The sequence below is a fragment of the Polypterus senegalus genome, chromosome 13 (assembly GCF_016835505.1).
Source record: "Polypterus senegalus isolate Bchr_013 chromosome 13, ASM1683550v1, whole genome shotgun sequence".
Lineage (NCBI taxonomy): Eukaryota > Metazoa > Chordata > Cladistia > Polypteriformes > Polypteridae > Polypterus > Polypterus senegalus.
In genome coordinates this window covers 124180398-124252486 of record NC_053166.1, presented here as the reverse complement: position 1 = coordinate 124252486, position 72089 = coordinate 124180398, and the positions used below count along the sequence as shown (strand labels likewise).

At 37.9% G+C, this 72089-nt stretch overlaps 1 protein-coding gene and 1 long non-coding RNA gene across 2 annotated transcripts; both read right to left on the bottom strand.

Moving 5' to 3' along the window:
* Nucleotides 1-19502: 19502 nt before the first annotated feature.
* Nucleotides 19503-26345, bottom strand: LOC120543077. Its single transcript, XR_005636283.1, has 2 exons — nucleotides 25942-26345; nucleotides 19503-20521 (listed from the first exon to the last, which is right to left on the bottom strand). It is a non-coding gene; the product is annotated as an uncharacterized LOC120543077 (long non-coding RNA).
* Nucleotides 26346-28562: 2217 nt separating this feature from the next.
* ccnf (cyclin F) lies at nucleotides 28563-49476 on the bottom strand. Its single transcript, XM_039775546.1, has 17 exons — nucleotides 49295-49476; nucleotides 48272-48423; nucleotides 45038-45144; nucleotides 44747-44814; nucleotides 44245-44438; nucleotides 44060-44113; nucleotides 42371-42475; nucleotides 41196-41273; nucleotides 40712-40851; nucleotides 40096-40260; nucleotides 38972-39095; nucleotides 38405-38585; nucleotides 37970-38057; nucleotides 35502-35601; nucleotides 32117-32256; nucleotides 31672-31841; nucleotides 28563-30137 (listed from the first exon to the last, which is right to left on the bottom strand). The coding sequence occupies exons 1-17, from the start codon at nucleotides 49305-49307 to the stop codon at nucleotides 29740-29742; spliced, it is 2277 nt and encodes a 758-aa protein (XP_039631480.1). The 5' UTR covers nucleotides 49308-49476; the 3' UTR covers nucleotides 28563-29739.
* Nucleotides 49477-72089: the final 22613 nt, after the last annotated feature.

The window sequence follows — 72089 nt, the reverse complement described above, 5'->3', positions numbered from 1 at the left end:
TATAAGAGAGAGAAGCCTAGAAAATGAAATCACTTAAAATGTAAAACAACACACATGGTAAAAGTGAACATAAATACACAGTATATTGTAGCATACACACTATAGTCAAGTATTATGTTCAGACTTCTGTCAAGGTTCCTCAACTGCATTTTAACCTGCTAAGCAAAACTAACATCTCTGCTTTAGAGGTAAATTGCTCACACTTACAACTGTGAATCCAAGTTTAATGGTAATATCAGAACATGCACTTGAGGAATCATACCCACTAAGCTGGTGGAGGACTGCAGACATGTCCCTTCATCAACTTACATAAACTGCAGCATTGGCTTAGTGTATAAACTATTGTTGTATAGTTAAGATGTAATTACGTTCATTTTACTTTCTAAATGCACCTTTGATAAACACTGTGCTGTATTAAGATTTCTGTAGTTATTTATAGACACACACTCTCAAATTCACAAAACAATACATTGATTAATTAAATTTTATGAATTCACTTTCTCCAGTTTAAAACTTCTGAAAGCCAGGGCCTTTACTGACAGCTGTGGGTTGCAGGCAGGAACTAACCGCAGACAGTATTCCAGTCCACTAACCAAAAAATATTCACTCATGGTCCTGGAGGGACTCTGTGGATGCAGGCAATCAATCCAACCAGTGTTCATAAACAGACGACTGGTCTAGCTAAGAATGAATCTTGGTATTTAATTATATAGCCTGTTAGTACTTTCATTCATTCAAGACAAATTTAAATTACATTGTAGAGAGGGGGGCCCTCACTCATGGCTCTGGAGGGTGGCAGTGGCCAGAGGTTTTCAGTTCAACCTATTCTTAACCAAACCCATTTATTTGCTAAAGCAATGTGGTTTTTTGGGCCTAGTTTTAGTGGACTCACTTGTTACAATTCAGAACCCTTAAATTGCCTATTTCAGATTTAAGCAGCTGCATTCAAGTTGTAATTGTTTCCTGTTTCTTCAACCAGCCATGGTTAATAACAAAGTTCAAATAACAAATAAACCACCATCTCTCCAGTTAACCTGGTTCCATTTACAACAGTGAATGTGCTTCATCAGGTGTCTTGTGTTGATAAAATGTTTAGAAATAAATGAGGAAAGGAAGGACCATGAACAAAACATGAGCAATGTTCTCAGAAATGGAAACTCTAGAATGTATATAAAATTTGTCTTTAATGAATAAAAGCACTGACAAGCAATAAAATTAAACACCAAGTTTCTTTATCAGCAAGGACTGTCTTCTAATTAGGAAACTTGTTGGGAGTAAAAACCTACAGCCAATGCAGCCTTCTAGGACTGTGGGAATATCCCTGCTTTAACACACATGGGGAGAATTCAGACTCACCAATCAATCTATCCTGCAGATCTTTGGTGTGTTGGTGCCAAGCAAGAGTACCCAGGACAAAATATGTGCAGACAGGAAGGGAGCATGCACACTTTAAATTAGCCAGCTCAGTACTGAGCAGAATTGAACACAGCAAAGCAATTGCACTAAAATGTTATACATGTAGCATAGACTGGCTTAACTTAAAGAGGTACAATGTTTACATTTAAAAAAGAATAATTTATTTCAAAACACAGATAAATATTGATTCATAATATACGTCTGTCCAAAGAGGCCTTCATTTTCCATTATCATGAAAAAATATTGGTCATGAGGAAAGTAACTATACTTTGGTTTCAGCAAGGTTGACATTGGTCATATTTACCGTCTTTTTGCATTCTTGGGACACCTGCCTTATCTTTAATCTGAAAAAAGGTTATTGTTAATTTATTTTAAAGTAAAGAGATGTAAAAGCGCCACTATTGTATAGTTTTGCGCAACTTAAACACACCAGTATTACCAAATAACTTTAACTATAGGTCAGCAACAATTTCATGCAGCACTGACAAAAACCACAGTAAAAAACAAAACAAAAAAAAAAAAAAACTAAAGTTTTTTCCCTCAGTTTTCCGTCACAGTTTCAATTCAGCACCCTGGTGAACCAACGGTTAGCACTGCTGCCTCACAAGTCCAGAACGCAAAGTTCAAATCTGTGTCTAGGTGGGCTTTCTCTCCACATCCCAAAGATATGCATGTTAAGTTGACAGGCGACTTTAAACTGACCAGGTATAATTAAGAAAGAGTGTGTGAATGTACCCTGTGAATGACTAACTCCCACCCAGGGTTCATCTGTGCACTGCTCAACATGCTGCTTAGATAGTAACCTGTTCTCCATGACCATTAGGTGGGTTAAATGGGTTTAAAACTGGATGGATAGATATTTATTCTGGCATTACCATTGGAGTCTGACTTTCCTTCTCTTTCTTCTTGCTTTCTTCACAGCAGTGACAACTGGGAGGCAAGTTGACTTCACATACATTGAAAAAAAATGCACTCATGATGCAGTAAACAATATTACTCTAGGAGAAGCTTGCACGGCCACTCCAAATTTGAAGTATGTTATATTACTGTAAAATTTACTTTATAGGCCAAAATTGGATTACTTTACAGATATTTTATCAGCTGTCGTCAAAACGTCTACGAAAAAAAAAAAACACAGCTATTTGAGTAAGAAGATGAATGCATATGAGGTGCAAGTTATAAAGGCTGTTTCAAAAATGAAATGTTCATGGAATACAATCCAAAAGCTAGCTTCTGTTATGACTTCTAAAAGAGTCCTTCTGAAATTTCTGGCACAAACTTTAGGGCAGCAGATTAAATACTTGCATGGTAGTTGGATATAGGTTATGGCTGCTGAAGGTGCGATAAAATAATGGTCAGATGGCTATGGAGAGTATTACGGAGTAAAAAGTATGCTGTGATCATGAGGGAAGTAAAAGGAGATGACATACGATTAATAGGAAATACTGCTAAAAATGTGCAAAAATACAGAATAAGGACGAAGACAAACAAACAAGCTGCTCTTTTTAAAGGGGTCTACCACTACCAGTGCATGCTCATGTGATCAGCCATGTATACATGCTAGTGCTTGACCATTGTCAGTGCTTTTACACGTATCCTTCCATTTGCAGAACACATTTGATACAAGACATAAAATAAGAGGCAGCCAGAAATAGTATCAGCTGGCAACAATGAATAAAGAGAAGGACAGGATGACAGAGAGAGAAGAACACTGAACTTCTCTGCCTAGAGAAATAACCAATGCATTTAATTTTACCTGCATTCCTATTAATAAACTGAAATGATTAAATGTATTAAGCTATCTCATTTGTAATGTATCATTTATGCATTGTAAGGCTCACAGTATAAAACACAGCATAAAGACTGATGACTGATAGATGATTACAAAAACAATTAACACATAGACTGCTGGACCATTTATTGCTGGAATGTTGTCATCATTGAAATCACACTGTATACTATTTTCATTAAAGCTGTGCACTGCTTTTATTTGAGGATGACCACAATTTTAGTGTAAAAGTTATATCATATCTAATGCTGAAAAATAAACACTGGGAAAAACTGACAGTACACTCAGGGGGAGGCGTAAAGCATTCCCATATTATTTTAAACTCTGATGCAGAAGCTCCTTTAGAGTAATGATGCTATATTATACACACACACACACACACACACACATATATACTGTATTTTATATTCTGTACATATATTGAGAGAGAGTAAGACTTCCTTAACTGGAAAGGGATGCTGAAAGACCCCCATGCACAGGAACAGCTTGCCAAAGCCACACTAACATCTCAACAGATTTATTAATTGCCAGTTAGGTGACTGAGGGCTACCAGGTGGTGGTAAGTCTGGTGAATGAAGAAAGTACATTTAAATTCAACTTTGGAATTCAATAACCGTGGTAAGATGCCAGGCGGGAAGCCAGTTAAAATATTTAATGGCGTCTGTATATTTTAGTTTCAATGTCATTGAGATTCTACACAGCACTATGGATCCCAGAAGTAACTACTGAATTAATCCATGAAGGCATCCCCTTGGGGGATATAAAACACCTTTGCTTGCCACAGCCATTGACTCTGGAGATGAGTTAGGGGTAAAGACTTTTTAAAGGGGGTTAGAGTGGTAAGAAAATTGAGAGATATGGACATGATAGGTAAAAACAAAGTTGATGTACCTGTACCACTACGTTTTATATACAGGGTGGTCCAGATGTAATTCTGCAGATCCAGATCATCTGGATGACTTTGATTTATGCAGGGACGATTCCAGTTTGGCGCGAAGATGATTCTTCATGTGGTCAGTTCACACACTTCTCGACGGTCCGGGATTTTTTGGGTGACTTTTTATGCAATAAACTTAATAAGTTATAGCGTAATGACAATTGCATAATTAGATCTGGACAACCCTATATTTTACTATTTGTCTTATCTGACTACGAAATCATTTTTGTGTTGTTGTTTTTTCTTTGGAAATTTATAATCATGCTGGAGCTCAAAGGCATCATGCTATTAAATACATCTGTGACTATGTGTGGGTATTTTCTCAGTTCTCCACTTCAAATATCTATTAAAATTCAATAGACATTTCATGAAAACTGCACATTGTATTACACTAGTTGCACTGAAAGGTAAATTAATATTTGTATCATATGGAGGAAATAACATTGGCAATCGGTTACTGTGATTTACACATTAATATTTCCAAAATAAATTAGCATTTGACATGGAAAAATTGATGTATCAGTCATTAGACACGTACTATCTGCATAATAAGTATGCCCCTAAGGTACATATAAGTTCTTCTTTGGATTAACTGGTAATCTATTCATATCCATGCTTTTTTTTTTTTTAAATAAAGAAAAGCTAGTTTTGCCTTTGCCACCACTGTAATTACTCAGCAGCTCTTTATGCTTCAACAGCAATTTCATATGTCGTATTCCCTTTAGAGAACACAAAGTGAGCACTGGAACCAATTAAACTCATTGACCACCAGTGGTTCTGGACACTCAGCTCTTGAACACAACTTATTAAAGAGACTGGCCCCATGCCAGTTTTAAATGGGGCTTAAATGTTGCACCCACTCATCAACAAAACAAAATCTGGTTGCTCCTTTTTTAAAATATGGAAAAATATGAGTTGACAAGCACTTGTACATCAAATACATGTGAATCAGCCACTCATATAGATATATACTCTGCTGGCAACAGTATAAGCATCTCTGAAGCACCACGCTCGCCCACAGGGCTCTGGCTCACTCTGTGCTCATAAACAACACTTTTTCTAACCTTCATAGGTTCCTCAAGTACAAAAACATTGGCAGGCAGGCAGTGTCACTCTCTACAGGCGTCTGTCTGGACAGCTGCCCTGTCAGAGACACCTGCAACACCGCCAGTGCACACTGACACACTTTTTACAACTACAACAGCCTGTCATGCAAATATATTAGTCAGCAGTACCAGCACTCTGCCTGTGAGACTGTATTTTCCCAGCATTGTACAGGTTAAACCCGAATGCACTGACCCCAGGAGTATTTCTTAAGAAGTATTTCTGCCATTATTGTGGAGTAGTCACACTAATCTGATGTGGGAGATTATACATTACCATGGAGAAAACAACTATATAAGTCATGAGACTGGTGCTTAAAGTAACTAAAAGAAAATGCTACCCACCAGCATTAAAATACAAACAAGGCATATGAAGGCATTTCACACAGTTATGTGACATTGGGTGCCCCCTCACACTAACATCACTTAATTGTTTCTTAATCCTTCCATGATTTTAAGGCATTTTACTCTCCTGTAAAAACAGGTGGGTGAAGAATACTACAGCAACTTTTTCAAATTCTCTCTCTAACACAGTTCATACTGGTTACATTTTTACAAAATCCCACAACAAAAGATCTCTTTCACTGCCTTTGTAATTTAACTTATTTGGTGGCACTGCAGGAGATAAAAAAAATTTTAATCTCTTTAACAAACAACTTACTCTCTACAAAGAATTCTATATTCACAAGACAATATTTTTATTTTCATACTATTTGCACGAGTCAAAAACAAATTGACTATTGGTCACCATCTAAATCTAAGTGCAGAATTGTCATATAACTCCCAGTGGTTCTCAACTTGGATGCCATGGCCCACTAGGGGACCAAACAAAACTTTAAGGGCAGATGCAAGATGATTAAAAGTGATAAAATAGCAACAAAACAATTAAATCACACAAAATTTAGCTATAGCAGGAGCAAAAGGCTTAAGGCCCACCTGAGATCTTTTAAAAGCAGCTAACTTCTTCAAAATTCAAAGCAAGTCACATAAAGCCTGCAATGACTGTTAATTGTCTCAAACACTCCCTTTAATGAACCTTTCAAATATAGATTGTTTAGCTGGACTCGATAGAGATCAGATGGACTCCCCACATTGTCACAGCAAATTGTGGATTAGTGGTCACTCAAGTTTATATGCATAGTACAGTGAACTGCAGCTACTAACCATTAATTAGAATGGGAACAGGCTGCTTGTAATGACGTAACAAGAAAAAGTGAAAAGAAGGTTACATGTCTCACTTCTGTAAAGAACTTTAGTGTTTTATTACGATTGTGGGGATACAACAAGTGTCATGGAGGAAATGTTAGCTCAACTTCACACGTGCAGCTGCCTCCAATCTGCTAACCTTTTAAAGCTGCTCAGTTATCATGGCTGGCCACCCCTCTACAGCTCACCTGACTGCTGCCAGAGCCACTTGTTGTATGTGGAGAGAAAATGCATTTGTATTTCCACTCATGATGGTATCATTGATGGAAACAGTGTGGAATCTAGAACAACAAAGTAGCTTCTTTTAAAAATTTGTGCAGCAAATTTTATTTTCAGAAAGTTAATAATTTTATGCTTAATTTAAAAAGTAATACTTGAGCCTAATGAGTGCAGTAGACCCCCGCAAAGTCGCGGCTCACAGTTCACAGGCTCAGTCATTCGCGGATTTTTCCTTAGAACCTAACTAATAATTGTTAGCGGAAACCACTAATATCCTACGCAATTTTTATGCCTTTTTTTGGTGGCAATACTGTAGAGAGAACAGGAAGCAGCTGTAGAGAAAACTGACTTGGGATGGTGAAAGTAGCCAACAGAATTTGAAACTGCAACTTCCAGCAGTCGCTGCAGTGGCTCTGATTGGTCTTCTGCTGAGGGTGCTGGTCAAGGATATCAGCGCGGCTTTTAATAAGGGGGCCGGTGACCAAAAGCAAAAAAAAAAAAGTTTTTGTAATTTGTGTTTCAAGTTCCTGTCTGTCTGCCTGCCTGCCTTCTGTTGGGTTACCTGTATTTATTCATTTTGTCCTGGATCATTTTGTGCGTCTGGATTGTCTGCCGTCTGCCTGTGTAGATGAGGACATGTGGATTCATGGCCATCCTGCAAAGAAAGGAGCGCTCCTGAACAAGTCTTCACCATTTCAGGAACTACCAGTAGGACTATCTGTACATTCCCATTCAAGGTACGGATCTCTAGACTCCATTTTCATCATTACATTTCATCCGTTGTTTTTTTCATGATTTACTGTGTGTGCTTTGTTTGTGCTTTGTTGTATTTAATGTGTAATCGCCATAAGGGGCACAGGGGTGGTACTGTTTTCTTATTTCATTTGTTTTCATTACATTCTTTATTTGCTGTTTGATTACTGGTTTGCTTTGTTTTTGTCTCTCAAGGCTGGGTGCGTCCTTGAAATCTTCACCATAAAAATAAATAAATCACCGTCTTCTCAATTGCGGCTTCTCATGCAACACTACGCTTTACTTAAAAGCCTGAGCAGTGCGTGTCCTTTTTGGCTAATTGCTTTGTTTCTCTCTCTTCCCCCAACCATTCTCTGCTCCTATGATGTTTGTCTATTGTTTAATCGTTAACTAACTGCATGAGACATGTTTGTTTGAAGTGTCTGAATGAAGTTCAAACTGCACTAGGACTAGCCTGCAAGCATCTGCACTTATCTGCTTGCATGCAGCCAGTTTAAGAGCAGTTGGCTCAATGATTTACATCCATGGCATCAGTTGTAACTTGTACATATTGTTCCAGTAGTTTTTACAGTTTATTAGCAGTGTGTAAATGATCCGTGTTGCAGTAATTGTGATGCTCTTTGCATGGAAAAAAAATGTGCTCTGTTAAAATTTCACTTTTTCTTTGTGAATTGTGACATTTACTTAAAGTGCAGCAAAAAAGTATTTGCCGTCCAGGGATGCATTAACCCCCAAGTATGTGGAAGTTTAAGAGTTAAAGCCCCAAGATGCCGCCGAAACGAGCTGCACCAAGGCTTCTGACAATGAAAACGCGCTTTCATGAATTACAGTACATATAGCGGTAACATCAGTATTTTACATTCTAGCACTGTGGGAGACATAGCAGTACAGTATACAAGTTTACCTTAACATTTTTTATTTTTAGGTAATGTATTAAGCTGAGTTTGAAATTAAAGTGTTTTGGGGGCATATTTAGGGTTTAAACTATGAAAATAGGCATTTTTTTAACCACATCCAAAATTCGCAGTTTTCACAATTCATATGTGCTCTAGGAACGTAATCCCTGCAAATTTTGGGGGTGTACTGTACTAAGCAATTTTTTGTTATCGAAAAAATCTGTACTTACAAATTCTGTATTTTGGTAATTACTAATTATTAATAAATCACAATTTATCCCTAAAAAATGCCTACTTATTGTAGGTTATTGTAACGGTGCAGGTCGACACCTTACTCCCTTTTCCATAAAGGGAGCCTCTCGAACCCTACACTGTCGATAATGTAACCAGATGAGCTGAGCTGATGAAGACAAAACGCATCAAGCAAGGGGCTTGTGTAAAGTGCTTTTATTATAAAAAAACAAACTAATCCAAAGTGTCCAAAAAGTGAAGTGCTCAAGAAAAAGTTAATAAATAAATAATCAATAAAATGAGTGTACAGTGGAGGTTAAAATCCAATAAATAAGTAATCCATTATAATTATAATGAAATTTAGGCAAGAGTCTTTAAAATTCTCATCCCCAATGCTTCCCTTTTAAAACCGACGCCTCTCTGGCTTACCCTACTCAGACCTTGCAGCATGGAAAGACGCCCACCAACAGGTGCAGACGTCCTTCAAAACTGGCCTGTATTCCTGCTGCCTAATCCACAGCGTTCCACAGTGAATTACCGGACCCTGCTCCTGCACTCACCACTGCCAATCCAGGCTCCACCCAGCAAAAGCGAGCAGTCCTCCCACCGCTGTCAGTCACAGGCTCTACCCGGTGAGAGAATCCTCCTAAGCGCAACGATCACTCCTGCTTCTGGCTACTCAGCCTTCTCAACAGGAATGCTCCTCGTGCCCCCTTCTGAGCGCTGACCACGGTCTACCTCCTGGGGCATCATTCCTATCCACCTGCTTCTACTCTAAGCACCGGCTCACTGGATTTCACAGATTGTTGACCACCTCACACCAACCCGGCAGACTACGCGAACACATTCATTGTTTATTTATTAAAATGGCCAGTGTTGTTGAGCCACGGACCCCCATTAAAACAGTTATGATTAAGAAATACAGCCACTAGTAAAAATAACATATAAGGTGTTTTTCAAATGACCTATTAATCATGTGTTACACTTTAATATCCTCACAGGTGGCGCAGTGGTAGTGCTAAGGAGACTGTGGAAGATTGTGGGTTCGCTTCCCAGTTCCTCCCTTTGTGGATAGCGCTTTGAGTACTGAGAAAAGCGCTATATAAATGTAATGAATTATTTTATTATTATTAAACGCAGGCATTGTAATAGCACATATGCTCTTGTTAATAAATGTTAAATTCAAAAATAAGCACCATTGTGAAAACTGCAGGAAAAATATAAGAGGAGAATCATTATGGGGTCATATAGGGCAGGGGTGCCCACACTTTTTCGGCTTGCGAGCTACTTTTAAAATGACCAGGTCGTAATGATCTACCTATATTTAAAATTATATATATATATATATATATATATATATATATATATATAAAATTATATAATTATATATATATATGAGTATACTTTATACATAAAATGTATGTTGTCATACCTTGCATAACTGAATAACCTTTACGGCACAATAACAATTCAATACATTTATGGTCACTATAGTATTTGGATTTAATAATCTTCATGTGGGAAAAGGCTGACTCGCATAAATAAGTAGAGCCGAATAATGCAGTCAAGGAGGTAGCTCTTGGAAGGACTTCTTATGCTTAATGATCAAGTGACTCACCCGGAACAATGCTTCGGTGTGTCTGCCTTAGCTTTTGAATTCAGCCGAGTGAAAATGACGGCTGTCCGATTAACTGCGAATTTAGTTCCCTCTCCTTTCTCAGATCGCTTTTCGGAAGGAAGTCAGTTTCGTAGTTTTTGTGAACAGTTTGAAAGTACCTTTCCACATTTTCCTTCCTTGGAATAGCAATGATAGACTGACAGATCAAACAAACACACTTTGATTGTGACATTATGAGAAGAAAATCCTCTTCCAATTCCACCTCCAGCCCATACCCTCCTCAAACATTTTTTTTTTTAATCCCTTCTTTAGTCGATATAAATTGGAAGGCTAACTAGATCACAGCCGGAGTTTTGCAGTAGCTCGCGCGTTTGATCATGTGTGCGGGATGACCAGTGTGTTAGAAGAAAAGAGATCTCAGACTGGCCGCCCTGTATGTCAATCAAGTGGCAAATGCCATAGGGAGGATATATGATAGACTAATGTTTAAAAAATTTTTTTTTGAATGCAACACGATCTACCTGCACTACCTTTCTGATCTACTGGTTGATCATGATCGACGTCTTGGGCACCCCTGATATAGGGAGTCACCTTGGAAGATTGAAGGTTGAGAAGTAATACAACAGAGAGTAACTGCAGTCTTCAATACCCACAACATCACTCATGACACGTCACTCAAGGGAATCATTCTCGACATGCCCATTCCAAAACGTTTGTCGTGTGCACTAATAAATGCATTATATTTTTCATTCTAACATATGGCATATACAACTGACACAATGAACTAATAAAGGAAATTTAAAATAAAAAAAATATTGATATTATTGATAGACAAAGTACTCATATCATTGCAGCACAATGACATTGGGAAGTAACTGATGGTATGACCATGGAGGAAGCCAGCATGCCCCATTTACAGCAGTTAATGGAATTTGCTTTTTATTTATGTAATTTATTCTTGCTCTCATTTTGCTGCATTAATAAGGGCAAATCACCAGAATGTTTAATGGACTCAAATATGATTAGTGCTCCATCTGCCATTCATTTTCATTTGCTATATTTTTCTATTTACAATATTCCTTGTTAATTAATAGTTAATTAATAATTAATCTTCATGCATAAGGAGTGCAGAAGAAGTGTACTGGTACTGATTTTTAAGAATAAGGGTGATGTGCAGAGCAGTAGTAACTAATGAGTGATAGAGAAGGACAGAAGGAGCTGCATTGTGCCTTTGTGGACTTGGAGAAAGAATATGTCAGGGTGCCTAGAGAGGAGTTGTGGTATCGTATGAGGAAGACGGGAGTGATAGAGAAGTATGTAAGAGTGGTACTGGATATGTATGAGGGAAATGTGACAGTGGTGAGGTCTGAGGTAGGAGTGACAGATGCATTCAGGGAAGAGGTAGGATTACATCAGGTATCGGCTCTGAGCCTTTCTTATTTGCAATGGTGATGAACAGGTTGACAGACAAGATTAGACAGGAGTCCCCGTAGACTATGATGTTTGTGGATGACATTGTGATCTGTAACAAGAGTAGGGAGAAGGTTGAGGAGAGGTAGAGATATACCCTAGAGAAGAGAGGAATGAAGGTCAGTAGGATGAAGACAGAATACATGTGTGTGAATGAAAGGGAGGTCAGAGGAATGGTAAGGATGCAAGGAGTAGAGTTGGTGAAAGTGAATGAGTTTAAATACTTGGGATCAACAGTACAGAGTAATGGGGATTATGGAAGAGAGGTGAAGAAGAGAGTGCAGGCAGGGTGGAATAGGTGGAGAACAGTGTCAGGAGAGATTTGTGACAGACAGAGTACCAGCAAGCGTGAAACGGAAGGTCTACAAGACGGTAGTGAGACAATATTATATAGGTTGGAGAAGGTGACACTAATGAAAAGACAGGAGACGGAGCTGGAGATAGTAGAGGTAAAGATGTTAAGATTTGTATTGGGTGTGACAAAGATGGACAGGATTAGAAATTAGTATATGAGAGGTCAGCTTAGGTTGAATGGTTTGGAGACAAAGCCAGAGAGGTGAGATTGCATAGGTTTGGACATGTGCAAAGCAGAGATGCTGGCTATGTTGGGAGAAGGATGCTAGGGATGGAGCTGCCAGGCAAGAGGAAAAGAGGAAGGCCTAGGAGGAGGTTTATGGATGTGGTGAGAGAGGACATGCCAGTGGTGGGTGTAATGAAGCAAGATGCAGAAGACAGGAAGATATGGAAATAGATGATCTGTTGTGGCAACCACTAACAGGAGCAACCGAAAGACAAGGATGAAGAAGAATAATTAATAGTGTCAATTTACCTGTAGCTGCAAAGATACAACATTTGGAAAAGGATTCTTAACAACATGCTAATAAGGTTTTAAAAGTAATTTTCTAAGAATACTATTAATCAGACAGGCCAATGTCTACTGTGGGCCTGAATGCGGTCCCAACTCCTGCATTCATGCTTTGGAACAGTAAATAGAAGGAAGTCACATGATAGGAGTGACTAAAAGTAAAAAAATACTCACACCCCTTGCTTTTTTCCCCCCAAATACAAATAACTGAAATAAGACAGGGGGGTGAGCAGATATTGCTGGCATCAAATTCAAAATTAGCATATCCATCTATATATATATAAAATTCTTTTCATGTTTGAAACGGAAATTATGTATGACCACGCGAAACGGAAATTATGTATGACCTAGTGGTTTCGGACTTCTTCCACTTACGGATGATGGAGGCCACTGTGCTCATTGGGACCTTCAAAGCAGCAGAACTTTTTCTGTAACCTTCCCCAGATTTGTGCCTCGAGACAATCCTGTCTCAGATGTCTACAGACAATTCCTTTGACTTCATGCTTATATATACATACACATATGACACATACATTACACATACATACATATACACATATATATATTCAGTGGTGTGAAAAACTATTTGCCCCCTTCCTGATTTCTTATTCTTTTGCATGTCTGTCACACAAAATGTTTCTGATCATCAAACACATTTAACCATTAGTCAAATATAACACAAGTAAACACAAAATTCAGTTTTTAAATGATGGTTTTTATTATTTAGGGAGAAAAAAAATCCAAACCTACATGGCCCTTTGTGAAAAGTAATTGCCCCTTGTTAAAAATAACCTAACTGTGGTGTATCACACCTGAGTTCAATTTCCGTAGCCACCCCCAGGCCTGATTACTGCCACACTTGTTTCAATCAAGAAATCCCTTAAATAGGAGCTGCCTGACACAGAGAAGTAGACCAAAAGCACCTCAAAAGCAAGACATCATGCCAAGATCCAAAGAAATTCAGGAACAAATGAGAACAGAAGTAATTGAGATCTATCAGTCTGGTAAAGGTTATAAAGCCATTTCTAAAGCTTTGGGACTCCAGCGAAGCCACAGTGAGAGCCATTATCCACAAATGGCAAACACATGGAACAGTGGTGAACCTTCCCAGGAGTGGCCGGCCGACCAAAATTACCCCAAGAGCGCAGAGACGACTCATCCAAGAGGTCACAAAGACCCCAGGACAACGTCTAAAGAACTGCAGGCCTCACTTGCCTCAATTAAGGTCAGTGTTCACGACTCCACCATAAGAAAGAGACTGGGCAAAAGCGGCCTGCATGGCAGATTTCCAAGACGCAAACCACTGTAAAGCAAAAAGAACATTAGGGCTCGTCTCAATTTTGCTAAGAAACATCTCAATGATTGCCAAGACTTTTGGGAAAATACCTTGTGGACTGATGAGACAAAAGTTGAACTTTTTGGAAGGCAAATGTCCCGTTACATCTGGCGTAAAAGGAACACAGCATTTCAGAAAAAGAACATCATACCAACAGTAAAATATGGTGGTGGTAGTGTGATGGTCTTGGGTTGTTTTGCTGCTTCAGGACCTGGAAGGCTTGCTGTGATAGATGGAACCATGAATTCTACTGTCTACCAAAAAATCCTGAAGGAGAATGTCCGGCCATCTGTTCGTCAACTCAAGCTGAAGCGATCTTGGGTGCTGCAACAGGACAATGACCCAAAACACACCAGCAAATCCACCTCTGAATGGCTGAAGAAAAACAAAATGAAGACTTTGGAGTGGCCTAGTCAAAGTCCTGACCTGAATCCAATTGAGATGCTATAGCATGACCTTAAAAAGGCGGTTCATGCTAGAAAACCCTCAAATAGAGCTGAATTACAACAATTCTGCAAAGATGAGTGGGCCAAAATTCCTCCAGAGCGCTGTAAAAGACTCATTTTGATTAAAATCTATATACTGTATATAAAATTCTTTTCACGATTGAAACGGAAATTACGTATGTCCACGCGAAATGGAAATTACGTATGACCACAGAACATATTATAATACAGGAACTAATCACTTTGTTTCTGGACGCCATTTTTATATCGTCTTTACAAATTGCTATTATTTGTGTGAGAGTTATTTTACTGATATTGAAAAGAAGTAAAAACAAACACGCCGATCTATCCCATAGAAGTGTGCCTCATGTCGCCCTCTCGCAGCCCTCCTCTATGGACTCCAGCGCTCGGGCACGTTCTGACAGATAAGTTTTATTTATTCTTCCACATGACTGTCGTGGAAACTGCCACATTATAACTTTTTTTTTTTTTAAATTGGCAGTACTTGATAGTAGAAGAAATGAGGAAAACAGCTTTACGTCTTTCTACTTTTTAATTGCTCTGAGCTGTAAACAATGTGCAGACGACACCGCCTTCAGCGGTGAGGGGTTGTGAGAACAAAGTGGATGCTGGGAGGCGCAGAATGTCGGGCTGCTCCAACGTGTCGAGAGCTTCGCAGTTTCGGGCGGCGTCCTCTCTTCTCGCACTGTTTGTGACACTTCGAGTGCCCCCTCGGCTCCTGGGAAAGTGGAAATCTTTGAGAATGAGCGTAATCAGCACCATCGAAGCAAAACTCTTTTTGTAAATTGCGCTGCACGACTACTTACCGCTCCCTTAAGGCAAGTTCAGGTCACTAATACCCCACAATATTCAAGGTTGCTTTTGTGTTGAATTCTTTTAAGAAGATGGAGGGTTTACATCTAAGAAAATGTACCGACCTCTTCATGTTAAATTTTGGACTTGGGAATTGTTTGGACCTTCTGCCCGTTAAAGCACGGAACGGCATCGTCCACATTTCTCGGAATAATTTTTCTCTTAAATCACAGGCACACAGTGCAAGGTTGTCGGGCAGAAATTTGCAGGATCGCATAGAAAATGTAATTTCTATACCACAGTGGTCGTGTAGCACCTTTCACAAGGAATCTGCTACCGAGAGATGATCCAAATACATTTAAGATGCTGTTAGTGCTTCTTACCTGTTGTGTTATAGCGCCTTTAAAATGTACTTTACCCAAAAGCACTCCAGTACTGCTCAGTGTATCTTTACTTCTTACATGTTAATGTTTTACTGTTTAATAATTTATACACTACATTTTATTTTTTTCCCTTGCACTCAATGAGCGAAGCCACTGGGTAATCAGCTAGTAGGCCATTAAAAATAAAATTGCTTACTTATCTTAAATATATATACCATAAACAGCTAGTAGTTTAATAATACAATAACATTTCTCAGTTTCAACATTTGACACGCTGTATTTGCTCTATTATGAACTAAACATGGCTTTTAATTATTTGCAAATCATTGCATTGTTTTTATTTACATTTTATACAGCATCCCAACTTTTTTGGTAAAGCAATTTTCGTTTGTTCTATGTAGTCCCAACACACAATATAATTTTGTACTGAAAGTACTATGTAGGAGACATTGCTATGAAACTTTTGTTTGCCTGTCTAAATAAAATAAATCAATGCCATAACAAAGCCAGTGGGGACAAAAAAAAACTTATATACCAAACTAATAATGTTAAAAAGACAGGAATCTTAATTATATACAATGAAGTTGCTGTAAATGATCAAACTATAAAATAACAGTCATCGTAAAATAGAAGCCAGAATACTTAGTCTTATATCACCAAAATGATATACTCAGACCTACTTAATCCAACTCGGGTTTGAGGGAGGCACCTCTTGGGAAGTAAAGTGACGGTGCAAACCCTGTCACTTCACACAGAGGCTGTTGTTGATGCTGTATCTACATATGTTCACTTTTCTGAAACATTTTGTCACTTTAAGACTTCAAGTCCTTTTGCTTGAGCCATTAGATGAATATTAATCCTGGGTATGTCACGAATTCTGAATTATTTTGTTATATTTTGCCAAGCGCTTGTGTGGATTATATTTTCTTAATTATTTATTTGTTATTTTGACAATTGTGAGTTGAATCTTTGACTTCTATTTTTCTCACTCTAATTTTTTTGGAAGATTTGATCATCTTATTATGAAATTCTGTTGGTACTTTGACTAATCTTTTGCATAGCCTTTCATTCCTGATTTACCTTCCCTTTCCGTGATCTGATACAATAAAGTGTAGATTGCCATTTTGACTCAAGGGAAAAATCATGGTGCGTTTTTAAGGCCAATACTGAACAGACATGACGCAATGGCAGCAACTAAGACAAAAGCATTAAGCCATAATCTTGACGACTTTATGCTAACTGGCACAAAAAACCACTAAAGGAAGATAAAAGCTGGAAGACAGAGGGGATAAATGTCAATGACTAGGAATCGCAGGACATCCCAAATAAGACAATTGTGTAACAACTTTCCAAAGAATCACAACCTTACACAGTTTTTCGTACAGCCAATAACATGATGCTGGTGTCCATGTGTAAGATTTACAAATACACAGAGTACATTTCTTCTTTCCATTATTGTAGTAAGTAAAACACAATACAATAGACAGGCGAGACTGTCTTCTATTAGTGAGGTCTGAAATGCATTGCACTTCTGGGTGAGTACTCATTGCTTATCAGCTCTTGCAAACACAAAGCCCACAACTATGCCTTACAGGTTAAACAAACAGTTTCTATTTTGTCAGGGTGTGCCACAGACTATATAGTTGGACTGAGTTGTGGGTATGACACACTAACACACCTAGCAGTCATGGGAGTGTGCTACTCACTCAAATTATGTAAATAAAAAAGTTATGGAATTTGACATTGCCATAAGTTTAAAACAACATTGTCCATCTTTCTTTGTCTTCTGCATCCAACAGCAAGACAGTTGAAAATATGGTGATTACAGCATACACATCCATGCACCAATACTAAGTCTACATATAATATGTGATATTCAGGAACATTGTCTTTACCAGGGGAAAAAATACTCTGATTCTCAAATTACTGCTGCCAAAAATGTACTTACTCACTTTCTGAGATTATTGGCTAGAATTCAGATAATATTGGACTTATCTCTGCAAATCGTCTTGGGCTATTATGTTAAAACTAATAATCTTACCCATTAACTTTCTAACCAGCTTAAGACTGCACGAAGGCAAGCACAATAGAGGCAGCCGGAGTACAAGGTAGGTACCAAACCTTAGATGAGTGTGCCATTTGATCAAAAGACCACAAACTCATACTTGGTCATTTCAAGCATGACAATTACCTAACAAACATGTCAATGTTAGTTTACTGAAAACCTTACTCATTTTATGCAAGCAAGAGATCTAAGATAACCTATGGGACAGAGAATAAAAATAAGAAAATGATTTTCTGATAAAGTTCCCTTCACAAATTACCCTGCAGTATTTCTTACACTAGTGATCATCACAGGTGTGATACAAGCAACCTGATAAAAAAATAATAAAAGGATTTTCCAAGTAAATAACATATAGGGACACTGAATCAATGCAGAATACCCAAGAAAAATGGACAGTTCAACCTGTTGACAGTTAATTCTCATTATAGTTGATATAAATTTAAATATACAGAGATCTGTTACTAGCTAGTAAAGCTGACATGTTATACGCAAATTCAAATTTTGAGTGTAAAGATAAAAGTAGTATTCTAAAATGCAAATACTGCAAGTGACCAAAAACAAAGCAAGACCCATTAATATCCCACAGTCGAGAGGTGGCATGCAGTTTAGGACCCTGCTTGTGTGTTTTTCTGGGCGTGGTGAACTTGGTGTTTTCCATTGCATGTTTTGCCATTTTTTTCTGGGTCATACTTGAAACATCATATTTTGTCACTTGTAAAGACCCTGTTAAACATGTAACTTTAAGCCAGTGCTGTTTCTATCAATCTGTCACGATTCAAGGCACACAGGTGACACTATAAGGCTATTCCAGGAATTAAATTGCCACACCTCATGCAGTAACTTGATACTCAGAAGGAGAAGACTCGCCAGAATAACAGGATCCACCATAATGTGGAAATCGATTAAGCAAAACAGTTTAAAGGAATAAAAAGTAAACTGCTGGTTTATCTGAGCTTGCAGAGAGAGGGTCTTATCAAAAACTGATTACATTCTCAGCCAGACATGAATTTGCTTGAAAGATGAATGAAAATATTTCTACATGTTCGGATCAGATTACATTGTTAAGTTCAGCAGCACAGCCCATATGTAGATGGTATCCTTATTTTTAAACATTATCTTTGGGTAAATCAAGCCAAAAGACAATGCTAAAAAGCACCAAGAGCCAAAATGTCATCCTACTCCTTACATCTAACCATCATCCAACCCGCTATATCCTAACACAGGGTCACGGGGGTCTTGCTGGAGCCAATCCCAGCCAGCACAGGGCGCAAGGCAGGAAACAAACCCCAGGCAAGGTGCCAGCTCACCGCAGGGCACACACGCACACAAACCCACCCCAAGCACACACTAGAGGCAATTTAGTATCGCCAATGCACCTAACCTGCATGTCTTTGGACTGTGGGAGGAAACCAGAGCACCCGGAGGAAACCCACAAAGGCACAGGGAGAACATGCAAACTCCACGCAGGGAGGACCCGGGAAGCAAACCCGGGTCTCCTTATTGTGAGGCAGCAACGCTACCACTACGCCACCGGGCCGTCCTAGTACTCCTTTCACCTATTATACCAAAACTATACCATTTTCATATTTCATACATACCATGCATACATGAAACAGGGAAAAAGGGGAAAATTCTACACTGACAAGGACTTGAACCCAGGATGCTGAATCTAACCACTGCATCACCACACTGCACCTCCCTCATCATATTATGAAAATCTGTTTTATAGATTTATGCTTCCAGAGCACTTGTTTTGACTTTTGTTGCACTCCTTGATTTATGAGCCTATTTTCCTCACATCTGCAGAACGAGTATGTCACATCTTGGGACCCAATTGCTAAATGGCTACACCCAAGTGGGATATCTCGTGTAGTGGGAAAGTGGCCTCAACCCACACGGGGGACATCTGATAGATCATGAGCCGAACAGGATCAAAGAAGAGACAACGACCAAAGCTGAAAGGTGACAGGTTACATGTTTATTACAACAGTGCTGTAAAACAAAAACAAAGCAGTGCCATGCAGGCTTTAATTCACAGTCCTTCAGCACGGACACTAAAAATAAACAAAAAAAGATATTAGGTACCGTGCACTCCAATAGTCCACAATACAAAAACAACAGACGCATACAAAAAAGTCAGTCCTCCTTCTTTGAAACTGGATCAGGAAGATTTTCAATGGGGAAAAATAGAGAAAAATATTTACAAGAAACAAAATCAAGTGTGTGTGTGTGTGTGTGTACTATACATGCAAAAAGAAAAGCAACTGCACCAAAACCAAATATGTACATATACCACCACCAAAAACAATAACTCGGAGATATATATATATATATATATAAAAGAGATATTTACAAAGCCATCAAGAAAACAGAAAACAACTGCTCCCTATATCTCAGCAGTGCTTATCTCTACCTCACCATTTATGTCCATTGGTGACCCCTGTTGGTTGGCAACCCACTGAGACGGCACTTCTTTTGCGTGGGAGCGCCTTCAACACAGAACCTTAAGCGCCATTCTTTTATGCTGCCTTACCTTTACTCTTAAAAGCAGAAATGTTCAGCTTATGGTTACTTTTACTTAAATTGGTAATGCTCAAGGCTGCATATTACCACATACCCTTCCCATCAAGATTTAAGTTCACATGGTCGGAACCACAAGATTTTTCTTTCCAGAAACATAGAGCGCCTGAAATCTGTAAGTTTGGAGCGATAAATATCAACGGGCCACACATGAATTTGAATGTCTCATTCATTGCATCCATTGCAAAGCCCTATGGTCACTCTCTACAACAAATTCCGCTGACATCTTAAACTGTCAATTGCCCGTTTAATAGCTAGTCCTTCTTTTCCAACTCCACATACCGGTATTTCTTTTCTTTATCAAACAGCTTTCGAATGAGCAACAAAATAGGTTTCCTTTCTTCTCCTACCCCATGCATTAAGGCTGTGCCCAAACCTTCCCCTGAGGTGTCAACCTGTAAAACAAAAAGGTTTGGTAAAGTCAAGATAGTGCAATAATACACTTTCACAGAAGACTTCTTTCATTGCATCAGAAGCAATTTCACGTTTCACTGTTCACTTGATGTTTCTTGGGGCTTGATCTTTTCGCAGGTCAAAAAGGGGTACCACAATACTTGCAAAATTCAGTATGAACTGACAATACCACCCTAGCAGTCCCAGAAAGGACCAGACCTGTCATTTTGTTTCCAGCGGCAGATGATTCTGGATGGTAGCCACTTTGTCCACTTAAGGACTGATGATACCACCCCCTATGGGGTAACCCAGGTATTACACCTCTTCCTTAGCAATACCTGTCTTTTCTGGGTTTACCACCTTACTAGCTGTTTTTAGGCAGTTGAAGACTTCAGCAAGGTGCTTTTCGTGTTCTTCTCACGACTTACTATATGCTACCACATCGTCTATGTATGCTCTAGAATAGGTTTCTGCTTCCTGCAGCACTTTGTCCATCAGATGTTAGAAACTGGTGGTTACAGCATGTAAAACAAATGGCATTACTGCCAATTGGAAATGGCCTAAAGTAAGTGCCCTTCATGGATAGTCAGGGATTTCAGTCTCAAAAGTGACAGGACCTTTCTGAGCTGTCACCGTCTAAGGCCCTTGCCACTTAGCTAATAGGGTGCTCACAAAAGTACCTTTTGTCCAACAGAAATTGTTCCTTCTCCATATGCTCTCTCTCTCTCTCTCATCATCTGGTATAGATAAACTTCTCCAGTAACTTGGGGCACTAATGTTAGCACATTCTTTGTCTCCTTCTAGCATATCTCTTAGGACACAGAGTGGACTGCGCACATGGTGACCATATAACTATTCAAATGGTGGAGAATCCTGTTGATGCCTGTAGAACCTCCAGATACACAAAAAGCGGGAATGGTTAAAAACTGGTCCCAATCAGACTTTGTCTTATTGCAGAAATTTATGAACATCTGCTTCAATGTAGCATTGTACCTCTCTACAAGCCAGCTTGTCTGCAAATGATAGGGCATGGTCCTTAATCCTCGATTCCTAACAAAGTACTCACTTATTTCATTAGCTTGGAAGTTACACTGGATCCTTGATGGGCCAGCATCTCTCAGGGAATCCATACCCTTGAAAACAGCTGTATGATCATCCTAGCTGTATTGCTGGCGTTAGTCATCCTGAGGGGAAAGGCTTCTGGGAAGCATATTGCGTAATCACACACTACCGAAATACATACATGTAACTAGTGTGGCTACACTCTAAACGACCGACTAAACTGATTGCAACCCTGGAGAAATACTTTTCCACTACTGGCAGTGGTATTACGGCCATCTTATCTCCCCTTTAAACAGGTCCTACTTTTTGACACTATGCATATTCTTTAACCCTTTCAGGGCGGATGTCGACTTTTGTCATTGCTCAGAGATAGAGGACGGTAAATAGATGCAATCTGTGACAAATCTCACCGTTTCTTTTTAGTTTGACTTTCTTTAATAGAAGGAAAGTTAGCTTAATTGATTTGACCACAGCTCCCTGCACATGCCTGAAGAGCAAAGAGCAAACAACCTCTAAAATAGCATCGACCTCCGACGAGTGACCAAAGTGAATGTGCAAAGCAAAATATCCTGTGGACGACGTTTTGCATGTTATCGCTGAATCAGACTGTGATCTTCAGGCTCCAATTTGGATGAAAGTGATCTGGAGATGGAAATCGAAAACGAAAGTGAGGTACCAGCATCAGCTGATTGTCCCCCGGCTGATTGTGGTGCTGAACACATTTATGTAGCTGATGTCACACATGTCTGGGAGGGCCGCCACTTACAATGACACATCCTTTGTCCAACCCAGCCAATAAAAATGTCTAGCTAGCCAGTCTGATGTCTTTACTTACCCCAGATGTCCAACCAAGGGCGACTATGGCTAAGGTAAAGTACTCTACCCTTCAGAATCTTTGGCAACACCAGCACATCCCAAGTGTCTTGGGTTCTCTCCTTCTGCTTAGCTACCTGAGCCTGTATGATCACCACAGTCTCTGCCTATAGAGTAACAACTCTTCAATTCTAGCCAAGTTCAACCCTAAAAGTACTGAGTAACATATGTTATCTAATCCCACTGACAACTTGCAATTTACCCCCTTTATCCCCAAGCTTACCCTGACCAGAGGAAAGGTTACCTCTTCTCTGTCAACACACCTTAAAGCTATGCTCAGTCCCAACTCAACCATGTGGTCCTACAGACACTCTTGTCTCACCCAAGACTGGGTGCTTCCAGTATCTAGTAACACTTTGTGCTGCTTAAATGCCATAATAACCCTGACCACCTTCTCCCTACTTGCAAAAGCAGTCATCTTCTCAGGCAGTGCACAAGGTTCAAAACAAAGATCTGTCTCTCTCTCTCTCTCTCTCGGTAAGGCAAAACCCAAAACTGTTACTGACTACAAACATGGCACAGAACTCCCTCCCTATTCACTTTTCTCTTAGGTGGGTGGACTGTACTAACTGGACCACAACCTGTATCAACCTGAGACGCATCTTTGGGCTGTTCCATTGGTCTGGGCTTCCCACTAACTCCTCTCTCCACATGTTCTTCGGACAAGAGGCAGCCAAAATAACCTCTGCAACGTCTGCAACATCCTTTGAGATCTTGGGATGATATTCCTTGTCTCAGGTCCGGAGTCTGCTGTCAAACACCTCTAAAAGATGTTCTAATAAAACAAAGTCAATTATCTGATCCACCGTGTGCTTGTAAGGATATAACCATTTCATACATTGTTATTTCTATAGTGCCAAAAGCTCTTTTGGAGACTGTCCATGCTCCTACTCTAATGAGCAAAATCAAATCCTATATGTATCTGTGCTAATCTCAAATTTCACTATAATGGCCCCTTTTAGACTGTCATACCTCAAGGACTCCTCCGCTGGCATGGCCAGAAACGCTGTTCTGGCTTTCCCTGTAAGCAAGGGCACCAGACGGACTGCACACTCTGACTTTGGCCAGCCACATACTGCTGCCATCCTTTCGAAGGCTGTCAGGTAGTGCTCTATATCTTCTGGCTTGGCAAATGGCATCATCTGAGGATAATCCATCATTATTAGTGGGGAACTTCTGCTCCTCTCTACAGGTTCCTCCAAGACTTGGGACTGTGACTGCTGTACCTGATCCACTTGTCCTTGCAACTGGGTGAATTCATGCTGGAGGCTCTCGATATGCTGCTTAAACCACCGATTCTTCTCATCCTGGATTGCAATGAACTGATGCAAGAGGGTCTCTATGACTCTGATGTCCCTGGTGGTGTCCTCCATAACTTGACCCATACTAGAGTCAACTCCACAGCCCTGATCAGGAGTTTCATCTCCAGGCTGTTTCTTGGGAGCCATTCTGCATCCAATGTCTGTCTATGCTCAAACCAAAAATAAGGATCTTTCTCTCTCTTCTTGCCCGATCTATCCCACTGTTGTCACCAAACTATGATATCTAATTGTAGTGAAAAAACTGGCCCTACACTACACTCTGGACACTTGGTACATCATGAGCCAAACGGGATCAGAGGACAGAAGAGACACAAACCAAAATCGAAGGGTGAAAGGTGCAAATTTAGTGCAACAGTGCTGTACAACAAAAACACAGCAGTGTCAGGTGGGCTGTGATTCACAGTCTTTCAGTGCTGATACTCTTAACAAAAAAGAACAAAAACAAAAATAAATTAGGGTGTATTTGCAGTAGGTACAGTTCACTCCAATAGTCCTTAATACAAAAACTACACCCACACAAAGCTCTTCATAAGCGGAAAAAATGAAAAAAAATATTTACAAGTCACAAGTGTGTGTTTATACAAAAAGCAAAACAACTGCACCAATCCCAAAACCAAATATTTATATATACCTCCACCAAAAACAATTACTCTGTGATACATATGAACAAGAGATCTTTAAAAAGCCATCAAGAAAAAATAAAAAAAACGGGAGGGCAGCCTGAAATCCTGAGGCATCTAAGTTTGTAAAGATGCCTTCTTCACCAAGGTGTCAGTGTGCTTGGACCAGGTCAGGTCCTCTGTGATATGGTCACCAAATACTATTAATACTGACAGAGTTATAGTGCTTCTGCTGTTCTCTCCCAAAGTCCACAATCAACTCATTTGTCTTGCTGACATTCACACACAATGGCAGTAGCAGGATCTGAACCCAAACCCATAATCTAAAGCTTTAACCAGTGCGGCATTAGTGTATGCAGCACCATGAAATAAGAATGTAAAACTCCCACCGTGAAGCAGCCCAAAATGCACCAAAAAGCTTTTTTTTTCCATTAAAGAAACAAAAAAAAAAAAATCAATAACAGGTCAGAATGACACTACAAAGAAAAAAAAAAAAAAGCACACTGGAACTGGTTTGCTTTTAAATATATTTTTCCTCTCTGACAGGCCAGAAGTCTCCTCTAAAATCGAGCACTCCTAGTACCTTGCCTCTCAACCCATTTACGTGCTAACTGTAAATCTTACTACTTGGTCATAGTACTGCTTCGTAGATCATGGTAACACTATCCCGTTTTTTCTCAACTCTTAAAGCCTTCTTGGAAGTTTCAAGGTTGCTTTCTTTATATGCCAGTACATAAGACTGTCCTTGTCCCGAGTGGGATGACCCTGCTGCCACCTGTCGGTCTAGAAGAGCTCTATTGTCCTATGTGTTCCCACTGCTTACGATTTCTCGGTTTCGCAGTTTTCCAGTCACGGGTTTAACCAGTGCCACCTCTGCCCTAGCCGTACACCTCGAGTGTGACAAACCCTTGCAATTCATTGAGCAGAACCGAAAACAAAACTTGATTATAACTGGGCTGCACTTTCCTCTGCAATCAACTCCATTCTAAATAAAAATTGTGCTGATCTGTACGGATCTACACCAACCTAAGTAAGCAAACCCTACCTACTTAACGACCCTAATGGTACAGCAGTGACTTCCATTCAGCAAGGGAAATGTACTTTTTATCATAAAAATACACAAAGATGTTGACTCTAAAGAGGACACGTTGTAGGAGACAGCCGGGAATACGTACAGCCCGACAGGACTCCTTTATCTGACTACTTCTCTGTGTTCGACACATATCGTTGTTTATAAAACGAACGAACGCAAGTAAGTAGGCCTGGAATAAACGAACTCATCCTCGTTGCATTAACGAACAACAAAAACAAAACGCACTTCCAACGCCCGCCTCCAGCACCATGCCATTGGCTTCTCGCTACAGCATCTTATCTTGAGTGGACAACAGTGCTATTAATCAACTCTGAGCCGACAGTATAAAAAAAATAAACACATAAATAAGAAAACCCCAAGACCGTTTAACCTCTTTTCTTATACTACTAATCACACTTCTTATCTATTGAAATGCACATATATTTAAAATGGTTATTTTTGGAACCGCTCACCTTTAGCCGTGAAGCATGCCATTCATAGACGTTTACTCCGCTTTTAGGGAACAGCAGTTGAGTTAGCAAGGTAGGCACACACTGGACTAAAACTGGACACGTCTGCTTCTCGCCAACATTAGTGGGTCAAACAATGACTATTTGCTGCAACGCCGGTGCGGAAAGACTTCATTATGAAAAACGACACCGGTCAACAGTGAGATCACGTGATTGAAGACGGAGTTCAACGTGGTCACGTGAGCCGTTGTACCCTCCCCTGTCAAATATTCAAACCACATTACATGTTTAATTCCGAATCTTCATCTGAATAAGCTGGTTAGAAATTAATGTATAATTGTAATCGCATACAAAAATGGCGATGAAGTAAACTTGCGCAGCCAGTTCACGTGTAATATCGCTGTTGTCGCTAAACGTCAGAAGCAGGTGCCAGTGCCCTCTCTGAAAATGCCCGAAGCGGCCTGCAGCTAGAGGACGAACATTTAGGGTCTCCGATAAGATCATTTTAATGACACATTTTTTTTTTCTCAATCCCATGCAAGCAGTTGAATGGGCAGAAGGAGCAAAGACACACGTAATAAAAGAAAATAAATTCATGCACAGCTATTTTGCATTATGGGTCATTCACATACTCAAAGAGAGTATCAATCACAGACACAAAGACTGGCGTTTTATTCAGTTACACCTACGAACATTCTTTGTTAAACTTAGATTGTACACTAGTGTGACAATATCTGGAGTATTTGCGTGCAATTCTTTTCACCAGGTTATAAGACATAGCAGCACTCTTATGCGGTGTAGAGAAACTAAGTGCATCTTAAGACTTGAACATGCCCTACTCCAACAGCCTCGTTTAGCCACTAGCAGAGGGGACCTTATTGAGGTCTTCAAAATTCTCAAAATCATTAAGAAAGTAGATCCATCAGAATTCTTTCAAATTAACAGTGAATCTCATACTTGGAGACTAGTGTAAATTAAGGGACAGTGCTTTTAGGACCAAAGCCAGTAAGCATTTCTTTATTTAAAGAATTGTGGAAATCTGGCCCAAAATACCATGAGATGTACCTGAAGCAGAAACACGGACAACCTCTTAAAAAGAAAAAAAAAGTTCAGATTCAAGAAAATAAGTACAGTGTCTCATCCTATCGCCGAGTGCAGAAAGTAGTTAGTGTTGACTCCTACATGGGCAGAAGTACAGTACAGACTCTGAAACTACTGCACATATACTAGCACAAACAACTAAAACAAGAGGGGTGGAAGTTGAAGACGGAATCACATTACAAGTATGCAGGAATATGCATAAAGTTAAAAACTGAAAGTCAATGGAATCCTTCATTATTTCAAAGGCAATTTTGCAGTGTCAGTATCTATTCTTAAAAAAATATAAATGTCAAAACAAGGTACTGCTAATTCTGCTTACATTTTATTGGATTTTCAGTTGCACATGTTTTATACAGCACTACATCTTGCATGCTGAAAAGGTGTTAAATACAATTAAGATTTCCTCATTGCTCACAAGTTTAAAACTTGCCTCAAAGAACCTCATCTATTTCCACCTGGTAGGATTTTGTGCTCTTCCCAAGAATAAATGCACAACATTCTTTTAGAAGTGGCTTTCCTCATTCCCAATCACAAACAAGATCAATTTAGATGAACAAATCAATTTACTGTAAGTGCTTGTCTTTGAACGGACACCATGGGGTTAGGGTTTGTCATCCACAAGTAGAAAATTCATACTGAATGAAACTCGACCGGGGATCAAGCCCATTGAGGCACCTGCCTATGTCATATGTTAATACAATGTATAAAGTTAAATACTAAGTGTAAAGAGATGAAATACCAACACTGTTTACAAAGATTTTGCTAATCCAGAATTTTAGTTTATGTAAAGGCCATAGCCGGCCAACATTCTTTCCTGAAATCCAAAATGCCATTAAGAAGTAACAATTCCTTGGAAGAAAAAGAAAATTTGAAAATCGGTTCAACTCATTTTATCAGCACTTAATACAATTCTAATGATTTCAAAAGAGACAAATCCAAGAGCAAATTTTTTTATATATAAACACTGGAACATAGAAATATTTACATTCCTCAATAATATTCAGGTGCTCATTTTTTTTTCTTTTTGAAGACCGTGCAACTCCTACCCAGGAGTGTGCATAGAACATTTAAACCATATATACAACCCATTCACAAACACCAAAATCTCTGGAAAATTGTGCATTTCATCTGAGAACATGTACATGGAAATATGCAGAATTACAGGTCAGAGAATTATTCACATTTCAGTACCAAGACAACAAACAGACAGCAAGCGTACAACACTGTGTACATGTAAACATAAAAAAAAAAAAAAAAAAACATTGTCGCAGATATGAGTGGGCCACAATGCCCTTAGTATGCAACAAAGTTTTACAATCACTCACTTTTAATATTTGCTTCTACTTTCTTCTAAAAAACTATGAAGGTAACATTGTGGTAACCGATTCTTTGAATACCTGGAACTGACAAATGGCAGATACTGTAAGATGGTTTACATCAAGAGGAGATGCATATCTTTGATTTAATAAATGTATGATAATACATTACCTGAACCATGATTAGATTGTCCCTGCAACTGAGTGTCACCCCTTCAAGACATTTCCCTGCTTCAGGTTGATTTACTAAGAAATTTTATGCAATTAGAAAATAGCTGTCATAATTATTCAAATATTTAACAAATTTACAGCATCTGGCAGAATGAGCCAATAAATAAAGGTCTCAATTTAACATACTTTAAGATCTGCACAATAATAAAGCCTCTTTAGCTGCCTTCTATTATCAATTCTTCATTCTCTCTTTTTTGCACCAATTACTTCAATCTACAAAATAATTGTAAATCTTCGTAATGTTAAAAAAAAAAAATCAAGATGTAATGCTCATTCAGACCAGGTAGTTAAGGACATTATAGAATTAAAATAATTACAGTTACTTGAATTTCTTTTAAGGGTTGGTAGGGAGTTAATGTGTTGTATAATTATGGTAAAAAACACACAACATCTGGTCAGTGTCAATCTGAGAAATTTGTTACCAACAGCAGAAAAATTTCCTGACCGGGGTGCAAACCAAAGATCAGGATTTGACAAATTCAAATGACAAAATGTTATCCAAAACAAACATGGCAGTGGTCTAGATTGAACTGTTTTCCGGCACAGATATACACATAAAGGCGTAGACGGTACATAAATTGTCAGAGGTGTGGAATAAAGCTTTTAAACCTTAGTTCTGTAACTCAGAAGAAAAACACAAAAGGCACCTCTCTTATAGTACAGTACTGTGAATAGAGTGGCACAAACTCCTTTTATCTAAAAGTGCAACCATTGAAAGGGAGAATGAAAATGAGTGCAATACTGGCAGATCACAGTTAGAAACAATGTTCAAGTAAACTATTCATAGTTCCACATATACTGCTGTACAGTAGGTCATGGAATTAATGTTACTATTTAAAATTCATCACACCCTGGCTTGCACAATGACTCATCTGCAAAAGTAAACATAAATAATTGTGCCAGTTTTCTGAGGTGTCAATAGATCACCAGTTTTGGTATTGTGTCCCAAACTCCAAGGAGTAATAAGCATAGCAGTTGCATCCAAGAATTCAAAGTTTTTCACCTCCAGGGTTTGGCTTTCCAGGAGCATCCATTGTGGTACACCCAAAACAAAACCATTCAGTTTGGATTTATTGTGGACACTGCCGATTGGTGTTAGAACAGGACAGTCTGCTATAACTCTCAGATAATTAAGCTGGTTTTATGCCAGGCTCTAAAAACTGATACCCATTTCCTCCCCACTGTGTTCAGCTCCATTTTTCCTTTTTATTTGTCGGCGTACGTCTTGTCTGTGATTCTTCTTGGACAGCACTTGTGCCAGTACAGATACAGTGGAATTTGAATTTCTTCTTATTGTTCCTGATACTTCAGAAAGACCAATAGGGCTTGTAGCATTGACAGATGAGTACCCTGAGCTAAAGTCTCCTAAGCTTTCCCTTGTTTTTTGAAGGGATGACTTGCGAGTCCTGAAGATTCCTTTACACTCTTTTGCTCCTTCATTGTTAACACCTAGTTCAGGTAAGCAGCTCTCATCTTCACTCGACACACTGCAACAAACATGATCATTTGAACATGTTGCTTCCAAATCCAGCATTCCAACAGGAATGGTTACTGAAAAGAAAGAAAATCCAATTATATGCAGAAAACTAGGAAATATTCAAGTCCTTATACCAATATATTAGGGCACTCCTGCAGCTACTACTTTTTATTGTAAGTAATTTTTTCATATTTGGGTGACTGTTCCATGCGTTTAACTACCACTTTGTTATTGAATGCCCTCTTTATGCCCTCAGTGTGCAAGATTGACACACCAGGCTTCCCTCAATGCTATTTCTCTCGCTCTCTTTTTTTAATATTCTATTAACTACCTTTACCTGTGTGTTGCAAAGGTTTATAGCATGGAGACACAGTTGTTTACACATGCTGCCTATGCTTAAATTACATTCCCAACACTGTACAAATTCCATTCATACATTCACCTGGTGTCCCTGTACTAAGGTACTCCACATTGCCTTCTCTTCCGTATCCTTCCCATGTGCAAGTTAGCTTAAATGGGTACTTAAAATTAGACAAGTAGAATGACTGTAGCTGTAAGTGCAATTACTTTCTTACGGTTAGTCGGTTGGAGAATGCCACAGATACACCAGAGATTCAACTTTTTACAAAGCATGCAGATGAGGCTGAAGTACAGAATTCTCATCAACAATACTATAAGTATAACAGCAAAAGGGTTTGAATTATCAGTAAAATTAATAAATCAATAGAATCTCTCAAAAATTTCAACTACACAAAACAAACCCCACAACAACTGCATCTCAGGAACATGCATTTTTATCTCAAAGTAATCTGCTTTTACATAAAAAACACAATGAAAGTGGTGCAAACAATTGAGTGTTATGAAAGCACTCTGTAGTATGAAAAGTGGAATTAAATATATAACTATTTTAATATAAAAAAGCCATACAGCTAAAAATTGTGCCTATACTGTATGCACATAATTTTGCTTTCACATATTTAGTAATACATAATACTATATATACACACACTCTTCAAAAAATTCTGACATCATGAAGTAACTGTCAGAAGTTTTTACAATGACTGTCAATATCCAATAAACTATACACCTCTACAAGATAGTATTTCCAAAATATGCATCATCATGAAGCAAGATTTTGTTTATGTCAGTCACAATGTAACAAGTAATTATGGTGCCTAGCACAAGAAGAACAACTAATATAAGTTGCCCATTTTGTCCCACCAGGTTTGATTGCTGCTTTCAATAAATATTCTTAAAATGGAAAAAAGGTTTTTAGAATTGTATATCTAATAATGACTGTAAATGTATTCCCAGTAAATATGTTGGCATTTACAGAAAAAAAAAAAACAGTTTCCAGGCCATACAATGTCAGTATTTTTCCAACAGCAGTATTAGTAGTATAACCTATCTCCAACACTATAAGCACTTTAAAAATACACAATATAAATGCTGTATCAATTAAAAATATAACTATTTGGTATAATACAACTTCTAAATGAGGATCCACATTATGAGCACGAACTGCAACACTCTGAGCATTGAACATATACCCAGGGTAGGGGGGTAATCTTTTCAACAAAACCTCAAATTTATAAATGTTACACTTACTGTCCCCTTCCTCTGTCTCACTCTCCTGGTCACCTTCATATCCTGAAGAGGAACAGGATAAACTCCAGTCCAGGAAGTCACCCAATAAAGTCTCCTCTTGTGCGGAAAGTTCCGCTGTTGGTGTGACAAGAAGATTATCCCGATCTTCAGGAATATGTTCCTCTTTCCTCCTATAACACAATGCACTAATTGAAGGCTCAATGACTTAAACATGCTCCTAACTTAATTTCTCCCACCACACAATTAACATTCATATCATCCAGTCTTGTACAGATTGTAATGAAGTACTTCTCCAATTCTGAATAAGTTTGCCTGTCAAAAATTCAAGTAGGGTACAGTCAGTGACCCTCCCCATCAAAATATAGTCTTGGTGGCAGATATTTAGTTCCTGGTCTGTGACAAATGAACAACTTTAATGAATGAATTCCATGCAAGCCTTACTTACCTTTTGTTTTTACTGGATGGAGAAGTGAGGAATGCATGGATATCACCAGCAGATTTAGTGTTAGCGAGAGGAGGCTCAGATTTGCACAAGATATCTTCTTCCACTTCTAAAATTGCACACAATTCACTGAAGGCCATCACCTAGGAAAAGGTAGATGCATTTAATTTATATTGCCCATTATATTTCAATGTAGTGCATCAGCATTAAGCTAGAAAACAGTGTTATAAAACCTGTATGTGGTAGTACAATTAATTAGAGTATAAACAATTTTTCAAGCCTTTTATTAATTTCTTCATTTAAGCTTCTGCTTGCAAAATATACATGTAAACTTTTCGGCAGACAGTTTAAATCCATACACATTTATCCTTCTATATAAAAGCAGTCAGGATTTTCCTTCCGTCCGTTTCACGCACGCCCCGTCCATTTTGCAATGCACGATGGGATTTGTAGTTTAGTTTTTCCAGGTAAAAGACGATTTTCTACTCCAGACTGTGCAATATCTTATTCTTCTTAATTACTATATAAAAGCAGTCGGGATTGTCCTTCCGTCCCGTGAGTGGAAAGCGTAATGGTATTCCGCTTATCACAGACTTACTACTTGCAGCTTGCGGTACGAAGCAACATGATGTGAGCAGAGTTCTGGTGCTCCCATCATTCCCTTGCTTTTGTGCGCGATGCGCTGGAAAAATAGACAAAATTATGTCTCTGGAAATAACTAATGTTGGAGTACAAATGCCTCACCGCGTAGTAAATATCACGGGGGTTCAAAAGGGCGACCTCAATATAGAAAAAAAGTTTAAATTTCATCACAAAAACTACGAGTATTAAAGTAATGTAGGGAATCCTCGTAATATGATAAATTCATTTTAAAGCAAACATAACCATAATAAAAGAAGAGGATGTCAGAAGCAGTAAAAATGAAGATAACAGACACCTGCTGATTATACATCTTGTCAGTACACCTTGGTGCACCCTTTTATAAATGTAAGTGTCAAGCTCTAAAACAAAGGCACTGAAACTATGTAAATTTGTCATTAAGCCAAATATCGTCATGAATATTAAAACCACATTTTCCTCAGTTTTTTCTCAGCATGGCAGAATACTGCTCAAACACATGGAAAATCTCAAGTTCAGAGGCCAGAAATCTACCAATCATTTCACTTAACAATTGGCCCAATTGAAATAAAACAAAGTAAAATCAAAGTTAATAAATCAAAATGTCTTTACAAGAAGGAACATTGCTTATTAGTGAATGGGTTAATTATGTATAAAAACTAGAACAATTATCTAAATAAATGCATCAACAAATGAAAGGTCAAACAGCTGTGAAAGGAGCATGAATAGTAGGGTGGAGATAAAGAATGCCATTTCTTTTTTTATCTACACAGTGGCCAAATAAATCGATTTAAACATTGCTTCTCAAGTTTAAAACTACATTAAAACATAGTTCATTTGTATCATAGGCTCCAAAGGAAAAACATTTAACATTGAGCATTTAAATATTAATTGGAAATGGAACAGAGGCTACCTCATGGTTATTTAGAGGTTCTTAAAGGAGAGAGGGGAAAAAAAAAAAATCATTCATGATTTTAACATGGGGTGGCACGGTGGCGCAGTGGTAGTGCTGCTGCCTCACAGTTAGGAGACCCGGGTTCGCTTCCCGGGTCCTCCCTGCGTGGAGTTTGCATGTTCTCCCCGCGTCTGCATGGGTTTCCTCCGGGCGCTCCGGTTTCCTCCCACAGTCCAAAGACATGCAGGTTAGGTGGATTGGTGATTCTAAATTGGCCCTAGTGTGTGCTTGGTGTGTGGGTGTGTTTGTGTGTGTCCTATGGTGGGTTGGCACCCTGCCCAGGATAGGTTCCTGCCTTGTGCCCTGTACTAGCTGGGATTGGCTCCAGCAGACCCTCGTGACCCTGTATTAGGATTCAGCGGGTTAGAAAATGGATGGATGGATGGATTTTAACATTTGATATGAGATAAATCTGTATACCTCCTTTTAATTGTGCTAGGGTTAAAATAACTTCCTCTTTAACACCAACAAATGAAATAAAAATGTCCAAGGCATTGAGGCAGTACTAATGATTAAAAGTAGCAACTTGGTAGTCATCTGCCAATGCTTCTTAAAGGCGGACAAACTTAGTGAAGTAATACACAGTTCTAGCTAAGTCACATTGTAGGTATTACATTCAGGTCATGCCCAAGGGTTGACCCTTGAAAAGCTCAGCCTGTATATACTTAACGGTTTAGTAAAGAGCAGAATCTAAAAGGATTGAAATAAAAAAAAAAAAAAAAAAATTTCTGTAGAACTGTGATGCAAATTGAATTGCCAAAGGTGGAAAGCATTACTGCGATCAATGAGTTAAAATGTCAACCAATCACATTTGACATATTTCTAATACCCAAACAGAAAGGCTGGCAAACTTCAGATCAAGAGATGGTCACTTTTAACACCTCGTATTTGCAATATCTGTACATGGAGCTCAATAATTCCTAACAAATGCTAATATAATGTTTAGGACAGTTTAAAATATGAACTATTGAAGACAACTTCCTGGCCATTGGCAATGTCTCTGTAGTAAGGATGTCATCTGAACCAAATAGAAGGCTTCTCCATTAGCAGCAGAAGTGCCCTTTTCCGTATGTGCTACATTTGTGACTATGCACTCAATATAGCAGCAAAGAACTTATTAGGAAACGGTAGGAGAAAAATGCTTCAAGTCATTTAAAACAATGATCACAAAAGCTTTATTTTTTGTTTTATATAAAGATACTTAAGTCTAGGTAACATTGTAACATAAGCAACATTTAGGCTACTATTATTTAACAAAAGCTTATTAGTCTTTGCTTTACCATATAAATTATAATTGGACAAGTTTCAGTAACTGTTTTTTTCTTTAAAGCACAGATCACTTAATTCTGCCTGCTAAGACTGACTGGCTATTTTATAATAATTGCCCATTACTTGAAAATGAGCTAGTTCCATGCAGTCAATGTCTGCAGTTGGCAGGTGTGGGGAACGTGACCAGTTTTCATCAAGTTAATAGGCTTAAATTCCAAGACAGTGGAATAAATGGGGGTAAAAAGGGGCTAGTGATTTGAGGAAAGAATTGGTACATTTTACTTAATTGTAATGCACAGGTAACACAGGGTATAAACAGGTGAAGCAGTTAACACAAGACAAAAGAGTCTAGCATAAATATATAAACTGTCACCTCAATATAGAGCATGATAACAGAGCTTTCAAACTCCAACCAATATGCAAAACCAAAAAAGGTGTTACTTCTACAGCATGTTTCAAAAAATATCCTTTCTACATTAACCAAGCAAGCGGACTTACACCACAAATATTTCTTTCTTTAAATGAATTTGATGAAACAGCACATACCTTTTCTTTACTGATCTGCTGGTAAGAATCATCTTCAAATCTCTGCTGAACTCCAGTCAAAGACATACTTCTATTGTCCTTTGGTACTTCATCATGGAAGCTGTGAGAAAAGAAAAAAAAAAAAAAAAAGCATAATTAAAGAATTTGATACATATATGAGTGTGCACAGAGATAAACTGGAGCCCTGTCCAGTGCTGTTTCATGCCTTGCGCAAAGCACTGTTGTGATAGGGTCTGTCGCTCTGAAATCGTCAAATGAATTATGTAGGTTTGAGAAGGTCACCAAATCATAAAAAAGGAGGAAGAGGAACAGTGTGTGCTATCCAAGGCACTCTTAAAAGTATCAATATCTGCTAATACCCAAGAATGCAAAATAAAACAGCAGGTCAACTAATAGTTACAATAAGGTAAGTTTCCATGATGCAGTTGATCGATAGAGATAAAAGTCAGTGTGTGTGTATGTGTGTATATATATATATATATATATATATATATATAATTTATTATATATATAATTTATTATATATATATATATAATTTATTATTATTAATATATATATATATATATATATATATATATATATATATATATATATATATATATATAGTTGGATGGGAAGCGTCGGTGCACAGCCATTTTAAGATCTCTCCAGAGATGTTCAATCGGATTCAAGTCTGGGCTCTGGCTGGGCCATTCAAGAACATTCACAGAGTTGTCCTGAAGCCACTCCTTTGATATCTTGGCTGTGTGCTTAGGATCGTTGTCCTGCTGAAAGATGAACAGTCGCCCCAGTCTGAGGTCAAGAGCGCTCTGGAGCAGTTTTTCATCCAGGATGTCTCTGTACATTGCTGCAGTCTTCTTTCCCTTTATCCTGACTAGTCTCCCAGTTCCTGCCGCTGAAAAACATCCCCACAGCATGATGCTCCCACAACCATGCTTCACTGTAGGGATGGTATTGGCCTGGTGATGAGCGGTGCCTGGTTTCCTCCAAATGTGACGCCTGGCATTTACACCAAAGAGTTCAATCTTTGTCTCATCAGACCAGAGAATTTTGTTTCTCATGGTCTGAGAGTCCTTCAGGTGTCTTTTGGCAAACTGCAGGTGGACTGCCATGTGCGTTTTACTAAAGAGTGGTTTCCGTCTGGCCACTCTACCATACAGGCCTGATTGGTGGATTGCTGCAAAGATGGTTGTCCTTCTGGAAGAGTCTCCTCTCTCCACGGAGGACCTCTGGAGCTCGGACAGAGTGACCATCGGGTTCTTGGTCACCTCCCTGCCTAAGGCCCTTCTCCCCCGATTGCTCAGTTTAGAAGGCTGGCCAGCACTAGGAAGAGTCCTAGTGGTTTGGAACTTCTTCCACCTACGGATGATGGAGGCCACTGTGCTCATTGGGACCTCAATTTTGAGCTTCACGGCAAAGGCTGTGAATACTTCTGTACATGTGCTTTCTCAATTTTTTTATTTTTAATAAAATTTGCAAAAACCTCAAGTAAACTTTTTTCACATTGTCATTATGGGGTGTTGTGTGTAGAATTCTGAAGAAAAAAAAAATGCATATATACACACACACACACACACACATACATATTAGCAGACTGTAACAATATTGCGGTCTTGTATGTATGTTATCATCCAGATGACGCTCTGAAAGCTTTGCTTTTCCATCATTTTTACACTACTTTAAATGTATTTCGCGATTATATTTTGATTAAAATCTATATACTGTATATAAAATTCTTTTCACTTTAAGCACGGAAGGGCAGCGTCCACATTTCTCAGAATAATTTTTCCTCTTAAATCACAGGCACGTAGTACAAGGTTGTCAGGCAGAAATTTGCAGGATTGCATAGAAAATGTAATTTCTATAAAACAGCAGTCGTGTAGCGCCTTTCACAAGGGATCTGCTACCGAGAGATGATCCAAATACATTTAAGATGCTGTTAGTGCTACTTACCTGTTGTGTTATAGCGCCTTTAAAATGTACTTTTCCCAAAAGCACTCCAGTACTGCTCAATGTATCTTTACTTCTTACATGTTAATGTTTTACTGTTTAATAATTTATATACTACATTTTATTTTTTTCCCTTGCACTCAGTGAGCGAAGCCACTGGGTAATCAGCTATAAGGCCATTAAAAATAAAATTGCTTACTTATCTTAAATATATATACCATAAACATCCTATATATATTTTGTGGATTCAACAGCTCTCTTTGCAATTTTATATCTATCTATAAATACAGATATTAAAAAAAAAAAAACACACACCCAACGACACTGTTCAAAACAATTTGCTAAAATTCTTTGGTAAATCTTAACCATACAATATGTAAATTCTAAATCAAATAACCTTGAATGCAACATATAACAAATTAACTACATTAAATGACGGTTTCAGTATTAAAAAAAAAAAAATAAAAAAAAAAAATCTTTTGCTGATCTACAACTAGGTACCACGAAAGTAACATACCATTTCTTATGAAGACTGAGGACAGATATGGTCAAATCCTGAAGAGAAAACCCTGTGAATTCAGATAATTGGAAGGACCATGGGAGAGCTGTTAAAAATAAAACACATACATACTTTAAATGAATAATGATATAATGAGGTTACACATGTGTTGCTTGTGTATCTGTGGCTCTCATTCACAGTCATTAAATGCGTCATAGAGAGATTTCTGAAACATTTACTAGCTGCTGCACTTAACTCAAATGCAAAGAATAACATTTTTCATCCCAACCCCTCCTCCAACAATAATTATTTTGAGAATGTCAAAAAATATATTTCAAAGAATTTGTTTGGAGAAAACACATGTGAATGTTTCTCAATTAAAGAATGAAGGCTGTGCTGACAAGAAACCTTTTAGCATTTAGAGTACCGCACAAAAATATGGCCCACCCTTACCATATCCATGCAATATCCTAGTAAGCAAAAAAGCTGCCGATGCCAAAAGAGCAGGAGAAAAGAGCGAAAAGTTTGTGTGGAGCAACGACAGCTCACAGATGTATTTGAAAAGGTTTTCACTTCTCTTTTCCAGAGAACACAGAGACAACAACACTTCACCATAATCAAGAATAGTGGGCATCTGTTTTCAGAGGAAAAAAAAAACAAAACAAAAAACAGTTAAGTAAACATTAAAACATATTAATGTAAAAAACACTTTAATGGCTACCACATATAGTGCACACAGAGGGAAAAAATATTTTCTCAAAATGTATGTTACATCAGATTTATTCACAATGGCAAAATACGAAGTAGAGATATATTACTGTTATAGATCTGTGATATTAAGCCTAGTTAATGTATTACCCAATGTAAAAAAATAATTTTACCAAAAACTAAAAAGCAAATTATCCATTTTAAAAAGTTACACAAACACACAATAATCTCATCCGTCCTTTGAGCCCATACCAAATAATAATAATAATAAAAAAAAAAAAAAAAAAAACAACAACACTAAAAGGCACGCACCCGTATTTTGCCTTCAAGAACAGAGATGACTTCTCCCATCATTCTAACCAAATCTTCATACTTGTATGTGTTGTCCGTTAGCCATACTGCTTCTCTTATGGTAAGAATCTCTTTACTCGTATATCTATTAAAGGAACAAGAAAACAGTTACATTTTAATACTGGATGTGAAATCCATTTTGGAAAAACTGAAATGAGAGCATCAAGTGCTGCTTGGTAGCCAATCTGGAGGTGTCAACATGATAAAGGACAAGATGTGGCTTGCTGCACAATCTTATTCTTATTTTCATATATTCAAACTTCTTTAATTAAAATGCTAATAAAACAGATTGTCAGTTATCCCAATACACTCTGTTAGCAGCCTTGGAGTTGAATGTGATAGAAAGCTAACATTTACATAAAATGAAAAAAAAATACAGAATGTGACTGCTTGTCAAAATCATGATGCTAAAAATTGTTATGCTCAAACAGTTATTTTTTTTAGGACTAATAGAGTTTTGACATTAAAACGTTCCTGAAAACTTAAACCTAGGCCTTGCAATGTGTCAGGATCATCATTATCCATTCTTCAACTACATAAACAAATATAGCACGTCCAAGGTCTGCCACTAGCCTTCCCATTGAAAGAAAACAAAAAAATCCAATTTGTAATTTAAAAAAAAAAAATTGATTTATGCCATCCCTTACCTGAAACACCTTGCCTATATTTTGGAATAACTCTGCCTTTTTTTTTTTTTTTTTTAAAGCAAGGATTACAAGTTTCTCCTGCAGGTTATTCTTTTCAAGGTTATAATATTTTGTCTGTAATCACAGATTTCCACGGTCATTCAATTATAATACACAGTATTCTTTGCCAGAACATATGTTTTCTCACGATTTTTCATTTGAATTTAATCATTTAGTGCTGTTTTTCCAATTAACTTCTTTCACCACCAAAATTAAAATTTTTTGTTACAAGTACAACTGAAACCGTTTTTCTTTCAACTGTTTTAGAAATACACCTTTTATTAAGGACACAAAATAAAGGCCAACTGATGTAAAGTATTTGTCTGGAAAGCATTGCTTGATTAAAATTATTTCAATGTGAAGACATAAAACAATGAAATTGACTCACATCACACTTACCGTGTACAGATAACCATGCAAGCAATCCCTAGCAATTGCAGCCTAGTTTTATCAACACAGGAGACTAGTAAATAACGATCAACACAGGACACAGTTATGTGGAGGGTCAAACTGGAGAAGTCCTTCATTGTGGCAACTTCTACTAGCCAATCCACAAGAATGTACCTGAAGAAAATAAAGAAAAAAATATAATGAAATGTCAAGCATGCATATAAAACAACTAGGAAAAATAAAAGGCTGTCAGAAAAGTGTAATCCTGGGATTTGAAGAAAATTAAATAACTTTTGCCATATTTTACAATATCACTAAAAAAGCAAATTATGCCATAACTCACTGAGAAAAATATAGGCTGGACAGTAAAGAAATTTTAGGGCTGAGCAAAATTATCACATGCAGAAAAAATTTCAAGATAAGATAGTTATTTCAGATAAGGAAGGTAAAAACTAAACTTAAGGTAGTTATAATCACAGATAGTGGTGCCAGGGAATGGCAAAATTTCACAAAGAATACTTTGACTCTACTCGAAACAATAATGATCGTAGATCGTATAAGCTTGTAAAAAAAGCATACATACAATAGCCTCATTTACTCTGTGGTACAGCATAATGCCACCTACCTCATAAAGTTATTCACCCCATTCAGCTTGGATGGCTTGTTGAGAGCAGATGACTGAAAGATTTGAGACACCAAGTCACTGCAGCCTTTCTGTTCCAGACCCAGCTGGTTCCTGCTTACACACGCTCTAGCAAGTGCCAACTGGAAAACAATAAGTGTGGCATATTTCCTTATACTGGCAATAGAAAATAAATGACCATTTACCATCAAACAACAAGCACTGGACTGCATCCAATTATAGAGCTTTTTTGTTTCTGCTCTTCAATGGAATTAAAAATAGTACTACATGGCCAGGATACAGTAAAAAAAGCAGATATTGCATTTAAAAAAACATTTTAATCTCATTTAAGGAGAGAATTATTACAAATTCAACTGTAACCAGCAAAGCAAAATCTGCAAAATATTCTATAACCACCAGAGTGTAAACATATATAGGCGTGAGAGATTATATGCAAATACAGAACACTTAAAATTAAGTTACTTACCTGTGCTTCCCAGCAGCCTTTGGTAGCATAATCTCTGAGAGTTCGAAGGCTCTGAAGGTATCGTCCAGGATCAGATATCTTGAGTTAAAAGTAAATAAAAATATCCTTAAATAATGTAAACATGCACATACACCTCTTATGTACGGTTATCGGAATTTCTAATGTTACATGATTCAAAGCTGATCTCTCCACATGCATCTCCAGTCATACTACTGGAACAAAGGCAAGGCTTCTCATTCCACATATAAAGTAATTAAATATCAGCTTAATTTCTCCCATGGAAAAAATAAGCAAAGAAAATGCACTAAACAGCTACAGAATCAATCCTAATACAACGCAACCAACAAATACCACTTCTGGCTTAACCAATTTTTTTCAGTCAGTTTTACTTTACCACTCTAAAGATTCTGGAAACATGGCTATCACTTAAAAGTTTCTCTGATGTTACCAATTGAAATTTCCTATTGGGAGCTTGCATTTCCCCTACAGTATATCCCAAAATAGGTGAACATCGTGTCTAAGATAGTTACTCTTTCCACAGCAGCCACATTGCTAATGGAAGCACTACCATCAGCAGTCCGCTTCTTTTGTTTTTGCACCAATCATTTGGGAAATAAAGCTCAACCTTTGCAGGCTGCATCATGATCACTGGTAATCAGTCCTACTATAGCTACATGGTAAGCAAACCTGGAAACACTTACTGAAGATACCTAATCATTATATCCATGCATGCTTATTTCTGTTGAAAGTACAGTTCTGACATTTTCGAAAAGAGTAAATCGGTCAAATAAGGAGCTAATGCAGCATTTGATGAATTAGGAAGAATGAATTGAGGGAAAATAATAATCAGAATAAAACTGATGCACATTTGTGTTAGCTCCATTAATTTTCCCTTTCAATTTCTGATGCAATATTAAACTTCCTGGTATCCAGAGGTGGAACAAACATTTTATTTGAACAGGTCTTTCCTTTTACTGGGTCATATAAACTTACATACTTGTGCATCACAATTATGGACATGTTCATATTTTAGACAAGTGGAACATTCATAGGAAATATACTGTATATATTAATTCCTGAACACAAAAATATTTTGGCTATTGTCCATTTTCTTTAAAATAGTTATCTACACATCAACCTTGAAAATGAACTAGGAAATCACTGGGGAAACTTACTGCCATCTTGCGGGTAGAGTCCCAGAGCAGAAAAGAACTTTGCAGACATCCATGTTTAGAGGATTCCTCTAGCATTGCAAGAGCTTTGTTGCGCTTGTCTTCATCCTAAAAAGTAAATGAAAGGGATAATACACAGAAGACACTACAAATGTCATATTTAAAAATGTACACTACTTAAAGCACAGCATATATCCCAGATATTTTTATCTTGCATATTATTATATCTGGCATAGTTGCCACACACATTTTACCAGACCTTTCTATGCCCAATTATTTACTGAAGCTATCATTTTGTACATGCCACCCCTTTCAGTTTTCTTCGGTTTAAATTTGTTTTCCTTTTAGAAAAGTAGTTACATTTGCAGCAGCGGCCAAGTTCAAGTTAGAAGATCTCAAAATGCAGCTAGCACAATTCTCCTTTTTAATGGAAGATTATGGTTTCTAATTAATTTCAATAATGAGAAAAGACACATCAGAAACATATTGAATTTAAACCCAAAATCCATACATATTGTAATATGAGATTATGCTAACAGACACTATGTTTTTACTCTTGGTAATGTGCCCTCTGTTGCACATTTTTGTAACGCCCTGTACAGTTTTCTAAGGTCTAAACTGAGGAGAAATAAAAACACACAACATTGTGACTTCAACAGAAAATAAAAAAAGTATATTTAAAATTTAAAAGTTCAATTGTCAGATTGGCTGGAAAGAAAACCTTCTGAAACACCTCACATTTAGTGCAAAGTATGCTAATTACCAATTTAGGAAATTAAACGATAGTACTACTTCTTTGTTTCTCCTTGTAATTTCTGAATAACTGGCTATTTTTATAATTTACACTTTACTGCCCAGTTTTTTACGTTTTACTCTCAATTCTTCCAAATCTTTACTTATGTTTCTATACCATCCCAGAGATTGTAACAAAGTATTTTTAGCTTTAGTTTAAGTAGAAGTATGAGGTTATATTAGAGTGCTGCTCATAACGTAATATGTATACACAATGGTCTCCTTTTTTATGTCACTTTACTAGACGTTTGCTACTATGGACTTTTTCGCCGTTTTAATACAATCATTTTACTTTTGCAACTGCATGATGCTTTAATATTATATTTACATAATTTGTCTTCATTCCCTTTTCTATTTCTTTGTCTACTGTAAAACCACACTGCATGCTATTACATTTTGCTGCATAATATTACAGTGTTAAATACCAGTGAATGCCACACATGGACCACTGCTCATAAGACAAGAAAATTCGATCAGTTATCAAAATTGTAATTTTTCTGGGACATAAATATAGTGAGATTATATACTTAGCTACACTTATACATGATACAACAGATAGTGCTATGAATGCAGCAAATAGTTATCTGAACCAATGTACTCAATTTAAGCAACAAGACATTCTTCAATCCACTTCATTCAATTCAAGGACCTGGAATAAATCCTTTTATGCCTCAACAACTTTAAAGTTAATTTATATCTTTAACTACAACTCTTTCCTGCTTTCCATTTCATAAATAAGAAACAACTGCAAACATTCCACAATATTCAGTTATGAAAGTGATTGCCTCGTGTAAGAAACGATATATCTTAAATTAACATCTACTAATAAATTACCTAAATCTAAACATGACAGAAAAAAAAAAAAAAATTCTAAAAAGAATACGCAAAAGAAATACTTACATCAAAGAGCAGAAGCACTCTGGCCAAACAGTGCAAAAGGATTCCTTTCATTGACTTAAAACAAAAAAAAAAAGTCATTTATGGTACATTCAACCATTTAACCGATATTAAAAATAAAAGTAACAACAAATACAGGAATATTGCACTGTAGTCCATAAATATCAAAAGAGAATGGTCATTCTTACAGGCCAAGCCAAGCTTTCTTGCTTCATACTTTCAAACACTACAGCTTTGCAGCAGCTACCAGTTGGAGACCAGGGTGGTCTTATGAACAGCCAGGTGAAAGGTTCAGGAGGTATCCGCAAGCTCTCAGCAAGGCTAAAATAGTGAGAAGCCTTTTCTCCACACACCTCTGCACGTCCCTCATCACTTACAGATGCTATTGACAAAGCAAAAACAATAAATAAATAAAAAAGGGTAAACTCAACTATGTTAATAAAATTTAAGGAGGAATTTAACAGGTGGATTCTTTTGAGAAGAGAGGTAAAAACACGCCATAAAAGACTTGGGGAAAATCTTTCACATTTAAAATTATAATATATAATTATGTTGTAAAAGAAATTTGTACTTTCTAAATAGGAATTCAGGTATATGCCTTAGCATGACAGGATGTTAAACACTAAATTTTAAAACTAGTCAAGGAATCACAGAGAAGTAAAGAAAGAAAAGAAAAATACAAACACTTACGCCCTTCATTGTAAAGGTAAGCAATGCCTAATTTAACTGCTGCGCCAAAATTTCCACTGTGTGCAGCACTGTTTAAAAACACAATGGGAAACGTAACAATTAAGTATAAAACTGAGTATTTCTAATTATATTTAATAACAATTATTAGAAATAACTCTCAAAAAGAAACAATATTCCAAAATTACAATCATTCTGTAGAAACCATACAAAACACAAGAGATAACAGTTAATACAGTGCTGATGCTCAAATCTAAATTCAGAATTACATATTTTAAGGTCATTTTAGCATACCGTTCAAAAATCCAGATATTCTCTGGTGATGGCCACACATCTTGAAATCTGGCTCTTGCCCAAACACTTGTGTGACTGTCGATGAGATCTCGAAGACGTGAGTGTACCTGATAAATAGACAGAATGAGAAGTCTAAACATAATGTATTGAATAGGTCTATTTAGGAATAGCTGTAGCAACATTTAGGGATCCTTTAATGTTGAATAAGAATGTGCTCTTTGAATAACTAATTAACCCAGACAAAAAAAGCATACAAGTTAAAGGCATGTGCAAATTGAGCTTTAATGTCTTTCATTATGATTTATGTCATATGAATCATGACATAAATCAATTTGTTCAAGCTTTATAGTTACATACCAATTGATTTTAATATTTTGATCAATTTCTATTGTCCCTATCTTATACTTCTTAATTACAGAAAAAATGCCATTTGCTGAACATTTCTACAAATTACAACAAATTTCTTACAAGAATAGTGCTAGCTCTACAATGTAGAATCTAGAAAATACTATCAAAGTTACCATGTATGCCTTAGCTATTACTTATAAAGCAGCTTGAAGGCTCCAAAGAAAGTGTAAAAGAAAACACTAAGGAAGTTTTTAAAGGAAATCATTTACACTGTACAAATGTGCAGTTTCAACACAAAAAATAAACCTATGACAGATGAAGGACTAATCTATAAAGGATTCTAACTTGTTTAATTTGTAACGTATACACTTTTTGAAGAGTTTTTGTTTAAAAATAATTTAAAAATATGTTTATCTTAAAAAAAAATAAGAGACAAAAAGAACTGTAATAAACATATTTCTGGTACCATTCAAAGTATAAAGACATCAGTAAGTAACACACAACCTTCTGTCAGAATTAATTCTAGTACACATTATTTAGAGCTTTGGAGCTGAAAATTGGAAGGCTTGAATCTATTAAATAAAATTCAAGGATGAACAATGAGGACTGCTTCTTAAAAAAAAAAAAACACACACACAGGCAAAGGGGAATATTTAAAAAGGCTTTAGTATGGTTTATCAGTGGAAAAATAAAGGCAAGTACTTTCAAGATGGAAACTCCAACACTCTTCACAGATACTCTGGAACAAATCATTCTACTGGAGCTGAACACTATGGCAGTTTTCAAAAACCATCCAAATCAGACATTGGAGCATCTTATCTATTAACTGAACAAATAAACCTGGTAAATGGAATAGCATCTTGTCACTAAAGTTTTAAGGTGTGTCCTGAGCTTCATTGAAGTGGCTATTGCTGAAAACATCAAGTTACATAACAAAAATAAGACTCAAAAATGTTAAATGACCCACAAAGTCATTCTCAGTATTCACTGTAGGTAACTAGCATAAGGGAAGTTAATCTATAAAATGGGCCTTTTGCTAGACCTCTTGTAATAATTTATTTGTAATGTTATTAAAGAAAAAACAAAACTAATCATCTTATGATATGTTTTACATGAATGATTAAAGTGTCAAGGAAGCGTTTCACAACTTTTGTATAAGCTTAAATAAAATTGAAAGCATGCAATTTTTAAAAACAAATATTAGGTAATTTTTGAAGTTAATCAACTGTTTGTTATTTACATATCAAGTCTATAATAAGCACAATGAATCAAATGTTATTTTCTGAATTGGTGAGCGATGAACAGAATGAATATCCGCACAGCACATCCATAGCCAAGTCATTCAGGAACTTACACCCACACAAAGATTGATTTAAAACAAATCAATGAAGAGAGACTTCTCTGAATAGACAAGCAACCGCTTCCATCCAAGAGATGAGTGGGAGTAGTTTGTTGGCGTACTTTTAAAACGTAAACTTCTACAAGAATAATGCCACCCTCGTGCGGTTAATTAGAAGTTTAAAATGTAGACGGGCCAAAGACTAGACAAAGTTAAGCAGATTATTATTTTTTTCATTTATCAAAATCTGAAGATATGAAAAGTAGTCAGCAAATGTATACATTCACACCTGTTTGGTCTCCATTTTCCCAAGTGTACAAGCACCCAACACCTAAAAAAAATTAGCAAATAAACAAATAAAGTGGTGTGTAGCTCATATGGTAATAAGGGAATACTCCATTTTGGTTAAACTGTGAATCAGTGCCAATCATCCAACACAGAGAACCACCACATACCTCATCACATAGTTTTACTGTATATACCTAAGCACTAATGTTTAGTTAAGGCGAGTGTAGTACCTTGCAGCCGTTAGTTGTATGGAGTACTCAGATTGTGACAGGGAGTTTACATATTAATCCAGATGAATTCCCTCTGCCTAACAATCTGCAATATAATCATACTGGATCGTTGTTGATTGCATAATGTGAGAAATGTTTAAACAATCTACTTGTTTCTTGACAATGACAGGAAATGTTTAGTAATATATTAGCCTGAAGAAATAACGGTCTGTGAAAATGATAAAATGAAATGCAGCTAATTCATAAGGTAATAAACAGCTCATCTAAATGCAGATATATTTAATCTGCACTCAAGAATAGTCAAGTGTTAATAGCTCCTGAAATACCCCTCAGCCTGTCCAATCACCACTGTGAATTTTGTGCAGTTAAATTCAGTATCTCTTTTCTCGCTTTCTCAATATGCTAGTTGAAAGCACACCAATTTATGAGATTGAGCAGTTATAAAAATTGACTAAAGAGGCCGATGTCCTGTGATAAACTTCATCATGCAAACAAAACAGTGGGCTCTTGTAAATGGTTTTCTACATTCAGATTATTCAAACATACGTGTACACACACATTACACAGAGAACATATGACCTGAATAACATACTGTATGTACTATGTTTTACAATTCTTTTGGAATTATAGGCAATATAAACAAACACCTGCCAAAACCTCATAACTGGTGTCATACTTTATGAGCATGTCAATAGTAACAGCCCTGAATCCATCACTTCATCCACGTTTTGACCCACTTAGTCAAGTGCAGTGTCACAGAAAGGTGAAGTCAGTTCTGATAGAAATTCCCAGGAACCAATGGGGTTAACCAACTGATGCCAATTATATCAATAAACACATCACCACCATGCTGAAGAACAAATAAATGTGCTGCAAAATAAATTTGTAGACTAGTGCTTTACTATGTAGAGTTCTCTTAAGAAATATTACCACCATGATGCCCAATCTGTGCTTAAGTTTCCATAATTATTATTTTATTTAAAATTCTCACACCACAAGTTTGCTAAGAAATATTGCACATTAACTCACCAGCCGAACAGACGGTAAATCCTCAGCTGAAAGACACTGCAAAATGTAAAGAAGTACATCTTCTGGGAGAGTCAACAGAGTCTTTACAGGAATACGCTTCTTCACACGCCTTTTTGTTGGCGCCGGGTAACATGATGAACATCTACAATGTACTGTAAAGGCATGTATATAGAAATTAATGTTACATAAAACCTTTTTGGAATACAGGGATAATAAACCAAGGATCTAATCATGGGCAGTCACATAACGTCTGTTCATCATTTATAATCATAGCATTTTAGTTTTTACAACTACAAGATTTAATCTTCATGATGTGCCAAAAAAAGGATTTTAAGGACTACTAAAATTAACTATTATTATTGACAGAAAAGAGTAAATAAATAAAAAAAAGATTGTCGCCTGTAGATGAACAGCAAATGTTCTAAATGCTGGCTCCCTCGGGTTTCCCTCCTTAGTGAACAGTTCAGTTTTTGCAAAGCTGTACACATTAACTGACAGTTGAAAGTCACATTGTGGGCATGTCATTTCTAATTGATACCGAAATGATTTAAGAATAGAGTAAATAGCAGTCAACAAGTAGCAAACAGTTCTTAACATTTTCTTCTAATTTGTATACATGTCCAAAGATGAAAACAACTGTTAACTGTACACTCAACTAATAATTCATTACCAGAAATGGAGAAGCACATAAATACTATTTAGCCCATTGACTGCGTTTTGTTGACCCTGTTTAATGATATTTTGGCGGTGCACTTTTTCAAAATTCGCTAAGTTATAACTGCACCGATGACTTACATCACGTAAAGACGATTCGCTTCAAGGAAAAAAAATAAAACTTACATAGTATAACCGGCTAATTTTTGTAGATTATAAAAAACAAAAATTATGTGTATTACTTGTCACATACAAAACAGAAATATATCTCTACAACCAACATATTTCACTTGCTCATTCGATCGTCTGCTTAAAATACGAGAATGTTACGAGCATAAGAAAGTTATTGGTACATTCCTGCACACTTACCGCCTACTTTCATTTCAATAAGTCGATCTGGCTTGGTATCTCGGGTATTAATCAATAAGCACTTATTTTTCTGCACCTAAACAATTTCACTATTCGATAGACACACCACTCTGTACACTGAATTCCATTCCCCTCATACCACTACCCACTGAAGTCACCCTCCCCCGACACCACCCGCGCTTGCAGTTTAAACATCAACTTGCCCTTCCTAATGGCTGACGCCTGGGTCCACCTCCTTTGAGTCACACTTGTGATTGGATTGGCCAAGATTTCTGAATGTTCATTGGTTCCCGCGGATGTGGAAGACCCAATCCCTTCTTATGTCTGTGCTCATTGGTCGTTCGCCTCGGAAGCGATTTCGAAACGGCGGCGTGTAGAGCCTTATGGGAATTCTATTTGATTTTTTTCATAGAGTTAACTTGTCTCATTTAAAGAGCTTGTGCACGTGACAAGTCGCTAGTGAGCCAAGCGCGGGCTGTTTTACCGCCTGTATTATTTTTTAAATAAACCTTATATTTTTGTATATCTTACATATCCGCGACTTCAGAGCGGCACACTAACAGTATGAGGACACGGTGTAAATACGAGGGGACAATAAAACATCATTACAGCGTAAAAATGCAGACGCAAAACAACATTTTAAAATTTTAACCTAGGTGTTTATATTTAAATACGGTAACCGAGATCTCAGCCAATCTACATCTTTAGTGCAGCACATTAAATTGCTCGTGCCTGGAAAGCGACACGAAGTGAGGTGCAAGTCACGATTCGGAGAAATCACGTCCTCGAGTTTTCTCATTAGTGAATACTTATTGGAAACGCCTTGCGTCAATTTTTTCAACTTGGTTTTCTTATATCCCTAGTATCAAATGCAAGAGTGTCGTCCATCTCGGTTAGAAAACCGTTACTATGCCTCCGATGTGACGTGAGTACACTATAGACATAAAAAACAAGGTATGGGCATTAGATAGAGCCGAATTCTATCTTGATTTCAATTTAAATGTGTATTTTACAAAATGTGCTCATATTTAGACAGATTTTGGACACCTTTTCCAATATCTCACAGAGTTATTTCTCATGATAATTCTATAACATTCCCAGAATGGTTTGATTTAGTAAATTAATTAGTGGCACATTGGGCAGGAACCTGTCTCAGCAATCTGGGCACAATGCAGGAACCTAATCATGGATGAGGCATCAGTCTATCACAGAGCTTACAGCCCACAAACCTAACCACTGGGGCACTACATTTTTCATATGGACTTCTTTAGAGCCAGAGACAGAGCGCAATCACAAGTTGACTGATATGAAAGAAAAACTCTCAACATAAATGTATGTAAGCATTTGAAAATTAATTGGCAAAGAGAAATGAAAAGATCTTCTCCAACAGAATGAATATAGAAAAAAAATGTAGTGACAGTACTGGTATAGAGTACAGTGATATTTTTGCGAACACATCCAGCCAACATCCTTAATAATAATGGTTCTTCAATGGCACTTTACTGGGCTGTGTAGTTCCTCCTAGAACCCCTGCTTAACAAACAACAATTTAAATTGGGACAAGATTCTTTGCAGATGAAATTGGTTCTTTGGTCTTTAAAATGGTTACTAATTTGTGAACAAAATAATTTTTGATGTATATACCCATCAAGATACTAACAAATCAAGAAAACCTGAACTTAGCCTGTGTGATTTGTATGGAGCAAAAGTCATTTTAAGGAACCCTGATATTCCACAAATCTGTTATCATCTATTCATGGCTATTTATTCATTGCTTTTACATATCAAATTAATTTATGTGGATGTTTGCTTTGGGAATCAAAAATAGTTCAACTATTTCACTTGTCTGAAGAACCATTTTGGCACCTTTATTTTTAATAGTGAACATCCAACATTTTTATTATGACAACTAGAGCAAACACATTAGGTGCATAATTCATGATTCTAAGTGTGGACCACCAATGTCAAACAGCTGCTAGGTGTAAATATATTTTGCAATTGGAGACTATGTCCATTGTATTAGCGTTGGATGAGCACTACAGATGTAGTCATGGCACATATCATGTATTGCGGCTTAAATGTACAAGTATGTCTAAGCCCACAACATGCCTTATTCAAGCTTAACATTCCCAAACTGCCTAAATAAGGGTTGGTTTCGTACATCCCCATACTGAGAAAGGCTTGTGTATGAAAAGTTAAATGGACATTTCTTCATTCAGTGATTAATTATGTTTTATAACTGTGACTATATCCTTCTATCATCCAACGGTCCTTACACTAACACCACTTAATTAAAATTTTGGACTGCTGGGAGCCTAGAACTACCACCAGTATCAGCCCTCATTAGACGTTTGTCTGTCCCAGAACTTGCTCAACGAAACACTCACTTTCATAGCAGACTAGTTTGAAGTTTGATTAGGAGTTAATTCATTAAATAACAGAGAAAATCCTTTTAACAAGCCAGTCATTTATCCATTGTTTAACCTGTTGATTCCAATCAAGGCTGATCAAGGACAATCATCCCATTTCTTCACTGATCCAGCTCTCTGTCTTCTTTCATCTCACCATCTACAATCTGAAACCCTTCATCATCACTTGTGCCACACAACAGCAATGTGCACTGGCAACTTGCAGGGCAGTGGCACAAAAGAAGAATAGGATTTATTCCAGAACCATACATTACAATGTTAAATTATTTTATATATACAATATGTATTACAATCTGCCAGGAATTAAAACAAAACAAAAACGAGGATAAGTCATAAAGTAAAGGGACTCCATGCTGTGGGATTTCACCATTGTTGGACAGCAAATCATAGTGAGATTTCTTTGGGCAGATGGAGTGAAACCTGATGAAATTCACCAGAGGATGTTGGCTTGTGCAGATCAGTAAGCTGTTTGGGATCCCATCTTGCTCAAGTTATCACACAGTATGGCATGTGCAGATCCAAAGGTGACATTCAAATGTACAGCAATGGTTGATAAAGTAATTTACTAGTCTTCTCTGATGAAGGCATTCGCAATGTCAATGTGGGACAACATTGATGGTGGACCAAATCCTTAATACCAACAGCAATATGTCTGCATAATGCCTCACTGGACTGGGCCAAGTCAGAACTTCCCTTTCTTTTGAATTTTCTTGCTTTATAGTAATTCTGGTGTTTGTGCAGATCAAAGTGTGTGTTTATGTATGTATGTATGTATTTATAGAGCTTCTGTAAAAAGCCAAATTCCCCCCCAGGGACAAATAATTTTCTGTCTAACTAAGCTCTATGAACATATTGGGCATTGCTCGGGCACTACTCTTTGGGAAGGTGTTTGCAGAATGAAATACTCTCAGTTCTTGTCAGTAGACATGCACTGAGACTCAGTGTGGTATTGCTAGTGTGGTAGTGGTAGAGGTGGACCCCTCTCTTTTAAATAACCAAGGGTTATTTTTCATGGACTTCTCTTTATAGAAGTTAAAAGACGTTGTAATCTTCACTGAGAGGTGAATGCACAGTCCATGAAAAGTTATTGACATGATCGACTCGGACAGGATTAAAATTACAGAGGTCCTCTGGTAATAATTACTTTACTACACCATCTTTTGTAAACTAATTATGCCAAATAGGACCTAGGCTGGACTATTGACTAGTGTATCTTTTGGAAGGACTCACAGTAACTTCTATCCAGCCCCTCCAATTCATCAAGAATTCTTCTGTCTGGCTACTCCATTCAGTTCATTACTTCACCCAAACTATTTCACATATTTTGCTCTCTCTTTGACTTCCAAGTGATGATGGAATTCAGTTTAGAAATATTAGTCTTGTCCTATAGGTTTTTGCATGGCTTTGCTAGTCATTACCTCCAGTCTCTGGTCAGAGAAGTCCCTGTTCTGCTTTGGCCCTGCTTTTATCAGAGGCTCTTCTCCCTGCATGCTACTTTTCAGTTGTTAATCCAATCAAATTTCAAATGAAAACTCAAATGACTTCCAGTCTGCTCTACAGCTCACACAGCTTTAGATAATAATGAAACAAGCTGGAGCCAAATCAAAATGGAGTTATTCATAAACACTCCCTCATTATAAACCAATTTAGCATCATCAGTTGCAATGTAGAAAGTTAAAGCACCAGGAGGATACCATGCCCCTTGGAAGAAGAACAAAAGAACATAAGAAATTTGACAAATGAGAGGAAATCATTCAGTCCTTGAAGCCCATTTGGTTAACTAATAGCTAAGCTCTCCAAATATGTCATCCAGATTTTTCTTAAAGGTTTCTGCTTTAGCTCCACATCTTGGTTGTTTGTTCCTGATTCCCACAACTCCTTTTATAAAGAAGTAATTCCCAACCTCAGTCCTTAATGTATTTCCCTTTAATGTGCACAAGTATGTGATTCACTCTTAAACTGAAAGAATTCTGAGGGAGAGGTTTGTCCAAGATTTGAACCTTGGACCTCTCTCACCCAAAGTGAGAATCATACCCCTACAACCAAGGTGGGGTTTTCTGGGATTTGAATTCAGAACCTCTCACACCAAAAGCAAGAATCATACTCTTCCCAACAAGCTAGATAAAGTCATGGTGGGCTTGTCTGGGATTTGAACTCAGGACCTCTCGCACTCAAAGCAAGAATTATAGCCCTACCAACAAGCCCACCTAAAGTAAATGCGGGCTTGTCTGGGATTTCAACCTAGGACCTTTCCCACCCTAAATGAGACTCATACCCTAGACCAACAAGCCAACATTAAAGAATGTGTGGTGACCAGTCTGAGACTTGAACCCAGACACGAACTACTGCTGAATAATTCAGCTTCAGCTTTATGAATTTATTCTCTTTTGGACAAGATTTCTATTTGCAACAAATGTGGACTGCTATGGGCTGTCAGTTTGCATCTCACTATGCAAACCTATTTATGGCAAAATTGGAGGAAGATTTTATGTCAATGTGCATCTTAAAACCAATGTTGTATCTCCGTTACATAGATCTTCATAACATTTACATAATCTACATCTTACATCTTATCTTATAAAGAATACATCTTTATAATCTGGACTGCCAGTGAGAAGAACCTCTTCCATTTTCATAATGAATATAATTCTTTTCACCCCAACATAAATCTGAAGCTGAATTACTCAAAAACAGAAGTCAGATTCCTTGACACCACCATTCAACTGAAAGACAACACCCTTGTAACTTCTGTTTTTCACAAACCAACAGACAGAGGGACCTACCTAAGAAGTGAGAGCTTCTACCCCAAGCATATAAGGCGCTCCATTATTTTCAGCCAGGCAATACCATACAATTGTATTTGCTCAGACCCGACAGACTGGGATAAACAACTGCAGGAGCTCAGACAAGATGAAATGAAATGAATAGCGTAGAAATGAAATGTCGACGAATAAACGAAGAAGAAAGAAAAGCGCAGAGAAAAGAGACACATGACCACAGAGCGTCTTGCCGGGGACCTTAAACATGAGACTTTGTGCCAGGACCGTCTTGCGATGACGTGGAACTTGAGATTCTTGCAAGACACACCCTACTTTCAATCAATATCAAATAAACCAAGAGGCAGCAAAACATTCAGTCGTCTAAAGGATTTGAGCACACACAGATTCAGGGCTCTCAGCACATATAAAGCATATAAGGACAGTATGTTATAAATGAAATGTTGACATCTAAGCAAAGAAGAAATCAGCGTGGACAAAAGAGACTCAAAAGTGTAGGAGAGAAAAAAGAGAAAAAAAGAATAATCAAAGTGCAAATTCAGAAAATAAGGAAAGTAATTATCAGCCCGGAACAAGTGGAATTGGAAAAAAAGCATATCCAATCCGGCTTAGAATTAAAAGACAAAGAGTAAAAGACAAAGTAGAACTTCATAAAGACGTTTACAAACATTTGGCGCCAAACACATGCAGAGCAGGTTAGAGATTATGACAGCAGTAAAATTAGAACGGTTCAAAAAAAAAAACCCTTGGTGCTATACATATGTGGAGAAAGTTAAAGGATATGAAAGTAGAAAAATTAGAAAATAAAAAAAAACGTAAATATCGCAGTAGTGCAAACAAACAAACTGCCTCATTTAACTATGCACCAGTCTAACATTGGTTTTGCACAGTAATCACTACACTTAATTCTACTTTATTCACATAATTTTACTTATTTATTATGTTCTACTATACTGTTATCTTTCAATCTATGACCTTTTGTTAATCTAACTGATATTCTTGTAACTTTGCACAGTTTTTGATAAGCGGATCAGGATGCATTTCACTGCATGTTGTCCTGTATAACTATTGTGGCGGATAGGGGTGCTATTGCTCCCTTGTCCAAAAGTTGACTTTATTTTTATTGCACAGTGCAAAAAGCACCCTCCACTCCACTATACTCATAAATAAACCAATCACCATCAATAACAAACTCTCCACCACTCCCAGACGCGTTGCCCTCCTATGACCCAGCTCAGCTCTCCGTCTGGGAGCTCCCACAATCCTTTTATAGTCCCTGACCCGGAAGTGTTCCAATCCCCAGTCCATGTGATCTTCTATCACTTCCGGGTCAGAGCAAAAGTCCTTTTCTTCACCCCGGAAGTACGTCACTTCTGCCGTCGCTCTGCCTATGACGCACTTCCAGGTTATAGGGCACATATGACTCTTTGCTCCTCCCTGCAGCTCCCTCTTGCGGCCCCTGTGGTATCCAGCAGGGCTGTGGATGAAAACTCTATTGTCCAGGATTCCCTGCTGGTCTTCGGGGCACCTCCATGCTGCAGGGAGGGCTCCATCTGGCGGCCTGGGGGTATTGGCCGGGATGACAAGCTGGCCATAGACCACACTATGCATGTGACAAATAAAGAATCTTGAGAATTTCAAAAATGGAGTTTAGTGCACATGCATTTATTGGTTACTTTGTAAAAAAAAATTATTAACTGCTGATGATGTAGATCGTTTTGTCTGTGCTGAAATTCCAAACAGAGAAACCTATCCTGAATTATGGTACAAAGTCATTAAACACATGTCTCACTGACCTCATTAAAATGATTCAGCATATTAGGACTCGCAAGATTACAAATATTGTTTTTACAGAAGTTCAAAGAAAAAAAACTCTTAAAAGTGTGTATTTGGAAAACCAAACATGGGGGTTGGCGAGTGAAGCAAGCAGGGGGCGAAGCCCCCTAGTATTATAAAAGAACTTCAGCCAATGCTAAACAATGACCAAACACTGAAAAATGTATTTCCTGAACCTCCCCTCCTGGCATACAGACAACCACCAAACCTGAAGCAACCAATTGTCCGAAGCTCCCTAAGTTAACCAACAGAAAATGGCTCATCTCCCTGCCTACAGAAAAGATGTAAAACGTGTGCTCACATTTATAATACAGACTGTATAGTTAGACCACACTGCCAACTTGAACATCACATAAAGGGATCATTTTCCTGCAGATCATCTAATGTGGTCTACCTAATTCTCTGCATGAAATGTCCTGACACTGCATGCTATGTGGGAGAAACTGGACAAACACTCTGCCAGAGAATGAGTTTACACAGGTTCCACATTAAACATGGCAACACAGATGTTCCTGTAGTGGCCTACTTCAACAGTCATAGACACTGCAAGAGGGACTTTAAAGTCACAGTGGTTATGGGCAACTACAGAACACAGCAAGAGAGAAAAGAATGGGAAGTTAAACTCATGCTAAAATTTAACACATTGCAACATGGTTTGAATAGAGACAAGAGTTTTATGGTCAGGTATGAGGATTGTTTGCATCTCCCAGACTAACACAGACAACCTGACTACAGATCCACATTGTATGGAAAAACTCCTTAGAAACTTCAAAAGACTTTGTTGGACGGTTATCTCATCCAAAGATCTTGACCATACATTGTTCTCCTCTCTTGCTTAATGAATCTTAGCCTGGAGAGGTCTATTAATATTTTACATTTAAGATTTCTCATTTAAAGATTTACCAGTGTTGTTTCTTGTCCTAGTGTGTATATAAACACAGAGAACTCCAGTTTCTGCCTGAAGAAGGGGCCTGAGTTGCCTCAAAAGCTTGCATATTGTAATCTTTTTAGTTAGCCAATGAAAGGTGTCATTTTGCTTCACGTTTCACTACATTCATAATGGCTAACACAGTACAACACCCTAATACTACAAATAAATAAAGTGTAATGCTGCCTATTGTATAGACTCCTTTCAGGTCATCCACTGATCAAAGCTTGTTTCTCATACCTTCAGCAAAAGCTCTACCTCTCCAAGATAAATGCCTTTGTCCTTGCTGATTAAATGTACTCCAAGCTTTCACAATGATGGGGTTAACATTACTGAACGTTTCTGAACGAGTCTGCCTTCTCTTTGAGGGTTAATTCCTGCTCATTAATACAGACAATTTCTCGCTAATATAATTAAAGACAGATGGCTCTACACAGGTTTTCCACCCACACTCTGAAGCCATACATGTTAGGTTAATTGATGACTCGAAACCGGCACCTTGTGAGTAAGTGTGGGCGTGTACATGAGTGTGCCCTGCAATATCCTGATGCCCCTTCCAGAGTTGTTCCCACCCAATGCTGCCGGGTATAGACTTTGGCCCCGTGAACTTTAACTGGATTGAGTGGGCTTAATAAGTGAGTGAGTGAGCTGGCTCTACACAAAGATTAAATTGTTAACTACAGGACTGAACTGTAGAAAATTCACATATACGGTGATAGCCGCTGCTACTTAGGATGTTGTTTGGGGAAATAAGAAGTGTTTTCAGACACGAATCCGTGCTGTGCGGAGTTTACACTTTCTCTGTGTCTCTCGGTTAGGTTTTCTCGAGTACTCCGTCTTTTCTCCTACATCCACAGCAATATTTGTTCAGCTCATTGTTGCCTCAAATTCCCCTGCTCACAGTCCTATTGGCTCCCTGAATTAATTAAAACGAACTAGGAATTGGATGAATAGATGGATTAATATTCCGGTCTGCAACACAAAGTAAACTGATGTCAGTTTCGCTGAACTACATATATATCGGAGTGTAGTGGACCGTGGCGTATTTTCCACGCCTAGACTACCTGGGGTCAGGGGCCGAATACCTGCCGATCAAACAAACTTTAGTTTTAGCTAAAGAATTAAAAAATCGGGAAATCCTGGAATTTTTCGACATACACTTGAACGCCATTTATCAATTCGCAAAAAATGTCATTATTTAAATAGATGAGGCTATAATTAAACAGTGAAGAATTTTTGATTCGTATCGCGTCAGTTCTTTTCATGTCCGCTTCTGCTCGTTTTCTCAGGGTACTCCGGTTTCATCTTACATGACAGAGGTGCTATAGGCGGGCCTGATTGACGTCTCTTAAATGGCCCACCATGACAATACGTGTGTCATAGGTGTGTCCTGTGATGTTATGGAGCTCCATCTGATCCCTGCTGTGAAGTAGGGTCTTACGTAGTTTACTTCTTAAACGAGAGTGCTCAACGTTACAATGAGAAAAAGTAACGTCTTTACAGGTACTGTGACGTCATGTCGAATAAAACACTGAGGAGCCGCTTGTCCGGGGAAGTTTTCCAAATACCAACTAGCTTTTTATTTGATATGCCGCGATATAAACGATGTCCTACTACTGCCCGTTATCTACGTCTCGGAGACACAAAATAATAAAAAATAAATCGCCTTCTCTGTACCTCTTGCCTGCCCTTTGACTGTTCGCTCCCTTCTCAACCTGATGCTGTTTTCCTTTCGCTCCAACAACAACTACTCTTCTGACTTTCCCCTCTCTCCTTCTCCACGCACTCTTAATTAACTCTGATTCCGTCACTCAGCTCTCTCTCCAGGGAGGTGCCCGAGCCCTCACAAAGTGTGTTCCCACAAGACTCCAGCACTGCTTCCACTCCCTACAGCCCATGCAGTGGCAAGACACGTCACTCTATTATGAGATACAGTACATGGTAGTTAATTAGTCACACCTACACACATATATACTGTATAACCGATCTAGTATAGGTCAAGTAATATTTTTGATGTATATTATGAATCGATGAGCGGTTGGCGCAGTGTCCCCTTTGGTATATAGTATATGGTGAGAAGTCAATGTCCCATAACGCGACTTTTTGTTGCGGAGTACTATATGTCAAACTTGCCGATCTCGTCGCTGCACTATGTTAAATTACACAACTGAAAATCGCAGCCCATGTCACATTTACCCGCGTTAATCTTTGATATTTATCTATTTATTTATTTGCTTGTTTTGTTTGTTCGTCAGTTATGATTCCTAAATACGAGCCTTCAAATCAAACAGGCAACCTTCTATTTTGTTTACGAGATTCAAAACACGCGTTGCCCTTATTGCTCGTTGCTACATTCTGTGCAACGTACTGTCGTCTGAACGCTCATTGGTTCTCAACTCTCGCACGCAAAGAGCCCGAAGAGAAAATCAGATTTGTTTGCTTTTGTCGCAGTCAATCGCAGAATAATTGGCTTCAGTCGTTGGGTATGTCACTCCAGAAGATCGGCTTCGCGACTGGCTAAGATTATGTAAAAAATGGCTAAAACTGAATATCGCCAGAAAAGTCGTATAATGTGCCCTGCAGTGAGCTGGCACCTTGCCCGGGGTTTGTTTCCTGCCTTGCGCCCTGTGTTGGCTGGGATTGGCTCCAGCAGACCCCCGTGACCCAATAGTTAGGATATAGGCAGGTTCACCCATTGAGTTTAGTGTGCGTTTATTAATTGACAAACCTGTGAAAACTGGAGATCTGGTTATACAGTATTCCAAATATTAAACAGGAAGTTATGCATAAAAACGGTACTGTCCCAGAAAAGACGTTACGTCTGGTCACCCTATTTTATATTGTATTAGTGTATAGGAAGGGCTACCGTGTAGAACAAACAAAATAAGAGACCGCCTGCGAAATGGAGGGTGCCTTTATTTCGTGTAGCAACTGGATGGGATTAGATTTAGTCTGACTCCATTCCGTGGATTTGTGGTTCGGCACTTGCCTTCATCCGTAGTTTCTGCGTTGAGCCCGATGCTTGCGCGATTAAATTTGGTGACCCTTTAAATTAGGCTAATTAATTATCGAATGAATCATAAGAATAAGCCAATAATGTGCTAACTCTGCGGTGAACTGGAGTTCTGTTTTGGGTTAACTCATTGTCGGGAAACTCTGCAAACTACAGTGACAATGCATAAGAGGAAATCGGTTTTCAAAATAAGTTACAGTATCTTTGAATTAATTGATTGGTAAATAATTAAACGATATATAGTTAGGTCCCTGGCGTCCTTATGCAGAGATCCTTACTGGCGCCCCCACGGTCTTGAATTGAATTAGAAAATGAATGCATTAAACTCTCCTAAACCTCGGGATCGATACTGAATGTTAAATTGCTTTCTATGTTTAGACTTTAAATGTCTTAAACATTAAGGTCGTCAGACTATAAAGCAATAAAATGAGGAGCGGCTTATATTTATATGCTGTTTCTGCTACTGCCCCTCGGCAAAGAAAAGCAGACATGATGAGGAGTAAAGATCGGTGAGAAAGGTACACGCCGGTCAAAACAGCTCTAAACACAGTAATTCTTCGGTGCCTTAAATTCTATAATGTTATCTACGCGAGATGTTGTCACAAGTTTTCACAAGGTGCAGCACACTCTCAATCAGCCAATTACTCTAACTTGCATGTATTAAGGTGTTGAAGATTGGGGTATCAGGAAAAAAAAAAAAAACTGGAGCAGGGTCTGAGTTTGGAACAGCAGTAGGGCTGAGAGGCTGCAGCACTCTTAAAATGAAGCGGCCAGAGTGGTTCTTCAGAGTGATGCATAGATGAACTATGTTTTGTTCTCAAAAGAACCATCTACATGAAGGTTTGAGAAAGTCCCTTTGTTTTTTTAGATCTGTATGAGGTTCCATAATAGATGATAACAGATTCAGGCAAATACCAAAGGATTCCTGATTTTAAAAGGTCACTTGCTGCATTAGCATATAATAATTCAGGCAAAATTCAGGTTTTCTTGATCTATTAGTATCCTGCTAGGTGGCCTACTATACATTAAGATTTCTGTTTCATCCACTTATGAACATTTTCAAAGCCCGAAAAAACATATTCATAAAGTACCCTTCACAGACTGACATGTTTCTTTGTCAGGCAACAGGTCTACGAAGAACAACACAACCCAGTAAAATGCCATTAAGGAACCAGTAATTTTTAAAAGTGAGTGCTAACGATTGCAGTGCGCTGTCTCGCAGGGTGAATTTATGTCATGTTTCAGCCATGAGTTCCTCACCTGGCTGAGGTTTAAAGTATTGTTTCATGTCTTTTTTGTTCATTTTATGTCATTTATATATGTTAATGTTTCTTTTGTTTATTATCTGCATTGTTTACTATGCCTTAGTTATGTTCCATATGTTCTGTGGGTGGCTCCCTAAGAAGTGAGACCACCTACCATTCACTGCCAGGAACTACCCTCCACCCTATAAATCCAGAGGGTCTCTCATAGTTCCTGGCAGTTCATTGAATGTGCTTTAGGAATTTGGTGAATTCTCTGTGCTTTGTACCTTTTTGATATTTTTATAGAGTTTTAAACTCTGTTCTTTGTTTTATGACTTTGCCTTGGGATTTCTGTATTGGTACTATGGATATCCTTGTGTTTTTAGACAACTCTGTCTTGCCATTGTGCTCTTTTGAACTCCACAGTGTCACAGAGCACCTCTTATGAAGACTAAAGCCTTTTTATTTTTATGAAGTTTCTGTGTTTGCCTGTTTACCAAGCTGGAGTTTGGTGGTATATACCTCTGTAGTAAGCTAGAAGTGCTTTTTCAACGTTTTGGAACTTACGTGCCTCGGCACTCCTAATTTACAATAATTTGTTAAAGCAGTGTTCACATTGTTTAAGGTGCTGATTATTTTAAATACTGGGGGCTCTGCCCCCCACTCGCTTTGTTCACCCACCCCCGGGTTTGGTTTACTAAATATATAATTTAAAGAAATTGTTATTTTCATGGGAATTGTTACATATGCATTATTTTCACTTTTACTTTAAAACTTTTGTAAAAAAAATACTTGTCCTTTATTTCCGGCCCCCGGGCACGGTTAAATCTTTCTCGCAGGACTTATAAAGCTGCTTGTGTTGTTAAGGGAGGGGGGAGGGAGGCTGAATCACGCTAAGGAGATGGCGTAGGATTATCTGCTGTCGTTCAGCTGCTGCTGCTTCTGGCAAGCTGCGTGTTCTTTTTGTCGCGCTGCACGTCGATCATTCAAAAGCCTGTACAGCAGCTGTCCTTTGCCACCTCACGTCTGTGCTGCTCCCGTTGTGAAGGGTTGGGGTGGCTTAACTCAAGCTAAGGGCGGGGTTATACTTCATGCGACACGACGCATGCTGCAGCGGATGCTTCTGCCACGCAAGCGTTGTAGTTTTTATACTTGCGCGCGTACTTTACGTAAATCTGGAGGAATCCACCAGGTAGCAGTGCGAGATATTATCACGGTGAGAACAGGTTCGGCTTCGCTGTGTTGTGAATTACCTAGAACACCCATTAAATTCTAATGACACCTTACCGCAGTATCTCTGAAAATGATGTTTACTGATTAAATCCTTCAATCCAGGGATGTGTCCATACCAGCAAGCATTAGGCACAAGTGAGAAACAATCCCTGGACAAGGCCTCAGCTTATCGCAAGGTGAATACAAGCACACACATACACTAGCGTCATTTTAGCGGCCCCAAATCCCCAAATCTTCATATCTTTGGATGGAAACCTGAGCACAGTGTGGAATCCAAGCTGGGGATACCAGCGACATGACTCCCTGCGAGACAGCAGTGCTGTCGCTCCGCCACCGTGTCACCCTCATGTGTGTAATTATTAACAGTATTCATTATTTAAAAGAATTTAACGATTTATCTGTAAAATGTAACACACACTTTAATGCATTACATCATGAAAGTGGTATCAAGTATAAATCTAAAGATTCTAAATGTGCAGAGAGTTGGAATATCATACATTTAATGTGTTCTGTTTGGTGATCTATTGCTGCTTGCCTTAATGATTAAAAATTGGGATGACGTTTACAATATTCTGCTTTAATGATAAAGTTAACTTTGAGGTTAAAGTGGACATTTCGAGATTAAAGCCAAAATTTCCCATCATGTCCTTAATTTTTTTTTCTCAGAGGCTCAAATACAGCGCTGTACATTATGTTGCTGTGTTGAAGTTGCAAAAAAAAAGATGGCACAAAAAATGGTATGTGAGACTTTTAAAATGTACCGTGTCATTATGATCGGGAATATGCGAAGCTTGAATATAAAAGCACCACAAATGCATCTGTATGTCAGCATTTTGCTTCACCACATCGAACCATTCATCAAGCATCAAAGTGCGCACGTTGATCTCGTAGGATCTGCATACAGGCTTTATGTCACATGTAGATAGTAAGCAGAGACTCTGACATCACATTCCAACTTTTAGCACACTGCCCCAAAACCCCTGGCATTCTGCTGGTACTGCAACTTGTGCATACGTTGCGTTAATTTCTGAGGACCAGCTCAGGGGACGCGTGAAATGAACGCTGGGAATGTGTGGCAGCCATGATGCGGGCGCATACGCATTCTGAGCGTGAAGTATAAACGAGCCCTGAGGAAAAGCAGTCGGATCATCTGCTGGCTTCCTGCTGCTGCTGCTGCTGCTGGCAAGCTGAATATTTTGCTTGTCGCTTGTTGTTGTTTTAAGAGCTGAGAGCACATGATGTTTGTCTGTCAAAGGTATTCCAACAACTACTTGGTTAGATGTCCTTGAACTTGTTTTAAATGTGGTCTCACTGCCTTGTCTCATGTGATGTTAAAGTGTCTCTCGTGCGGACATCAAATTGTCTTCCGAGAAGATCATGTCTCATAGTCTTCCTCCCAGGATTTTTTTTTATAATAGAGAGATTACTGAGATATTATAGAGGGAGTTGCCCGTTTATTAGGTGCATTCTTCCCATTTTCATATACATTTCCATTCCAGTATGTCATATGTCACGCGATAACAGTGCGCATGTGTTACAATAAAAATTAGACAGACCAGCGTTTCAAGCATCATTTAGTGTTCAGCTGAGAAATGCAATGGGCAAAAAGAGCAATGTTGGTGACTTTAAAAGTGGCATGACAGTTGGTAGCAGGCGTGTCAGTTCTAGCATCTTCCAAAAAGCTGTCATCATGGTCTTTTCACACCCAACCATTTTGAAGTTTACTGAGAATGGTGTGAAAAGCGAGAAACTATCAATGATGGGTGATTCTGTGGACGAAAACAGCTTGTCGATCAAAGGTGTCAAATTAGAATGGCGAGAGTTGCACAAGCAAACAGATGGGCCCCAACCAGGCAAATTAAATCTGAAGTCAACCATTGTATACAGAATATCATACCAGAACACACCACTTTCTGGATTTGTCTCAAATGGGCTAAACAGCCAAAAAGCATAGCAGGTACTGAGGTTGTCAGTGAAAATCAAGAAAGCGTGTTTCCAGTGGGGAAAAAAAAAGCTTTAAATCTAGATCATTAAGGAGTGGAAAAAAATATCTAAGTTGGATGAATCCAGATTTATTTTGCATCATGATGATGGAAGGATTATAATTTGATGCAAGCAACATGAGCCCATGGAGCCATTCTGCTTAATGGTGTGATAGCGTACAGAATCCTGGCACACATGAGAGGACAGATCAAATTTGCCCTCTTCTCTGAAGATAGTAATAAACACCTGAGTGTGTGTATACAACCATCCATCCATTATCCAGCCCGCTATATCCTAACTACAGGGCCATGGGAGTCTGCTGGAGCCAATCCCAGCCAACACAGGGTGCAAGGCAGGAAACAAACCTCGGGCAGGGCACTAGCCCACTGCAGTGTGTGTATACAGTGTATATTTATCTATCTGTCTATTTATGTATTTATTTATTTATAGAGCTTCTGTAAAAAGTCCAATTTCCCCCTGGGCACAAATAATAACTCTGTGGTGAGCAGTGCAGTTTTCTGGGCTGTGGTGTGCTAGGCTGGTAACATCAATTCAAGAGAGGCTCACTGAATCAAGAAGCTAATTAAAGGGGCAGGTTCAGTTATAGGGAACACTCTGGACCCCCTGGAGGTAGTAACAAAGGAGAGAATTAAAACAAAACTGAATGACTTTATGAACAATGGTGCACGTTGTCTCTCTGACACACTGACACTGAGGTCTTTCAGCCAACAAATTATTCAGTAGAAGCTTGTCAAGAAATTCTACGGGGGGCTCCTTCATACAAAGAGCAATATGTCTGCATAATGCCTCACTGGGACTGGGAATGTCAAGTCAGGAGTTTTCGTTCTTTCGAACTTTTCTTCCATTTTAGTTATTTTGATGTGTTTTCAGACTATAGTGTGTGTATATATCTGTAAAAAGCCAAATTTCCGCCTGGGGAGAAATAAGGGAGTTGGTCATTAGGGCACTGAAAACACGGCTGCTAGAAATGAGGTTTTTCTGTCATAAGTGAATAATAAATATAAAATCAGTTGTTTCAAGCAGTAATAGCCATTAGGAACATTAATAATAATAATGTGTTGGTTGTATTTTTAAAATCAATTTTAATAGTACCTTGATAAAAAATGATTTACATCAAAAATGTGGTTTTGTAATTTGCTGTCAATTATTCATTCATTCATTCATCATCACTAATCAGTCATCCATTGTCCCTTACAGAGCCTAAGACTGCAGAATCAAATATGGACAGGACTCTATAGCCCCGTCATTAGTTTTTGAGTCACCCCTCAACTTAGCCTTTGTTTGGACAGTGTGGAAATACTACAAAAACACAAGCAGAACTTGCAAAGTTCATGTAGAAGATATCACTGCCAGGACTGAATCCTTGTACTGCAAGGCTGACAAGTGACCCACTGTGCCACACAGCAGATTCATTCATGATACCTTTTTAAAATGTTGAAGTGGTACTCTCCTTACAATTCCACTGTGATAACATATGAATGAAAGAAAAGTCAAGAGCAGCTTGGTTCTCATTTGAGTACAGCCATCTGGCATCCATGAGCTTTTGGCAATTTACAGTATGACTTCAAGCATTTTCTTTCTATCTACTATGGGGCTCTGCCCCCTGCTCGCTTTGCTCACCCACCCACTTGTTTGGTTTACCGGAAGTACAATTTAAAGAGATTGTTATTTTCATGGGAATTGTTACATATGCATTATTTTCACTTTTACTTTAAAAACTTTTGTAAAAACAATACTTGTGCTTTATTTTCGGCCTCGGGTGTGGTTACATCTCTCTCTCGCATGACGTATAATGCTGCTCGCGTTGTGAAGGGAGTAAGGCTGAACACATGCTAAGGAGATGCCGTCGGATCATCTGCTGTCTTTCTGCTGTTGGCGAGTTGCCTGTTCTGCTTGTCGCATGTCGCTGTTTTAAGAACTGGGAGCACATGAATCGTGTCTGCCACAAGCAGTCCAACAACTGCTAGGTTAGATGCCCATGGACTTGTTTTAAATGATGGCTCACTGCCTTTTCTCGCATGATGTTGTAAAAACAATACTTGTCCTTTATTTCCAGCCCTGGGCGTGGTTAAATCTCATTCTCGCAGGACGTATAACACTGTTCGCATTGTGAAACTGCTGCCCATTGATCATTTTAAAGCCTGTACTGCCGCTGTCCTTTTTGCCACTTTGTGTCTGCTGCTTGCGTTGTGGGGAAGGGGGTGGTGGTGGTGGTTAGGGTGGATGAACACACACAAGGAGAAGTTGTCGGATCATCTGCTGCAAGCTGTGTGTTTTGCTTGTCGCCTGTCATTGTTTTAAGAGCTGGGAGCAAGTTAAAGTGTCTCTTGCGGACTTCAAATTCTCTTCTGTGTGCAGGAATGATCAAAAGTTACCGGAAACGTTTAGTTGCAGTTATTACTGCAAAGGGGGGTCACACCAGATCCTGAAAGCAATGGTTCACATACTTTTGCCACTCACAAATATGTAATATTCAATCATTTTCCTTAATAAATAAATGACCAAGTATAATATTTTTGTCTCATTTGTTAAACTGTTTTCTCTTTATCTACTTTTAGGACTTGAGTGAAAATTTGATGATGTTTTAGGTCATATTTATGCAGAAATATAGAAAATTCTAAAGGGTTCACAAACTTTCAATCACAACTGTATCTATTTATCTATCTATTCAATAGCCTTCATTTTGCAAATAAAAAACCATAGACTGACAAATTTCTTGAGAAAGCTGTTTAATTGTGCCTTTTATTTGAATGCAGTACTGAACTTGAGTAAGACCAAAACCTTATAACTCAAGTGAACAGAATAACTGGTTCCAACAGTGCTATGCAATTACAAAGGTCTCTCTAATTACCAATTAGCATTAATAATGTCACACATGTGCGCATGGGAGACGGTTTATAAGCTCAAATAGTGTGGTTTTTCAGCCAAACCAGGGGTTGGTGTTGTCATCTGATCCTTTCTCCTTTTGTCCCTCTGCAGTCCAGCCAAGCACCGTGCCTCTTAGTGACATCACTACTGATCCACCCACAGATGACATCACTTCCAGCCCCATGTGATGACATCAGCAGTACCAGAATCCATCTACCTGCCACATCAGTTCCAGTTCTGGCATCCCTGACTCCTCCTTTTCCTGTCTTCCACCATATTTATAGTTCTGCTTCATCATGTTCATTAGTTCTGTCTTAACCTTGTGTTTATGAGGACATCTATTTCAATTTGACTGCCTTTTTTTCAAGTATACAAGGTGGCCATCCCCAAACCTTTTTCTGTCTACTGCCTTTTTTATTACACTAATTAAGGTTGAAAAAAGGGAGTTGGCTGCTGAAATGTGGCTTTGCAGTAAAATGTGCATTATAAAATAAAAACTCATTCACTTCAAGCTGTAATGGCCATTTGCAACACCAGTAATGTGTTGACTGCGTTAAAGGTATCTTGATAAAAAGTTTCTATCAAAAACATAACTTTTGAACACTACTTATATGTATTTCTTTGTAGACATAAGGTAATGTTTAACTTTGGGTTTTTGTTGCATGTAGTTCTGTGTTTTATTTTAGCAATAGTACATTTCTAATTTGAAGCACTTTACTTCATATATTTTTAAGAATACATGGAACTGAAACATTCTCTGTGAAAGAGGATACTATACATTGTGATACGTTAAATAAAGAGTTGGGTAATTAACCCGTATAATGTCCAGAGAAAAATTAATGCAAGATAGCAAAATTTGATCAAAAAATAAGCATTTGACAGTGTAGTGCTGTATGCAGTGGGTTTATAAAAACAAAATGGTGGCAGGAAATGAGTTGTACAGGAAATTACATCACAGCAGAAGGACGGAAGCAATGTCATTATGGCGGACCGGAAGTGACGTTATTAGGAAGGGTCGGAAGTGATGCCATTCCTGGGAAACGGAGTCGGGATTGCAGAATGGAGGCCATTTTGAGTAACCAGATGTATGGATTGTAAGTTATTTGTATTCTTTATTCCTTTTGCTACAGAGAGAGAGGTGTTAGTACATTCAATCAACTCCTTGTCCCTTATAGTACCACTCACCTTAGCGTTTATTGGCTTTAGTGGTTTTGCAGTGTTTCATTTACCATTTTTCTAGCAGGTATATGTTGCATTTTATTTTAACTGTACTCCATTTGCAATATGAAGCAAAGTGCTACATACATTTTTAAGAATACATTGAATCCAAACGCTGTCTGTGAAAACCCATAGGAAAATTGTACTACTCAAAGGCTGATCTTTGATGGCTCATGAGACTTAAAAGAGATTCTTGTTTATGTTTAATTTAAGCATCAACTGTGTCACAGATATTTCTCTTAACATCCTTTGGCAGAAATAGCTTAAGACAAAATGGAGACATGAAATACAACTGAGGAAAAAAAAAAAAAAAGTGTAAATTGAGAATTTGCTTTGAAAAGCATTTTAAGTTTTGTGAGATCCCTTTCAAATCTTGTTTTAATTCTTTCAAGATTTCATATTTTTTTACTTTTATTATTATTGGACTTTATCCAAGATGACTTATAACATTGGTTACATCTCTTTTGTTTCCCAATAGAATACAGGCAGGTCAAGTGACTTGCTTCTGGTCACAAAGTGACATCAGTAGTGGAATTTGAACCCACAATCTCAAGGCTTGAGGTCTTAGGCACAATGCCACACTACCTGCCTCTTCTCCCAGACTGAGCATGATCTAATTGAAGCACAGTAATAAAAATTAGTGCAGCTAATAATAATATTCAAAATAATATTTATTTTATTACCACAAGCAACTGTCAAAACATTTCACCATACACTAAGCACACAGTACAAATCTCTCTATTATAAAAGAAAATCTTGAGAGGAGACGAGACTACTGTCAAGAGATTTTTTCAAGTACCGCCCTACTCGCAACCATTTATGGTTAATGGCCCACGCCCACGGTCCTCTCACCTCTCATTTGTGTGAATGCTTTTGTTAGACACAATTTTTGCGCTATCAGCTCTAATTAATTTTTACATATTCCTCACTTTAAGTTCCCAATAAAAAAAATACTTATTTTGTCCAAATCTTAATGAAGAATTTCTTTCCGAAGGGCTATCAACACGGGAAATAAGTACACAGGCAATCCTAGCACTGAGAAACGATGAAGTCAAATGAATTAACTCAAAAACTGTCGATCGGTTATATGGAAAATTGGTTAACTGCATATCAACAGTCTATTCAGAAACAGCTGGTGGTGACTGTGCAAAAGATGAAAACATCAACTTACACTATCCTGATAAATATCTACAAACGTTAATACTGTCTGGTCTTCCACCAGCCGAATTGCTGTTGAAAGAAGGATGTATCGTAATGTTATTGCGTAATTTATGTATGAGTGAGCCTTACGACTTGTGTTGACTGGGATTGGCTCCAGCAGAAGACCCCCGTGACCCTGTAGTTAGGATATAGCGGGTTGGATAATGGATGGATGGATGAGTGATGGGCTACACAACAGGACAAGATTGGTTGTATTCAAAATTGGTCAAATAATTCTGACATATAAAATTTTAACAAGCGACAAAAAAGGTAATGTCTTCCGCAGAAAACATTATACAACAACAACATTTATTTATATAGCACATTTTCATACAGACAATGTAGTTCAAAGTGATTTAGACACCAAAGGAGATCTTGATATGTCATTCGTATTAAAACATTCACAGTTTCCCGTTGTAATAGCTTTTGCTATGACAATTAACAAATCACAGGGACAAACATTCAAAAAAGTCAGTTTATTTATTAGCGAGAAAGAAACGATATTCACTCACATGTTATACATTGCGTTGTCACAATGTAATTCCAAACACGGAACCAAAATTCAGTGCGATTTTGACGAAAAGTTAATACCAAATATTGTTTATACTGACATTTTACAGTAAAAGTGTAAGTTTAAAAAGTATTTGAGTGTTAATTTCAAAGCCAAACAGAATGAAAATGTATAATGCAATGAATACCTTTAACACAACACGAAACATAGTTTCCTTTCAATTTATTATGTTTTACTATTTTTTAACATGGTTAATTTCTCACTGTAATGTAAAATAGATTTATTATGCATACAGTATGTAACAATTCCCATGAAAATAACAATCAGTTTAAATTGTACAACTGCTTCCCCATATGCAAGCGGTAGATCCACAAAGTGGCTAGCGTGTGCCGCCTGCCCGGGGATTGGTGAGCAAAGCAAGTGAGGGTAAAGCCCCCTAGTACTTTTAAATAGCAAAAAAAAATATATCAAAACACTATTTGGAACATCTGAGCCCATTGTGTGACTTTGCTGAAACTCAAGTGGAGACGCTGGTGACAATACCGGGGTGTTTTTTCTCAGGTAAAAAATCTGAAAAGCATGAAACAAATGAAAATGTCTCTATTTTATTTCTTTCTGATCTCATTGTTATCTTGGAGACAGCAAAAAGACATTAAAGAGCTCTCTCTTTTGATTTTTCATTCCTATGGGAAGAAGCCATTTTTGGCATTACACCTTTCCTTGTCACACCTAAATGATCTCCTTATCTGCCGCATAACTGTAAGTTGCTCAGTATTGTGTTCTTGCTGCTTAGTAAAGTGACGCATTTTGTTGCTGTCTGTTAAAAGTGCTATTTAAAAGAAGCATATTCAGATGTAGATCTTTTTCACTTCATCTAATCCACATTGCATTCTATTGACTTTTCTTCTCCTACTCATTGCCCCCCCATCCAAACACTCCTGTCTTGCAACGTAATGTGATGTGCTCTGTAAAATTAAGATTATTTCTGCTACAATAGCTTCCATCCTCTTATTGTATTACTTTGTGCCACGTCTTGTTATTTTTCTATTTTGTTCTCCTTGGTTTGTTAACTTGTAATGATGGCTTCTGTGAAAGATGCTATTTTGGGCAAACAATTTATGATAGGCTATTTTTCATCGTTGTCACCCATATTAGCTTGGTGCCTGTCTTGTTATCATGTGTTTTCTTGTGTGATATCTAGGATGGATTATAATGGTGAGTGTTATAAGCAATAAAGATAAATTAATCTTCTTGTATTCAGCAACTGACAGCTACCAGGTGGAAATGCTGGATGTGTTAGAAATGAAGATGGACCTCAGGAGTTTTGATATCAGCTGTTAGCTTAAAATCAGCATGGACAGTAGGGCAAAGAGGGAGGCTGGCTCAGAGTTATATTTCGCAACATCACTAAAATACTTCTGTACATAGAGTTCTACAGAAAGAAGGAACACGTTAACCAGTCTTGTGGCTGAACACAGAACCTTACATGTCTTCAAAGCTCAATTCTGTAGAGTTGGATTTGATAAATTGTGTT

Bases quoted from the DNA above. Each gene is read 5' to 3' on its own strand.
- ccnf (XM_039775546.1), bottom strand. The intron at 38,586-38,971 runs GTGCGTGCCTTT...CTCTGAAAACAG, and splicing joins TTCTTGAAGGCAAAATACGG to ATGCCCACTATTCTTGATTA. The intron at 32,257-35,501 runs GTATGTGCTGTT...ACCTTTTCCTAG, and splicing joins AGCAGATCAGTAAAGAAAAG to GTGATGGCCTTCAGTGAATT.